This window comes from Desmodus rotundus, chromosome X, assembly GCF_022682495.2.
Source record: "Desmodus rotundus isolate HL8 chromosome X, HLdesRot8A.1, whole genome shotgun sequence".
Taxonomy (NCBI): domain Eukaryota; kingdom Metazoa; phylum Chordata; class Mammalia; order Chiroptera; family Phyllostomidae; genus Desmodus; species Desmodus rotundus.
The window spans coordinates 11421138-11493226 of NC_071400.1; the positions used below are offsets into that span (position 1 = coordinate 11421138).

General features: G+C 38.6%; 2 pseudogenes; one reads left to right on the forward strand and one right to left on the reverse strand.

The window, feature by feature from the left end:
- Window positions 1-12929: 12929 nt before the first annotated feature.
- LOC128779974 (RNA-binding protein 3 pseudogene) lies at window positions 12930-14014 on the reverse strand (annotated as a pseudogene).
- Window positions 14015-23975: 9961 nt separating this feature from the next.
- LOC112314688 (N-lysine methyltransferase KMT5A pseudogene) lies at window positions 23976-24668 on the forward strand (annotated as a pseudogene).
- The last annotated feature ends 47421 nt before the right edge of the window (window positions 24669-72089 follow it).

Here is a 72089-nt window from a genome sequence, read left to right on the forward strand (position 1 = left end):
CCAGTGAAAGTTCAGTGCAATATTCTCTCCCAGGCCTATGGGTCCCCCCTTACTCTGTCTCTGACCAGCTTCTTCAACCCCTTTTCCTCCTGGATACTCCTCATGTGTCTATTCCTACTGCTCTTCCTCTCTACCTGGCCCCTTCAATCCAAAATTTAATACAGCATCTATTTGCTCATATTTACCATCCCGGAACTAAACCTTCCTTAACTGTGTATACATGAACATCTTAGTAAATTCCTGATTCTGTTCTAGTGTCTGCTTTATGTCGTAGCATCCTGTACTAGAGAGAAATGGGGTAGCAAACTGCTCTGGGAAGACATTTTAACAGGTTAAACACAAGAGTTGATACACTGTGTTATTACTATAAAGATGAAAATTATGCTTTATGCTTTAATAGTCCTTTTTTTTGTTTGTTTTGTCTGTCTCTAAACCCAGCTCAGTTTTCAGTAACATAATCTGGTCAGAGAAGTTTACAATGTGCCTCTCTGGAAGAAGAAAAAAAATGCACTTTGAAGTTCCCCTGGACGTACATTAAAGTTTGAAACAGTCACACTTGATATAGTAGCAATTGTTTCTTGTCACCAGCTGGAATTTGACTAGCATCCTATATGGCAAAAGAGAGCATACTATTCATTATTGTTATTTATGGCAATATGTGAGCATGCAAGTGGATGTTTCCTACCACAGCCTTATTGACAATGAGCGTATGACAGGAACGAAAACGCATCAAAGAAAGAACAGGGAAAGGACTTAGCTTCAGATTGAATGACAAGATTATCCTTATTCTGTTGTGGAACACGAAACCTGGTGCCACTGCTTTTGCATTTTCGATCGTCATTCAATATGGAGCAGAACCTGGCAGAGGCAGTCGCCAATTGCTTGTTGAAACGAAATGGTACATTATTGTGGAAGAAAGCAGCCACCTGTGCTGCCTTCCTGTAGGTGTAATTATCCCTAAATTATCCATGGCGGGATTAAGCAGTGTTTGTATTTTTTATCAACAAGTATCTCTTCCCTGTCATACAAGTTTTGACAAATAATAAAAAGGAAAGAAAAGATATTCTTTCTGAAATTAAGAAACTTCTCTGGCGGTGTCTATATGCCATGTAATAGACTAGATAGAGAAACACTTATGACAATACTAGCTGGGAAATCCATTGATTATGATTCATGTAAGACCATTGCTGCTGTGACTGTCAGTTCTAACTGTGCTTGTTCTGCTTGCAAGCCTCTCTGAATGTGATATTTCTGTCTGCGTTTGGGAAACCCCGTATCATGAGGCAGAGCTCACTTCTCATTTATTATTTTAATTTACATCAGAATTGAAGAACATGGCCCTGTCTGGTGTGGCTCAGTGGATTGAGTGCCAGCCTGCGAACCAAATGGTCACCAGTTCCATTCCCAGTCAGGGCACATGTCTGGGTTGCAGGCCAGGTCCCCACTGGGGGTGGAGGACATGCCAGAGACAGCCACACATTGATGCTTCTCCTCCCGTCTTCCCGTCTCTCTAAAAATAAATAAATAAAATACTTAAAAAGGAATTTAAGAACATGTAGTCTGGAATGACTCCTAGGATTGAGGATAACAAAACATACAAGGAAACATAACTCCCCAGCGGGGCGGAGAATCTCTCAGCTATACCAGGTGCTTTCTGCCCGTGACTTTCCACCTAACTAACATTATTATTACATTGTCTATTGAAGGCATGCTTTTTAAGTTTTACTTCTTGAAGTATTTCATTCCTTAATTCTTCCTGGTAATTTCGTGTTGTAGGTTCAAATTGCTCCCTAGTGATATTAGCATATTTTATTATAAACCTGTTATTGACTACCTTCTAGAGTTTACTTTATTCTTGATTATGCTTTCTTTTCTTAGGATTCCATAATATTGACAAGCAATATAGATCAGTATAGAAGAGGCTAGATGAGTCCCGAATTGACTCCAAAGAGACTCGCGTAACACCAAAAAACTCTTCACTCTGTAGAAATCACTCCATGGCCCTAGGACTCATGAGGATACCTTCTGTGTTGGCAGACAGTGCCGCAATGCATAGCTGAATCCTGGAAACAAAGATAAGTTTCTGGTGATTATCTTAGTTAGGCCTGAACTATGCACAAGGGTGGTTTCACTAAGATTCCTTGAGTTCATTGTGCCAAGTGGCTACTAAAAAATGTACTTGCGGTGGTGATGATGATGATGATTGCACTCTCTGTACATATTCCTTATCTTCTCTTTGGTTACGAGTTAAACCTTGCCTTTGAGGCACTCACCCTCTACACCCTGAGATCCTAGGAACTTTGTCCATTATATTGATCCATACACATTCCACAAATTCCCATGCCAACCACAATAGGCTGTGCCAATTTGGGTACAGTCTTGGCCCTGGAGTGATACTGGACCAATGGAGAATTCAGCAGTATCTTCCCCAAGATACCAAAATTAGAATAAAGAAATCTTTCTAATATATTAATTAAGGAGAATATGAGTCCAGAGATATAGCCATCTGACCCATCACAGGTAGAGTCCATCTATGCAGAATGCAGCCACATTTTAAGAAAAATTGTGAGAAGGAATTGAGCCTCTAGATTCAGCATTTCAATTCATGTGCTTCTCAGTTTATGAGTTAATAAAGTCCCGTTTTTGTTTAAGCTAGTTCATTGTGAGTTGGGTTTCTATCATTTATACCTGAAAGATCCTTCCTAATTCAACCACTTTCTAAGGATATTAGCCTGTAGCACTGCATTTCACTTTGTTTTTAGAGTGAAATTATCATACACTCTGAATATATGTTATTGTAACAGTGTGGAAGTTGAAGGCAACCAGATTTGAAAACCAAGGCTGGGCATGAGATAGGACGATTTCTTCCAAGGAGGCTGGAAGAGTCTTCCCAGTAACAGTGCTCCATTTGGAAGATAGCAAAATGAATCATTCAAGTCATTTGCTAAGTAGTATTTTAAAACATATGAAGGGCAGACATTTGTGAAATGTTGTGAATGTTATATTTTTAGGTAAAAAATTGTCAGTTATTAGCAATTTTACTTCCTACGACCTCATATAATTATTAAATAAATAGGAAGAGGAGGTTTCACTTGGGTTAATCTGAAATCATGACCACGAGAGAGCTAGTCCACAATTTTTGTTTTCTTTGAGGATGCTATTGAAGTCTGGTGTATAATCTTGGAAACACTGAAATTCAAGGTTAAAAGGCTGTATAACTGGAAAATTGGGTTCATCTTTAGGTTCATATCCAATGTATCTTAGAACGAACTCTATAGATTCTTGTGAATGTAATGTTTCTGAAAAATACAATCTATTTTGAAAATTTTGACTAACATTCTAAACCTAGGTCTTAACATTTAAACGTTATTAGTGCTAGAACCTTGGCTGATTACAGTATTCTTTTATTCATTCATTCAACACATTTTTATTAACCAAATGCATTGTGTGAGTCTCTATTCAACTACACTGTTTTCATATCAGACAACCAAACAGACAAAAATCGTGCCTTCCTGGAACTTACATTCTACTGGGGAGAAAAAGATAGTAACTAGAAACTAAAGTTCATATGGGCAATGATACCACAGGCAAATGAGCAGGGAATGTGGAACAGTTTATCATTTTATGTTGGATGGATTGCCAGATGGCCAGGGAAAGTTTCAATGAGAATGTGCCGTTTAGGCAAAGAACTGATGGAGGTAAAGGAGCATTCCATGTAGATATCTGAGGGAAGACTGCTCTGATAGAGGAAACAACAAAGACTCTGAGGTCTCTGACTCTATATGACTAATATATATTTTTTTGTTTTTGTTTTTTTTCTTTTTTTAATATATTTATTGATTATGCTATTACAGTTGTCCCATTCCCCCCCCCCCACTCTACTCCATCCTGCCCACCCCCTCCCTCCCACATTCTCCCCCTATAGTTCATGTCCATGGGTCATACTTATAAGTTCTTTGGCTTCTACATTTCCTACACTATTCTTACCCTCCCCCTGTCTATTTTCCACCTATCATCTATGCTACTTATTCTCTGTACCTTTCCCCCCCTCTCCCTCTCCCACTCCCCTATTGACACCCCTCCATGTGATCTCCATCTCTATGGTTCTGTTCCTGTTCTAGTTGTTTGCCTAGTTTGCTCTTGTTTTTGTTTTAGGTGTGGTTGTTTGCTGTCATTTTTACTGTTCCTATTTTTGATCTTCTTTTTCTTAGGTAACTCCCTTTAACATTTCATATAATAAGGGCTTGGTGATGATGAACTTCTTTAACTTGACCTTATCTGAGAAGCACTTTATCTTCCCTTCCATTCTAAATGATAGCTTTGCTGGATACAGTAATCTTGGATGTAGGTCCTTGCGTTTAATCTTGGGTAATGTAATTATGATGTGCCTTGGTGTGTTCCTCCTTGGGTCCAGCTTCTTTGGGACTCTCTGAGCTTCCTGGAAGTCTATTTCCTTTGCCAGATTAGGGAAGTTCTCCTTCATTATTTGTTCAAATAAGTTTTCAATTTTTTGTTCTTCCTCTTCTCCTTCCTCTTCCTCTTCTCCAATTTTTTGTTCTTCCTCTGGCACCCCTATAATTCGGATGTTGAAACGTTTTGAGATGTCCTGGAGGTTCCTAAGCCTCTCCTCATTTTTCTAAGTTCTTGTTTCTTCATTCTTTTCTGGTTGGATGTTTCTTTCTTCCTTCTGGTCCACATCGCTGATTTGAGTCCCAGTTTCCTTCGCATCACTGTTGGTTCCCTGTACATTTTCCTTTGTTTCTCTAAGTATAGGGTTCATTTTTTCATCTACTTTTCGAACAGATTCAACCAATTCTGTGAGCATCTTGATAACCAGTGCTTTGAACTGTGCATCCAATAGCTTGGCTATCTCTTCCTCGCTTAGTTGTATTTTTTCTGGAGCTTTGAAGTGTTCTGTCATTTGGGCCATTTTTTTTTTTTTTTTTTTTTGTCTTGGCACTTCTGTTACTTTAAGGGGCGGAGCCTTAGGTGTTCACCAGGGTGCGGTAATGCTGGTCGCTGTGCTGTGATGCTGTACGTGGGGGAGGGGCCAAGAGGGAGCAATGGCGCCCGCCTCACTCTCCTCCGGATTTCAGTCTTTCACTCCACTACCCACAATCAAACTGGGCCCCTCTGGTGCTGGTTCCCCAGTGGGTGGGCTTGTACACGCTCTAGGCCCCTGTGGGTCTCTCCAGCGACCTCTCCTGTGAGGCTGGGAGTCTCTCCTGCTGCTGCCCCAACCCCCACGGGTGCTTTCAATCAGAGGTTTGAGGCTTTATTTCCCGGAGCTGGAGCCCTGGGTTGTGCAGTCTGCTTCGATCCCCGCCGTTCACCCGGTTTATCTGTGTGCGAATGTGGGGCCCCGGGGTGCTACCCACTGCTCTGCCTGCCCGTTCTCCGCCACTCTGAGTCCGGCCCTCTCGGTTTATCTGTGCAAAAGTAGGGTTGCAGGGTCTGCTAGTGCTCGGACTGCCTGCCCCCTTCATCCCACACTCCGCCAGTCTCAGTCCCGCCACGGCCACGTGAGTCCTCTCCACCCCAGTGCCCATCTCCGCCCCTCCTACCGGTCTGGATGAATGTTAATTTTGTATTTCCTTGGTGTTGGTCCCCCTTGCCGTTCGATTTTCTGTCAGTTCTGGTTGTGTGAGGAGGCACTGTGTGTCTACCTACACCGCCATCTTGGTTCTCATGACTAATATATTTTAATATTGGTCATATAATATGTTTTAATATTAGTCATATATCAAAATATATAATGACCAATATTTTCACAAACAGGAAACAGGCCAGCATGGTTGGAACAGAGTGAGAGAGAAAAACAGTAGAGAAGACTGGAGAACCTGGGAGGCTACTTCTGTGGCTTGTAGACATTTACGAGGATTGATTGTTTACTCTGAATGAGATGGGGGTCCTCAGAGCGTCTTCAGTACCAATGGATCTAATTAGTGTCTATCTGACCATTTCATCCTTAATGCTCAGTTGGAAAACCTGTCCCATCTGTGAATCCTACCCAGGTGACATTCTCACTATGAAACAAAGGAACAAACAATACAAAAAAAGCAGAATGAAACTAATCACTTTTCTAATTCCCTCCAGTTTTCTCCTCAGTTACAGGCATTGCTTTTCTGGCTGTCATCGTTAAATATCAATTTCTGCGGCCTATGATCCATCATTAGAATAAAGAGACTAGGAAACCATTTACTGCAGAGTGGGGAAATATACTTGATCTTTTATGAGAAAACATTTTCCTGGCATCACCCTATGAATTCTCACTAAATGCTAATTCAGTGTATTACAGTCCATTTTTAAAGGAAAATGAACACATTTAATTTTTCTTCCAAGAGGCTCATTTTGGATTGAGCAGCTGTAGGGAGAAGGGTCAGAATGATAAGTGCTGAATGAGTGCTGAATGAAAGGGGGTATGCAAGGGGATTTTCTTGTTGACTTGGTTCTAGTTCAACCATTTCATGTGCTAATATGTTTCATATTCTTATATTCTTCTTAAAACCTCGTTGTGTTTTCAAAAGTATTTTCTCTGCACATCGCAACCTCCGGGGTATGTGTCTGCCTGCTAATAAACTCAAACTCAATGAATGTATGTATTAGCAGACTAGCCAATAACCTGAGGTGGGTTATTGCTTGCATAATTTGCCATCAATTATTACCAGATACATTTGCACCCGTTCCATTTGCAGATCTTTGGAATTTCCGACTTACCCAATTAGCATGTCCTGAGCTTTCTCCCACTGGTGAGAAAGTGGGGTAATAGTCTCTTCTTTGAGGCACCTCTCCTTAAACTGGGTTTTTATAACAACCATATGAAAAGGGAATATTTTAGTCAACCACTATAGAGACATTGTGAAAATATTAGTATTTCAAACTCAATAAAGTTCATTTATTTGCTGTCATAGTTTTTTTTTTTTTTTTTTTTTTTGAGTTTGAAAGGGCTCTTGATATCATTTCATTTCACCGGTGCAGAAAATAAGCCCTGTGAGGTGAAAGTGACTTTTCCAATGTCACACACCATGTTAGTGGCAGAACCAGGGTCAGACACCATGTATTCATAGCTGAGGTCAGTTTCTGTTCTGGCATGTGGTTAAAATTCACCTTTTACTTTGAGGCTGAATTCAGGACCAGGTTCCTTTTGTATATGCAGAGTGATGGGATTGAGTGGCATGTTTTCAAGGTATTCCTTTCCCATTTCTGCTACACTGATTGCTGGCTATTAGTAATCTTAGGATAAATTTTCTCTGTCATGAGTGTTTTGGTGCTTCTCTAGTTATTTTGAAAACGTTGGGAGGCATATCTCTATGACAATATTGCAATTTATAACACAGGGTCTTCTAACTTAAGGCAGACTCCCATGTCTTTTACTTTTATCTTTGACCGCATGCAGTTTATAAGGACTGTATGTGAGGCTTCTAACTCTAGTTTGCCAAGTATGCGTTTCAAGTTGCACTGGTACATAAGGTGACCTTGATTGCCTAAAAGCTATGTGCTAACAAAATTTTAGTGTAAGGTGTATTGGGAGGAAAAATTGAGGATAAATTATGCTTCTGGCCTTTTGTTTTTTACAGTTCATAAAAATGAGGCTTCTGTATCTTGAAATTGTAGATTTTGGACCTCATTCAAGGTATATGAGTCCTTAATAGCTGATCTACCTTGACTTTTCAGTAGACATAATTGGAAATGGTCTGGCCTCCGAAACAGGAATCTGTGTGAAACAGGCTTAGGTAAAAGCCGTGATTGCTGTCTGCATTAACAATTTAACAGATATTCTTCCAAAAGCCTTTTCCTGTATGGACTTCAGTTACAGTTATTACATTCAATTCCACTGATCACATTCTCCAGGGATTTTTGTCCATTTAAAAAACCTTTATCTCACAGGAGAGTATGAAAAAGATTCATTCAAAGAAACTTAACTTCATAGTTAAAATCTGAGTAATTTAATGGTTGAATTGTGCCTAGAAAATTATAATGAACTGTCTAGAAATCATACTTCTGTATAGATCTCCCACTTACAACTTGGTTTCCTGCACTAGTGAAGAGTTCTACTGAGAATGTGAGTTTTGAAATGATAGTAACATGTCCACTACTCAGGGTGTGACCTTGTACCAGTTCTTTAATCCTTTGAAGTCTTAGTGTCTCCATTTGTGAAATGGGAAGTGATGTCTATTTTGCGAAGTTTTCTGTGAAGATGACATGATTTATATAAATACCTCAGCAATCAGGATTGGATTCTTTTTTTTAAATATATTTATTGATTATGCTATTACAGTTGTCCCATTTCCCGACCCCCTCACTCCACTCCATCCTGCCCACCCCCTCCCTCCCACATTCTCCCCCTATAGTTCATGTCCATGGGTCATACTTATAAGTTCTCTGGCTTCTACATTTCCTACACTATTCTTACCCTCCCCCTGTCTATTTTCCACCTATCATTTATGCTATTTATTCTCTGTACCTTTCCCCACCTCTCCCCTTCCCACTCCCTTATTGACAACCCTCCATGTGATCTCCATCTCTATGGTTCTGTTCCTGTTCTAGTTGTTTGCCTAGTTTGCTCTCGTTTTTGTTTTAGGTGTGGTCGTTAATAACTGTGAGTTTGCTGTCATCTTTACTGTTCCTATTTTTTATCTTCTTTTTCTTAGGTAACTCCCTTTAACATTTCATAAAATAAGGGCTTGGTGATGATGAACTTCTTTAACTTGACCTTATCTGAGAAGCACTTTATATGCCCTTCCATTCTAAATGATAGCTTTTCTGGATACAGTAATCTTGGATGTAGGCCCTTGCCTTTCATGACTTGGAATACTTCTTGCCAGCCCCTTCTTGCCTGTAAGGTCTCTTTGGAGAAATCAGCTGACAGTCTTATGGGAAGTCCTTTGTAGGTAACTGTCTCCTTTTCTCTTGCTGCTTCTAAGATTCTCTCCTTCTGTTTCATCTTGGGGAATGTAATGATGATGTGCCTTGGTGTGTTCCTCCTTGGGTCCAGCTTCTTTGGGACTCTCTGAGCTTCCTGGAAGTCTATTTCCTTTGCCAGATTAGGGAAGTTCTCCTTCATTATTTTTTCAAATAAGTTTTCAATTTTTTGTTCTTCCTCTTCTCCTTCTGGTACCCCTATAATTTGGATGTTGGAACGTTTCAAGGTGTCCTGGAGGTTCCTAAGCCTCTCCTCATTTTTCCAAGTTCTTGTTTCTTCATTCTTTTCTGGTTGGATGTTTGTTTCTTCCTTCTGGTCCACACCGTTGATTTGAGTCCCAGTTTCCTTTGCATCACTATTGGTTCCCTGTACATTTTCCTTTGTTTCTCTTAGCATAGGCTTCATTTTTTCATCTGGTTTTCAAACAGATTCAACCAATTCTGTGAGCATCTTGATAACCAGTGTTTTGAACTGTGCATCTGATAGGTTGGCTATTTCTTCCTCGCTTAGCTGTATTTTTTCAGGAGCTTTGAAGTGTTCTGTCATTTGGGCCTTTTTTTTTTTTTTTTTTTTTTTTTGGTCTTGGCGCATCTGTTACTTTAAGGGGTGGAGCCTTAGGTGTTCACCGGGGCGGGGTAACGCTGGTTGCTGCACTGTGACAATGTACGTGGGGGAGGGGCCGAGAGGGAGCAATGGCGCCCGCTCCCCTCTCCACGAGATTTCAGTCTTTCACTCCGCTACCCACAATCAAACTGGGCCCCTCTGGTGCTGGTTCCCGAGTAAGTGGGCCTGTGCACACTCTAGGCCCCTGTGGGTCTCTCCAGCGACCTCTCCCGTGAGGCTGGGAGTCTCCTGCTGCAGCCCCAACCCCCACGGGCGTTTTCAGTCAGAGGTTTGAGTCTTTATTTCCCCTTGCTGGAGCCCTGGGTTGCTCGGTGTGCTTTGCTCCCCGCCGTTTGTCCGGTTTATCTGTTCGCGAATGTGGGGCTGCGGGGTGCTACCTGCTGCTCTGCTTGCCCTGTTCTCCGCCACTCTGAGTCCGGCCCTCTCGGTTTATCTGCGAGAATGTGGGGCCGCAGGGTGTGCTAGTGCTCGGACTGCCTGCCCCGTTTGTCCCACCACGGCCACTCAAATCCTCTCCGCCCTGGCTGCCCATCTCCGCCCCTCCTACCGGTCTGGATGAATGTTTATTTTTTATTTCCTTGGTGTTGGTCCCCCTTGCCGTTCGATTTTCTGTCAGTTCTGGTTGTACGAGGAGGCGCAGTGTGTCTACCTATGCCGCCATCTTGGTTCTCCCAGGATTGGATTCTAAGGAAAGAGCGGATAGTTTGCCAACCTGAGAATGCAAGGAACCGAGGCTACTCTGGGGAAAGCCTGCTGGGAAGGTGCCCTGAAAACAAAAACAACAAATAGATTCCTCTATAAGAAGTGAAGATGAAGTTCCAGAATTGCCATGGGAAACTTGATAGAAGGGATGAAAATACTCCAAGAAGTAGACATTCTACATAGGATGTGAATGGGAAGAAAAGTTACTAGATGATTTTGTCTCCTTGTGAACACAGGGGCTACATCGCTTAGCTATAAGAAAAGCCAAGGTGAAACGTACACCAGCATCACTAGAAAGTTTAGTGTTGGTGATTTCTGAAGTCCAAGGCTAAGGACTGGGGTTGCTAATACAAAAATGGGCTCATTGATTGATAGCAATGGGATGATAGGATCCTGAAAAAATAGAGGTCCTGAGGCGGTGCTATACATCAGAAATAACGTAGGCGCAATGTTTATAATAAGTGGCCTTGTTGCAGTGGCGGTCAAGAGACTCTGACTTGTTGAACTTTGTGGAGATGACTAATAGCAGCATCTTTAGATGAGCAACCCAGACAGGTGTGAGTCCTGAATCTATATAGTGAATGAAAATAATCAAGAATGGATGATCATGCATCCAGGGGTATTATTTCCTATCTAAAATCATTACCTCTTGCTCAATTTCCTGAGTGAACCTATTTTCACAACTGTAGGACCCAAGGACTAAAGAGGCCAGATCCACAGAGGAAAGAGTCTGCAATACCAGGGCAAGTACACGTGGAAACAATTCTCCCACAACTGCAAAGGGGGAAGACAACTCCTCTATGGATAAAATATTTAACATTCAAAAGCAGGTACAAAAGTAGTATCAGAAAATATGGAAATTATGGGGTTTTTTGAGCAATAAAAAGCAATATATTTAAATGAAGTTGAAGCATCACATGAAATTAATACCAGTATAATTATTTACCCATACAATAACGGTGGTGCATGATTTCCTGGATCTCCCTCTCTCACATTCATTCACATTGTTGTGCTCTCCTCCTCTTCCTCTCCCCCCTCTCTCTGTTCACTGGCAACAGGGTTATAAAATATATTTTTCCCTTTATGCTCATTTGATGGTGAGAGAAGTTGAAATCTTTAGTACAATCTAAAATAAATTCAGAATATTGTGCACATGCAGACACAAGCACATACATTCAAAACACACTCTAACATTATTTTTACACACTTACTGAAATGTTCTTGAAGCATTATAAGAAACATTTAGAATCAATTTAGAAATGTCAATTAACACACATCTCAGGACAAAAAGTATAATTGGTTAATAGCAAAGATGACATGTTTTTGAAAATCAAGTCCTTTGGGATCAATTTAATCACATTCTCTGGGGGACAAATTAAGTAAAATAGGTTTCTTTTATTTTTGGTTTTTTAGATAGTTTATTTTTTATTGTACTTTTTTTCCATTAACTTTTATTCCCCTTATACCTTCTTCAAACTCCACGCACCCTCTCCACCCACAATCACCACACTGTTGTCCCTGTGAAAATATCTTTCTACATTTGGATGCTGAAGCTTGCTGAAGCAGGACTGCAAAGGCAAACCTAGGATGATCAATATTGTTACGTTTGACAAATCAAGATTAAATGCAATCTATATGACAAAAACACTATAAGTAAAATAAAAAAGATCAGAAGAAAATATTTCTAGCACATACAAAATGTGAAGATTTACATTTAGAATGCTTACAGTTGACATCAAAATCCATAAAGAAAAGTACAAATAATAAATAGAAAAAATAGCAAAGGATATGAGTCGAGAATTTCCCAAAGTGAAAATTGAAAAAATAGTTCATCTCAGTGGTAATCCAAAGACTGCAAACTGAAAGACTGACAAATACACAACAGTACTGAAATGCCATCTTTTCCAAATCAGATTGACAAGTTTTTAAAAGTTCCATAATTGTAAGTCTTAACTTAAGTGACGAGAATTTGGATCTATGAAAATGACACTTTGAGAGATAATTAAAATGTAAATGTTTTACGCTACTACTTTCTACTTCTCAAATCCCAATTTCCAGATGCACTATACACTGGCATTCATGTCTTTATTATACATTAGCTATATAGACACAAATATAGATAAAATATATGTATAGATAGATAGGTAGATAGATGTGTATTATTACCTTGAGATAGTGAAATAGTGGAAACAATATAAATGACCAATTGCATGGGAATCAATAAATAAGCTCTGGTATAGTCATACTATGAAATATGCTACACCAATGAAAATACAAAAAAAATTAAACAAGGTACATATGTTATGAAAGGGAAAGTTTTCTATGATGTTATCATCAATGAGGGAAAATTTCATAATGATCCATATAGCGTGATGTAAACACATACACACAATATAATACTATATATTTCTACCAGTTAACAAATGTAAATTCACAATATAATCATTAACAAGTTTATATGCATGACAAAATGGAAAGATTCCCCTAAGAAACTTACTTAGGGTATCAGGGTACCTATAACAAAGTTATTTAGAGTAATATCATAATAAAGGAGTATGATTTGTGTGAAAATTGTATATTCTACACTTTAATTCATTAATCTAAATTTACAAAACAAATAAATACTGGTATATTCTTTTTTATTTTTTTTTATTTCTTTTTTCAGGTTTCATCTTTTTAATCAGCTCCATGAAGGACATCCTAAATGCTACATGAAAACACAACAGAATATTTTTTCTTCCGGTATTAAAAACATATGACATTCACAAGTATTTTAAGAAACATCTATATATCAGGTCAGTGATCTTCAATAAAAAACACCACCTGTAAGTAATCATGTTCTTAATTTCTTATAGTTACATTTGGAAATTGCTTCCTAAACATGGTAAACACTGTCTATGAGTTTTTAAAATGTCCCTAGATGCACATGATTTCTGGGGAAAAAAAGTCTGGTCAAAAACTTTTTTTTTTTTTTTGTGCCAGAACCAATCCTGAGAGCCCAAACTAAATGCCCCAGAATTTGTTTTGAAACAGGAGAAAAAACTAAAAATAAAAACACACAGAGCTTTCTAAAAGGTCTTCAACAAGCTACCTTGGGAGCTCAATTCAAAAATATGTTTATGTACTAAAACAGATGTTTCAGTGTAGCTCCAAATCTCTATAAATACAGCCATTGGACGGACGATCCTGGATCAGAAGTTTTATTCCTTGTGTATCTACATTAGGTGCACATGCCTCATCTCAGTTGTCGTAATTGTCTCTGTAGTTTCCTCCTGCGTAGCGGTCATAATCACCCTGGTTTCTGCCACCATAGTCTCTGGACCTTCCATATCCATATCCTCCAGGTCGACTGTCATACCTGCCACTCCCATAGCCCTGGTCCCCGCCACCTCTGGAGTAACTTCGACCATGCCCACGGGCCCCAAAGGCACTCCCTCTGGTTCCACGGGCTGACATCCCCGTGTGGTCCACATGGATGTGGCGACCATCCAGAAACTCTCCATTCATGGCTCTCATGGCATCTGAAGCATGCTCTGGATTGGTGAAGGTAATGAAGCCAAAACCTCGAGATCACTGAGTCTCCCGGTCCTTGACAACGACCACCTCAGAAATTGGCCCGAAGCTGCTGAAGTGATCTTCCAGAGCTTGCTCATCGGTGTTGAAGTTGAGCCCTCCAACAAAGAACTTCCCTTCTTCAGAGGACATGGCAGTGAATTTGAGTCCTAGAATTTAAGTAGAAGGATCAGACAGACAGCAACCATTGAAGAGTAGAGCGACTGAGGAGTGGTATATTCTTTTTAAAAATAATTTTACATTTTTCAATTACAGTTGGCATTTGATACTGTATTTGTTTCGGGTGTACAACATAGTGACTAGACATTTATATGAAATGATTACTCTGATAAATCTAGCACCCATCTGACACCATCCATAACTATTACAATATCATTGTCTAAATTCCCTGTGCCAACGTTTACATCCCCACGACTGTTTTGTAACTACCAATTTGTACTTCTTAATACTTTCACCATTTTCACCCACCCCTCCAACCTCCCTGTCCTCTGACAGCTGTCTGTCTGTTGCATGTTTTTATGCCTCTGCTTCTATTTTCTTCATTAGTTTATTTTGTTCATTAGATTCCTCTTATAAGTGAAATTAAATCATATTTCTCTTTCCCTCAGTCGCTTATCTCACTTAGCATAATGCTCTCCAGGTCCATCCATGTTGTTGCAAAGGGTATGGTTTCTTTCTTTTTTTACAGCCGCGTAGTATTCCATAGGGTAAATGCACCACAGCTTTTTCATCCACTCATCTACTGATCGGCTCTGGGATAGTTTTCAGGTCTTGACTGTCTTAAGTAATGCTGCTATGAACATTGCAGTGCATATATTCTCTTGAACTGGTGTTTCTGAATTCTTAAGAAATATTCCCAGAAGTGGAATTGCTGGGTCAAAAGGCAGTTTCATTTCTAATGTTTCTAGGAAACTCCATTCTGCTTTCCTGAAACTGGCTGCAGCAGTCTGCATTCCCACCAACAGTGTGCGAGGGTTGCCTTTTCTCCACATCCTCACCAGCACTTGTTTGTTGATTTATTGATGATAGCCATTCTGACAGGTGTGAGGTCATTTCTCATTGTGGTTTTAATTTCCATTTCTCTCATGACTAGTGACATTGAGCATATTTGCATGGATGGTCTAGAGGCTCCAAGAAGTATGAGACACTGTTGCTAAAGCCTCTACGGTGAAGTAGTTTCCAGAAGGCCCTAACAGGAGTGAGTGTTTATGCTCATTTACATAGATTTTAGAGCCTTATGTTCCAAGGGTCCTGTTTAAGGTGGGTCTATCTGCAAAGTCACATAAATAAAATTAAATAAAATTTGTACATGAGGAATGTCACCTCCATAATGCAAAAGTGTCTAAGATGGTGGGTTTCTTTTAATAATGTGGGTACTAAAAGGCATTAAAGCTGTTTCCTGATACACTCAGGATTAGAGCAGCCCTCAATCTAACTAACGATTTTCCAAAACTTAACTGAGGTGGCGGGGCCTGTTACTCCAGGTGGGGTTAATGGATCACACCCTTTTTATGAACTCCTGTGTTTTGGTGTCCAGAATAAGTGTGTTGTGAATCTCCTCAAAGGAGATGTCATCAGTGTGATGTCATCAGTGTGATGTCATACCTGTGCACCTGGAAAGAGCTGGATGTGGTTAGATATTGTCTGCAAAGGTTATGTGAGATGACAGGAATGGAGAGGTGTCCCACTGAGTACCCAGGTAAAGGTGTGTTATGTCTCAAAAAAGTGAAGGTTGAGTGTAGCTAGAGGCTGTTGAAATAGGCACTGAGGAGAGTGGCAGTCAGTCAAAGAGTTTGGTGTGACTGCCGAGTATTTACTATTTACTATTTACTATTTACTATTTAGTAACAGTTTGCTATTGGGTGGAATCAGTAACCTAAGTAATATTAGATAGGGACCCCTAATGGGTGGGACCCCGACATGACGGGAACGAAAATTCACACTGAGGCCCCCATTCATGCTTTTCGGGTTGAAGAGCGAGTCAGATTTGGCCGTTCAATTCAGAAGCAGTGGGGATAGTTACACCTTCTCTAGATAGGTCTCATATAATGGGTTTCAACCTGTGAAGGTCCTGTTTTCCTTTAGATTGGGCCCTTTTCTAACTGGCGTGGAAGGTGTTATTTATAAGTGAGGAGGAAGGTCCGTAGGGTAATATTTTCCCGAGCTTATTGTAAGAGCAAAATACTTAATTTTATTACTTATTGGGTCAGACTGTGCATATGCGCTAGCAGATATTTTAGGGCAATGAGTGCTTTGGCCCTAGGGAATGTAGGCAACACAATAGCTCCAGTGGCGCAGCTCAGGCATATCTGTTTCTGTATTATGCGCAGCCACTCCCTGGTTGGTTGGTTGGTTGGTTTTCTTCATCAGCTTGTCCATATGTTGGCCATACTTGGAAAAGAAAGGAATGAGGCTGAAAGCTGTCAATAGTCTAACATCTAAAATGGAATCAGATTCCTTATCACACACTATCACCCCCACACATCAGCCCACCCTCCCCTCCCCTGGCACTGAACACAAACCCAACACCGATTTCTTTCCATCCTTGCCAGTATGAGAAAGTGTTAAGGAAAAAACTCATCTTCATTTGTCACCTCATACTTATTCTCAGTGTCTGGCCAACTGTGGGCTGGCTGGCCTAGTCCCCAGACTTGCAGGATTCTACCTCCCTCCCTTCTCCCATACCTGCCCCTTCCCTCACTCCCTCCCCATCTTCAGAGAGCACACAGAGATACAAACACATTTCTTTTTCACACATGCTAGTATTTTAATCATTAACACAGAATTACATCATTTGGTCCAGTTTGATCTCTGCGTGAAGGACCATTTCTCTAGAATGTTTTCTAGAGAGGCTGCATGTGTTTAAGGGTCTTTGATTTCTGGTTCACGGGGGGTTGATGGAGACTCCTCATTTGGAGAGGGAGACACCTCACTTGGAGAGGGAGACACCTCACTTGGAGAGGGAGACTCCTCATATGGAGAGGGAAACTCCTCGTTGGCAGAGGGAGACTCCTCATTTGCAGAGAGAGACTCCTCATTTGGAGAGGGAGACTCCTCATATGGAGAGGGAAACTCCTCGTTGGCAGAGGGAGACTCCTCACTTTCAGAGAGAGACTCCTCACTTGCAGAGGGAGACTCCTCATTTGGAGAGAGAGACTCCTCATTTGGAGAGGGAGACTCCTCATATGGAGAGGGAGACTCCTCACTTTCAGAGAGAGACTCCTCACTTGCAGAGGGAGACTCCTCATTTGCCCAGGGAGAGTCCTCACTTGCAGAGGCAGAATCCTCACTGGTATAGGGAGAGTCCGCCTGATTTTCTTCATCCATCTCTGGCTGGTTTTCGCTGACTTTTTTACCGCGCCTATGGTATAAGATGATTATCTTCGGCATTTTCCCTCCCTGATACTTTTGTTTGATCTGCCGAAGGGTAGCAGTTACCTTCTCCGATAACTTCAGCGCCTAGTAGGGAAAGAAGATAAACCCAGAAAGACATTGGTTTGGGGGCAGAGGGTGGGAAATAAGTAAGAACGGGGTTGTAAGGGGATGAGAGTGAATTGGGGAGGGGTTTGTGCCAGGCACGGGCAGGGGGAAAGTCTTGCGTGGGGCATCAGTGGGGAGGAAGAGGAGGCATATGAGTAGGGTAGTCTGACCTTCTCCCTTTCATTGTCCGCGAGCTGGGACTCACTCTTCCGCTTCTGTCCTCTGCTTGATGTTGGTGTCTCCTCATCCGAATCAGACTCCATCGTTTCCTCAGCTTCCTCGGCCTTCTGGTAGCACCAGTGCCCCTCGCTAGGGCTCCCGACCTCTATATATACCCTCCAGGAAAATGAGGAACCACACCCTCAGCTGCGATTGGCCGTCAAGAAATTCCTCCAGCCCCCGGTAACCATGGAGAGGCGTGACATCACAAAGCTGCCGCCCCCCCCCCCACATTCCAGGAGGGGGAGGGGCGGGTGCAGAGGAGTCTAGCTGCTCTGGTTAGAGAAAGGTGGAGCTTCCTCCACACCCCCTGATGGCTTTCCCAAACTGCCCTCTCACTCTCCCTCATCTCCTCTAGGTCAGTGCTTGTGGTGCCAGCGGCAGGGAGAGGGCGTTTCCTCTAAGCTGCTCCCCACAGCTGCCTCCATTCATCAGTTCATTCTGTTGTCTCCCAGCTCTCATCTAGTATTTCGTGAGTTTTTAGTACAGGCTTTATTTTAGAGCAGTTTTAGATTTACATAAAAACCGAAGGTAATACCCACACACCCCACACCCAATTTCCCTTATTATAACATCTTGCGTTAGTATGGTGCATTTGTTACACTTGTTCACCATCAGGGAAAAGGTTATTCATTAAAGTCTGAGCTTTATTCAGATTTCCTTAGTTTTTGCTTAATGTGCCTTTTCTGTCCCAGGATCCCGTCCAGGATACACACTACATTTAGTCATCTTGGCATGCCTCATAGGCTCCTCTTGGCTGTGACAGTCTTTAGAAATCTTGATTTTGAGAACCTTGAAAGTTTGCTTTGTTTGTTGTGTTTTTTACATTAAATCCTCAGATGTTATTGATGTTATAGTTGAAAGTTTGTACCCTTTTACCAAGCTCTTCCTATTTCCTCCACTCCTCGGCCCCTGGCTAACACTTTCCTACTCTCTGTTTCAATGAGTTTGACTTTTTCTTTTTAAATATCCCACCTACAAGTGATACGATGCAGTGCATGTGCCCGTGTGTGTATAACATCTTCTTTATCCATCCATCTACGGATGGACACTTGCATTATTTATATTCGCTATTGTGAATAATGCAGCATAATACCTACCTCTATTTTTCTTTGCTTTTTAATCATTTTTTATTGTTATTCTAGTACAGTTGTCTCAGTTTTTTCCCATTTGCCCTGCTCTACCCACCCCAGCCCCTCACTCCCATAGTTAATTCCCACACTGTTGTCCATGTCTCTGGGTCATTCATACAGGTTCTTTGTCTAGTCCCTTCCCCTTCTTTCCCCCATTATCCCTCTCCTCCCTCCTCTCTGATCACTGTTGGTTTGTTCTTTATTTCCATGTCTCTGGTTTTCTCATTTTTTTGTTTTGCTGATTAGGTTCCACTTACAGGTGAGATCATATGGTATTTTTATTTCACTGTCTGGATTATTTTACTTAGCATAATGCTCTCCAGTTCCATCCACGCTGTTGGAACTGGTACCAGCTCCTTCTTTCTTTCTGCTGTGTAGTATTCCATTTTGTAAATGTACCACAGTTTTTTTTAAGTGTTTATTTATTTATTTTTAGAGAGGTGGGAAAGGGAAGGAGAAAGCGAGGGAGAGAAACATCAGTGTGCAGTTGCATTCCACATGTCCCCCACTGCGGGTCTGGCTCACAACGCAGTCATGTGCCCTGCCTGGGAGCAGAACAAGCAACCCTTTGGTTCACAGGCCAGTGCTCAATCTATTGAGGTACCCTAGCCAGGGCTGTACCACAGTTTTTTGATCCACTCATTTCCTGATGGGCAGTTAGTCTGTTTCCAGCACTTAGCTGTTGTAAACAACACTACTATGAACATTGGGGTGCATAGGTTCTTTTGAATTGCTGTCTCAGGATTCTTAGGGTATAATCCCAGTGATGGAATTGCCAGGTCAAAAGGCAGTTCCATTTTTAGTTTTTTGAGGGAATTCCATACTGCTTTCCACAGTGGCTGCACCAGTCTGCATTTCCAGGAGCAGTTTTAGAGTTACAGCAAACTTGAGCAGAAGTTATAGAGTTTTCATCTAATGTCCATGCCCCCACATACCCTTACTACCAAAATACTGTATCAGAATGGTACATTTGTTACAATCAATTAATCTACATTGATACACCATTATTAACCAAAGTCCATAGTTTACATTAAAATTAACTATTGTTGATGTATATTCTATGGGCTTTGGTAAATTATAATGACATGAGTCCACCATTATCGTGTCATAATGAGTAATTTTAGTGCTGTAAAAATCAGCTGTGCTGCCCATATGTATTCCTCCTTCCAATGAAACTCAGGCAATGACTGATTCTTTTATCGTCAACAAAGGTTCACGTTTTCCAGAATGTCATATACTTGGACTCGTACAGTATGTAGTCTTTCCAGATTCATTTCTTTCACTTAGTAATATGCCATTAAGTTTCCTTCATGCCTTTTCATGGCTTGATAGCTCATTTCCTTTTAGGGCTGAATAATATTCCATTGTCTGGATGGCCCAGAATTTGTTTATCCATTCACCTAGTAAAGGACATCTTGCTTCCTTCCAAAGTTTGTCAATTATGAATAAAGCAACTATAAATATTTGTATGCAGTTTCTGTGTGAACATTTGTTTTCCACTCATTTGGGTTAATACAGAGGAGCATAATAGTTGGATCATAAAATAAGAGTATGTTTAATTTTGGAAGAAAGCACCAAACACTTTTTCAAAGTGGCTGTACCATTTTGCATTTCTACCAGCAATTAGAGAGAGTTTCTATTGTTCCAACTTTCTCACCAGCATTTGGTGTTGTTAGTGTTCTGGATTTTGGACATTCTAATAGGTGAGGAATGATGTCTCATTGTTGTTTTAATTTGCATTTCCCCAGTGGCATTTCCCTCCCTTATTTGCCATTTGTATGTCTTCTTTGGTGAAGTTGCGTTTAAAGTCTTTGGCCATTTTTAAATTTTTAAAATTTTCTTGTTGTATAGGTTTAAGAATTTTCTGTGTATTTTGGGTAACAGTCTTTCATCATATGTGTCATTGGCCTGTATATTCTTGCACTCTGTGCCTTGTATTCTCATTCTCTTGACATTGCATTTTGCACAGCAGAAGTTTTTAACTTTAATGAAGTCCGGCTTAATAATTATTTTGTGCATAGATTTTTCATCTGTTATTGTATTTAAAAAGTTATCACCATATTTAAGGTCCTTTAGTTTTTCTCTTTTGTTATTTTTTAGGAGTATTGTAGTTCTGCATTTTCCATTGATGTCTATGATTCATTATGTGTTAATTTTTGTTAGGGCTGGATGATCTGTGTCTAGATTAATTTTTTTGCTTGTGGATCCATTTGTTGGTTCTAGCTCCATTTGTTAAAAAGACTGTCTTTGCTTCTTTGTATTGCTTTTGCTCTTTTGTCAAAGATCACTTGACCATATTCATGTGGGTCCATTTCTGGGCTCTGTATTCTGATTGATTTATGTATTTTCCTATTATTTTAACAATTCCAGCCCTGGCTGGTGTGGCTTAGTGGATTGAGTGCTGGCCTGTGAACCAAGGGGTCACTGGTTTGATTCCCAGTCAGGGCACATGCCTGGGTTGCAAGCCTGATCCCTGGTTAGGGGCATGTGTGAGGCAATCACACATTGGTGTTTCTTTCTTTCTCTGTTTCCCTACTTTCCCCTCTCTCTAAAAATAAAAATGAATAAAATCTTTTTTAAAAAAGAGAAAAAAACAAATCCCACACTGTCTTGACTATTGTAGCTTTATATATATTATCAACCCTCCATTTCTCTTCTTCTCCTTCAATATCATGTTAGGTTATTCTGGGTTTTTTCATTACCAAATAAAATTTATTTTTTATTTGTTTTTAATTCTCACCTGAGGATATCTTTATGGATGAGAGAGAGAGAGAGAGAGAGAGAGAGAGAGAGAGAGAGAGAGAGAGAGATTGATTACATCTCATACACACCCTGACTGGGTATCAAATCCACAACTTAGGTATGTGGGTGCCCTCACCCAAAATCTAACCCGCAACCTTTTGGTGTAGAGGATGACCCTCCAAACAACTGAGCGGCTGGGCCACAGCTCCTTATAAATGGTAGAGTCAGGTCATTAATATCTAAGACATATCTTGCTGGGAGATAGGTTAGAATTTTATGGTATCTATAGATCAATTTGCTAAGAAGACATTTTGATAATATTGAGGCTGTATTATAGTTTTAAAGTATTTTACTTCTAATTACATATGCAATGATCTTCAGAAGCTTAGTGGATCATTAAGATGATACTCCATTTCTTGATTTCTGTATTGCTTTATCAGATACTGAAAGTAGTGTTCTGTGTATCCAACATGACACAAGAACCTATTATGTAGACCTGATGTTTACCAACACATAGAGTCTGTGGTGTGTTCCTTGCCTGGGATCCACTCTCTTTCTATAGGAGTCGTATTGTGAGACAATCTCAACAGTAATACTGCATTGGAAAGTTTATTGTCTCATAAGAAAGCAGCAAATCACTAGAACAATGAATTTTCAAATACTATAGTAAAATCATTTGCATGAAATTTACAATAATACATCTTCACTTGACAAAATGCTTAGCTGCCACAATCACACTAAAATTTCAACCTGGAAAGCCATGCATGTGTGTTTTGGTAGAATAACCTTGGAATATCTGTAGCTAGAAAACAGATGGATGTGCAAAGGAGTTGGCCCGATTTCCCGTCATTGTTTTTTGTGTATATATCATTTGAATCGAGTTGAAAGATTTACCTATTTTTACCTTCCCTCTCTTTATCATGCTAAACCAAAGAAGCACATACATGCAACCCCAAATCTCCTATATGTGATGACACCAGGTTTCTTCCTCTCTGTCCCAACCATTAGAAATTTACAAGTGGTCATCTCCCCTACCACCCCCCGCCCCCACAAGCAATACACAGTTCTGACTTCCCTCAATCTCATGCTGTGTTTTGTGTGAATGACTGAATCCCACCCTATAGTACTTTGGCCACCGTAAAAATCAATATCTATGTGTATTACTTTTCAATCATGAGAAAATGGATTTGTTGTGTTTTATTTAGTTAGTATGTACATTTGTGCTATTTTAGGTAAAGTCTTAGTGGTGAGCTATTAGTTAAATGCTGTCTGAACCCAAAAGTGTGAGGTGTCCTTCCACTAGGAAGAGTTTCTCTCCATTCCCATGTTTTCTTCTCATGTTGGCTCCCATATACTTACCCATTTGTTTTTATTCTTTTGCAAACAGCATCCATTATCCTTCATCATTTCTCCTCTAGTCATTGTTGTCTCTCCACTTGCCATCTCACCTATATTAATTCCTATAGTAAATCCTATATTAAAGAGTACCTGTAAGTAAAAAATCTAATTTGGCTGTTAATAATCATCAAACTAAACACAGGGTTTCTACAGTGAAACACAAACTTATGAAAGGTCCATTAGTTGGATGGTAAAATTTGAAATAACTAATAGAATGTTTGCTATGTACAAAATGGTAGAAAGATCCAAGGCTCTGGGATCATGGCTTTTCTTTTTTAAACAGAATGATGTCCTTGGGAACATATACTTTTGTGAGAATTATTTGAGCTAAAATATATGATATGCCCACACTTTTGTGATATACTTGTAAATAATCAAACAATATGTATCTCCCAAATTATCTATGTATATAAACACAGGATATATACTCATATTCATATATGTGTGAATATTTAATGTTTTATCTGTATTATAATTCCATACATATAGCTAAATATATGTATTATAAATGTGCATGCAGTAATATTAGAAAATAAACACTATAATTGTTTTATTATCTACATCATTAAACTTCAAGGTTATACATAGAAAATTCCCATAGACCCTAATTTCCTTTGCTCCATCAAAATGTTTTTAATTTATCATTTATTTCTGAGGTATTCATATATCAAGACCATGGAATTTGTAATACATTAATGAAAGTGTTAGGTCATTCTGTACAAACCACTTGACATCTTAGCACATAATTAATATTGATGTAAACTTGCTAAGAAATATAACCTAACAAACTTTTTTCAAAAGCTGCATTTCTGGGGTGATCATAGGTGGTGGCAGACCAGGGTCATGGCTAGAGGCAGGAAAATGTCCAAATCCCGCACGGTGGAGGCAGCTGCGGCGGCAACAATGCTGGTGGTGGCCGTGTTGGCAGTGACAGTCCCGGGCCCAGAGATGGTGCAGTGGAGGGGCCAGGAGAGGCCCTGCACCAACAGGGATAATGTGTTTACTGGGCAGTCAAAGATCTATACCTACATGAGCCCGAACAAACGCTTTGGAATGCATTCTCCCTTTCAGGAAGAGAACTTAGTTGCACATCACAAAGGGCAATGTCAGGGAAAGCCATTTGCTGGAATCTACAGGAAACAGGAAGGGAAAAGAACCACTGGGATCGCCAAAAGAACACCATGACGTCCGAGGAACTAAAGGTCAAAGACTGCAGTAGAGGTCCCCTGGCACCTTTTCCAAACCAAAAATCTGAAGCAGCAGAACCTCTGAAAACTCTGACCTCGTCTTGTGATTTCCCCAATGCAGCTATCGCCAAGCCGGCCCTGAAAAAGCCTGTCAAGGGCCAGCAGGCTACTTGGAAAAAAGCTCAAGGAAGGATGCAACAAAACTGCAAACTGAAGCATTTCTACCCTGTGCAAAGGAGCTCCAGGAAGAGCAAAGCGAAGTTGCAGTCTGAAGAATGGAAAAGAATAGACAAATTGATCAAAAGTGGGAAGGAAGAAGAAATGAGGATTGACCTCATCGATGGCAAAGGCAGAGGTGTGGTCTCCACCAAGAAGTTCTCCCAGGGCGAGTTTGTGGTGGAGTACCATAGGGACCTCATCGAGATCACCCTCCCCAAGAAGCGGGAGGCCCTCTATGCACAAGACCCTTCCACCGGCTGCTACATGTACTATTTCCAGTACTTGAGCAAATCCTACTGCGTGGATGCAACCCAAGAGACAAATCGCCTGGGAAGAGTGATCAATCACAGTAAATGTGGGAACTGCCAAACCAAACTGCACAATGTCGCTGGTGTGCCTAACCTCATGCTCTTAGCCTCTGGAGACATCGAGGCTGGGGAGGTGCTCCTGTATGACTATGGGAACTGAAGCCGTGCTTCCATAGAATCCTACCCCTGGCTGAAGCATTGGCTGTCCCTCTCCCCCTTTCTGCAGTGGACAAAGTGTCCTCAAAGGTTTCCAAGGTAGACTTGAACAGATGGCCTTATGTTACCAAATCTTTTATATTCTAGTTGTTTTTGTACCTTTTTTGAATACAAGTTGGACGTCTGTGCTTCCCATGCATGCAAGTCACAGACTTGGCACAGGTTTTGGAGGGAAGAGTCGAACATGAACTAGGAAGCTGGGTGTCGCTCAGGAGTCTTCCCCACACCCCGATGTAGGAGCGCAGATGGCCCGGAGACATCCCCTCTGGACAGCCTGGACTGGATGTAAGCTCTTCTTTTCCTGACATCTCACCAGGCTCACATGGAAGTGCATGAATAATTTTTTAAAAGGGTTTTGAAGTAAGTTAGTCTTCCCCTCTGCTTTCTCGAAAGCTTGCTGCCTGGTGGCCCCTGGGCACGGGGCCGGGCCTGGGTTTACTCTTCCACGGGCTGTGGCTGTGCCGGCACCTCGGAGCACCAGGGCGGCCATCAAAGGAGTTGTGGGCAGGGAAAAGCATTGCTTTAGCTGGCCCTACCAGGACAGGGCTTCCCAAAACTGGGGTGATTCTTTGTAGAAATGTGAACACTCTATTTATTTAAAAAAATAATAAAAATTAAAAAAAGAAAAAAGACAAAAAATTTAAAAAACACAGAAAACAACTTACATGTACATAGGTCTTAAAGTGAGTGGAATGGCTGCACGTTTTTTCTTTTGGTTTGGTTTTTTGTTTGTTTTTGTAGAGGAGATTTGAGATGATACTCTATTCTAATCAAAAATAAAGTTTTCTAGTGGGACCAGAAATTACTTATCCAGTACCCCCATCCTGACCCCGACCCCCACTCCCACCCTGACCAGATTCTGCTGGTTTGAAAGTTCCAGACCTGCTGTCAGGCTTTCTGTTTTTCAGACCACCTAGTGTCCTTCCTGTGAAATGCAGGCGGTACAGCCCTGGACCAAAGGGTAAGCCTGCAAGCCCTGAAGTGCAGGCCGCATCGCCAGGGGAGTGGGCAGGTCGGCACCCAGGGATCAAGGCTAAGGGTATAGTGTTCACCTGGACTGTGACGGTAGGAGGAGTAAGTGGGCAGCTTCCTCCTCCCTCCTGAAGGGGGTCGGCTTCTGAATCTTAACCTGGGGTCCGGGGCCTGGGCCCTAGAGCCTTGATCTGGGGTCACCTGACGTCCCCCCACCAGGTAACTGAATGGAGACAGGTGTGAGAACCTGTTCTCAAGCTTGATGCCCTCCAGACCCATCTACTTCACCCCCCACCCCAGCCTCAGGGAGGTGCTACCTGAGGAGTCTTCCCCCAGCCCACACTTGCCTTGTCAGCGGTCAGCCAATTGGAGGAAGATTCGACGGAGTGTGTCAATGTGAGAGAGAATATCTTGGTTGGTTGTACCTGTTTGTGATTTAGCTTCGTATTTAAAAAAGGAAATAAACTTCAATTATTTGTCTCTGTAAAAATGAAACAAAAATTAAAATATTTATTGCCAGGCCAAAAAAATAAAAGTAAAGAAATATAACCTAACAAGGAACATTGGATTCTTATACCCTTTCCAATTTGGATAATACATGAATATTTGACAGTGATTTCTATAATCTGCTACAAGATTTTTGTTTTGGTTAAGCTGAACTGAATATCTGCCCTAATCAGTGGATATTCCAGTTAAAGACATGAAGTATTACTTAGACATTTGCTGCCATATCAGCTTAAGAGTCTTGTGTTTATATACAGGGTCCATCACAAATAACACCTCTTTTTTGTTTTTTACAAAGTCTTTTATTACAAAATCATAAGCATGTAATTCTGTAACATAGCAGTATCTCTCTCAAGCACACCATATGACATCTTAGGTGAAATGTTCAAATTTAAATTATTACACCCATATTATTACCTACTAACCATACTCAAGCGGGCGTTACTTCTGCCATACCCTTTATATGTATTCATCACAATATTCATGTTGAGGATATGTATAGCCAAAAAAGAAGCTTTATATAAATAAAACACAAAGATGCATTGAAAATTTATTTTTAACATTATAACTATATAAGAGTTACTGCTTTTGTTAGATCTGACACAACTTATTCATTAGAGAGCAACAAGTGTGCACATCTGTATATTTGCATACTAAAAATAGTTGTTCAGGAAACAAAAGGTTGCTTAGAATATATAACCTATTACTCGTTTAAATTATATGTTTTTGAGTGGGGTATTATGATCTTGTTTTCAAGTACATGTTTGTGACTAGCTAATTACAAAGCAGACATTTTAAACATAGTGTTTATTTCAAAGCATTGTATCTCAGAATAAAAACGCATTAGAAGCAGGGATCAAGAAGAAAGGGAGGCAGATGTGATCAAAGGATCGGACGTAGACATCAAAAAAACTTCATCTTCCGGCCTCAGTAAGCTCTGTTGTGACCAGACTTAATGCAGTGCAGACCGAATGCAAGTGTTTAGCATGAAAATGCTGAAGGCATGATCAATTCATGAAATATCATGTCATCCTCCTTGTGTTTTACCTGGGATTCATTGCTAGTGTATTAAATATGACGAGGGCAGGGAGAGACCGAGACTGGGAAGATGCTGTCACGTTGTTAACATCTATATTTATTTTCTCTTGCTTGCCTTTGTCAGGTAGGAGATTCGGTTTAGGGTGGTGCTTGCTGGTGGGGAGAAGGAAAGGTACCCAGGAAGCAGTGCAGAGGGGTCAAGACCAGGCATAGCACAGGACTGAGTATCATGGCCAGACTGTCCAATATATAAAGCACAAAGGGATGAGATAATTTTGAGCTTGTTTAGCAAGCATTATGGTTTCCGATTTTTTTCCAGCAAGATCCTAGCTTGTGTCTAAGGAATGGAGGGGAAGATGAGGACCAAGGGTGTACCATGCAGGATCCAGCCATCTAAGAGGATAACAGTCATTAGGTAGATGTCAGGCTTAGGGTAAAGAGAAGTCAAAACTACCAGTGGGAATTGTAGGACTTGACAAAGAAACCGTGGAGGAAAAACTGTAGGCATCACTGGGGGTGTACTGATATGGTGGTCATGCAGGTATACACACACCTGCCTTGTAAATCAAGAGGAAATTTTAGCTCTAGGTCCCACTTCCTTGTGTGCTGTGGTTCTTTTTATATGCCTGCTGTCAGAAGGAGGGGCTTAGGGACCCCATGTGCCTGTGTTGTTGTAAAGATTCAGTGCCTCCAACTGTGAGGCGCTGGAGGAGATGTTGCCAAAGAGAATAGTATCTCATAGTGTGTGTCTATGCACCGTGGCCCATGTACTCTGAATAGATAGTGAAATCTGTCAGTTCTGGTCCCCTTGCATTTAGCTACAAAATTTGTGGAAATAAAAAATTAAAATGGCGTGTTACATGGTATTTGGGTTTGTTAATAACATAACAAATGTGATCCAAGAGTAATTTTTATTGAGGAGGAAGATGTCAGCATTTAGCATGTACAGATGGCACTTAATCCATGTAGTGTTTCAGGTGTTCAGTGAGTCCCCCCGAAATCATGAAATGCCAGCACAGTTATGATGATTCCTTTCCAATAAATATGATGAGGCATGTGTACACACATGTTAACATGAGCCATGACAAATCCTCGTATAAAGACATCTTGATGTAACAGAGTAAGTAATCTGTGGCATAACCAATTTAATGGCACTTACCTGTCATTTTATTTATTTTCCGCGATTAAATATATTGCTACAATTCTTCTGAAGCCACAGAACGAACACACTGGGGTCCTAATTAGTCATCATGTATTAGTATAACTTTAACAGAGCAAAACCTGGAATCTGAATCCCTTTCTAAACAGTTTTCACAAATTTATTCTTTGTTCTCATGCTATTTGCAATCACAATTGAACTTTTTTTAAAAAAATTTTTATTGTTATTCAATTACAGTTGTATGCCTTTTCTCCCCATCCCTCCACCCCACCCCAGCCGAACACACCTCTCTCTCCCCCACCTCCACCCTCCCCCTTAATTTTGTCCATGTGTCCTTTATAGTAGTTCCTGTAATCCCGTCTCCCCACTGTTCCTTCCCCAATCCCCCCTGGCTATTGTTAGATTGTTCTTAACTTCAATGTCTCTGGTTATATTTTGTTTGCTTTTTTCTTCTCTTGATTATGTTCCAGTTAAAGGTGAGATCATATGGTATTTGTCCCTCACCGCCTGGCTTATTTCACCTAGCATAATGCTCTCCAGTTCCATCCATGTTGTTACAAAGGGTATAAGCTCCTTCAACTGAACTTTTAATTGGAGAAATAATTTTAGTTAATAAAGAGTGTGTGCTTCTAGTATCTTGTCCCTGTCTTTCACTTATTTTTTCTACAATGAAATGATAGTACCATCTCAGCACATGTTTTAATTCTTCTTAAACCCATATGGCTAGAAAACATGCCAGACCAAGGGCTCATCTTTGGTGCTACAAACAAAACTTCTTTCCTTGTACATGATACCAAACAAAAACTGGCTAACACTTTCTTATGTAGGCCACAGTTAAAGGAGTGTTATGTATGTCACGCCTCCTTTTTTTCCCAATTGAATTTAAAAGAAAAGCAAAAAATAACCTCCTCACCCACCACACCCACACTCTCAGGCATGCAACTCTAGTCTATTCTAGTTTAGTCTGGTTCAAGTGTCTGATCCTCTCCTTTCCTAGGCCTAATCATTTGATTTCACCTAAGTAAAGTCAAATAATGCAGTCCCCAGCTCTAATTTCAAGTTGAAGTCATTGCCTTTGCAAACTTGCAAATTGTCATCAACAGCTTTGCTTTAGAAAAGATAAACACTGTCACTTTTTTTTTTCACCTATAAGATGTTGAAAGATGGTGATGGAAATGAGAAGTGGAAAGTCTTATGCAAGAAGATGTCACAGTCCAAAGGAATCTTAATTAGAATTTTAAAGGAAGGAAGAGTTACTGTTTGTTGTAGAAAATGAGTAATCTTGCATTGGTGAAGTGGATGGTACCAAGCAAGTTGGACCACATGCTCAGATTGAAACTATTTTGTATCGAGTAGAGATGAAGTTTAGGGTTTCCTGATACTGGTTAAGAGCTTGAGGACACAAAAACAAATCACAGAACAAAAGTCATAGGAAAGAAAGTATCTCCCACCCCTGAGTAAGGGGAGGGAATCTCTACACCCCTGGGCAGTAGATTCCCTCCAGTATGTTTCTGGCGGTCTTGTCTTGTAATCTGGGAGAACTAGGATGAATTTGTTTCCTAATTCCTTCAAATTGCTTTGGACGAAGTACCTAATTAGGTTGTGATGGTGTAGCTCACTTGGCTCAAAGGTGTTTTTTCAGAGCAGAGCTGAATCTATCCTGAATTTAAGTGCCAAGATACTTGCAAGCCACTGAACTGCATCATTTACCATCGATACAGAAAATGAAATCGTTTTGTTGTCCGACTGAATTTGATGAAAACAATTTATAAAGGTGAAATAAGCCACTGGGAGGAGCTCATTTTCTATTCTGCTGGCATTAAAATAAATTTAATGTTCTGCTATAATGAATTAATAAAAGAATACAAATAAGAGCTATAGAGTGAAATAAAATGCATCTGCTTTCCACATCTACATTCATATAAAAATCAATCAACATAATAAGCATAAACAATACATTTCTGAGGGAGTGGACACTCATTAAATGTTTTATGCAAGTAATAGAATACTTTGATTCATGTTCACATAGCAATTGAGGTTATAATTTCAATGTCAGTGGCAGATATGACTATCCCAAATTCCCCCATCAACTTCAATTTGGCAATGGGGTTAATCAACATGCTCGGGGTTTCTCTCATTTGCCTGGAATTACAGATGAGGACTGGAGTATCAGTGTTCTGGGCTTCATCTTGCAAAGGACACATTAACTGAAATATGAAGATGACCCAGGTCCTTGCACTAATAGAATTTGAATTCTGGACACAATTCTGCTTCTGTAAGGATGGCCTGATGAGTTCTCAAATCCAGCATTTTTGAAAATACTGATATTCTTGTACCATTTGAAAGAGAATTAAGCAGTGTCCTGATAGAAAGAACATAGACATGATAAGGTTTGTAAACCCACCTGTAACCCTATCTCTAATGTGTGCTTTGGCTGAACCACTTCCTCTCAAGTGGCATAGTGTTCCAACTGTCTTCCTTGCAGACAGAGACAGAGAAATGGGGTGGAGGGATGGAGAGGACAGAAAAATGCATCCAAGGGAGCATATCAAATATCCTGGATAAATATCCTGAATGTGTTATCCCGGATAACACATTCTTCTACCCTAACACTACTCTCCTCAAGTCTTCTGGCTATAATAACATGTACTACTAGTGATAATGTTATCTATATTGATAGCACTGAGGCCACAGTGTGGTTATAAATTACTGGACTACATTATCTCTAGTAATTTCTTATAAGATTATGATATGGATCTATAAAGAGAATGATTGCTTACTTTTACTACTACTACACACTTATATCCAAACATGCCCTTCCTTCACTTTATTAGGAGAACGACATCATAGTGACATGTGAGGTAGCAGTGTTACACCTGGCACGTAGTGTGCGCTCCATAAATGAGGTTTCCTTCCTTCTATCCATGGCAATAAATGAAAATTGTCCTTATTCATAATATGTTCAGGGATGGGACGTATAAGAACAGGGGGAGGATGAACAACAGCTTCTCAAGAGGGGCGTAGTAGATTAGAAATGTCTCTGTCTGGATATTGATTAGCTCCAAGCCCTGTTCCTTCGTGCTGACTTTTAGCACCTTTCACTGCACAAGCATTCCCTAGAGCAGAGATATGATTACTCTTGGGTTCTGTGATATGCAAGCAAATAGCCATATTACTGCATTTAAGATGGTATTTATTTTGTTTAATGAACATTTGTTGTAAACAAGATTCCTAGCTTATTCATTACACAGTAAATATTCTCATCATTATTTAAGTGGTAGTTATTTTCTCTTTATGTTACAGAACACTGTTATGTATGTTTTCCATATGTTAGGAGGACAACTGGTCAGATGCAATTCATTTGTATTGTGTGGCTTTATGTACATGCTGTGTGCATATAGTCTACATGCATTTGTTACAAAGAGGCACATGTGTTTGTCCTGAGTAGATATTAACTTTTATATGTAGGTACATCTGCAATTTTTTAAATGTCACACATACCACATACTTCTTATATAATGGTATCTGTCCAAGTACAATGCATACTTTTTTTTTCTTTTTTTTTGATTTCTAATTTTTTTTAAAATTTTTATTGTTATTGAAGTACAGTTGTATGCCTTTTCTCCCCATCCCTCCACCCCACCCCAATTGAACCCACCTCCCTCCCCCACCTCCACCCTCCCCCTTGGTTTTGTCCATGTGTCCTCCATAGTAGTTCCTGTAATCCCCTCTTCCCACTGTCCCCGCCCCCCCCCGGCTATTGTTAGATTGTTCTCAACTTCAATGTCTCTGGTTATATTTTGTTTGCTTTTTTCTTCTATTGCTTATGTTCCAGTTAAAGGTGAGATCATATGGTATTTGTCCCTCACCGCCTGGCTTATTTTATCATACTTTTAATTTATTTAGACCATAGTCATGTTCAAAAGACCAGGACCAAGTTCTAGAGAAAAAAAAAAAAAAACTTGAGAGTATAAGTGAGGGCAAGAGAGTGAATCAGAAAAACACAAGGGACCCAGAATGAACTTAAGTGAATCATATGTTCCTGAAGTTACATTTAAATTGGGTATAATGACAAATTGTCATTGCCTGATAAAAAAACTGAGTACCTACTTTAATGTCATTCAGTAATAACTAGCTTTGTTCATCTGTGTGTTTTGGTGAGCACTCCACCATGTGCTTTACCTTTTAGCTCTTATACAGTTTGTACGGTGGTTATTGTTGTTGCATAACAAACAACTCCAAATTTAGAGTCAAACGAAAACCTTGGACTATGCACGTGATTTAACTGGTCAGGAATTGAGAAAGGGCTCAGTCGTCTAGTTCTAAGGGTCTCTCATGCCACTGCAGCAAATGTCGGTGGGGGCTTCAGTTATTTGAAGGTTCAACTGGTGCAAACTTTAAGAAGGGTTCACTCCCGTGGGGAGCGATAGATGCTGGTTGTGCGCTGGAATCACAGTGAGGGCTCTCCACCAGGTCACCATGCTAATCACCAAATGGCAATTCGACTTTGTATCTGGCAGCTACCTTCCTGTAAAGAAGTGTCCTAAGAAAACCTGGTAGAAACTTTAAGGCCATTTCCATTCCACCTTTGGAAGTCACCTGACATTACTCTGCTGCCCTCTCATGTTCAAAACCATCATAAGTCCAACTAGATTGAGAGGAGAAGGGACAAAGGTCCACTATTGATGGTAGGAATATTCAGGTCACATTGTGGACAAGTAATGTGGGAGACGTGTTTGTGGCCACATTTGGAAAATGTAATCTGCCATAGTTGATATTTCCATGTTAGTTTTTCAGGAGAGAGGAAACTGAAGCCCAAAGCTGAAAGAACGAGAAAGAGACCTAACTTGCACTCAGACCCTGATGTGTCTTCCTCGAAAACCTATATCCTTTCCATTGTGCTGCAGTGCTTAATGGGGAACATCATTCTGTCTTAGATTATGGTAGCTTTTCATACTATGAATAGATTGAAATTTACTGTCCAAGACAAATCATCCAATTAAGAGTAGTTAGACCTATCATCCTGTCATCTTTCTACAGTTGGAATAATCTGAGGTGAGTTGTTGCCCTTCCCTGGGCTTGTTTCTGCATTCAATAAGCAGAAAATTTGTGCCATATTGTCTCTAACACCCCGACTCTTGGTGAATCCTGTGCTTCATAATATGAACACATCACACTCACACAGAGAATTAAAAGCTATAATAATTTGTAATAATATTTAATAACAAGATTGTAATACCTATGTATTTCACTTCTAAAGTGTCTAATTTTGGTTTTGTGACCCCTTCTTGGGATGCTCATTAAACTCTAAGGCAAGAGGCAAGTGACTTAATTAGTTGTACCACTGTCTTTCTGAATATTTCCTTTTATATTCAGTCACATTTTCTGAATCAAGAGGCTCCCATAGGCAAGAGAAAGGCTATGGATTTTATAGGTTTATTTGGGTTACTAAGTAAAATAAAATGAAACTATCATGAGTTTAATAACAGTTTGAGTAAAGTAGTATTCTGGTTCTGCAGACCTGACATAGTAATTTGTTTTAGGCGGTAGCGTAATCACTCTTGAAAGAAAATGTATCCATCCTCCTAGAAATAGCTTGTGTCATATAGGAATTTTAATGTTCTGGTGAATTGTCTGGAAATGTTCTAAGTCTAGGGCAAACCCCTTTGAAGATAATTTTGTATGTAAATAGAATAGAGTCTAATGCTTTTATCTTATTCAAGCTGTATAATTTATTGCAATTTCACAAAAGTCATAGAATTCAGAGCTTTCAGGGATGTTCACTATCATGAAGTTCAATTGTTTCTTAAACTTTTTCCTCAGCAAAATCTTCTCTAAACAAAATCAGAAATGAAAGTTTCATACTCCTTACTGACAAGAGTGCAGCTCCTATAGTTGAAGTGAGGTTGAGGTACCAGAACCCTTCCTTCCATTACCCCCTCTCGTCTTTTGTACCTGCTGCTACTCTGCTGCAGCTTTCAAGGTACCAGTATGGAGCTTTTAGAGTTTTGAAGAAACTGGCCCGAACATCACTCATTCCGTTCACTATTTGATTCAAGAAAGATTGAGTAAGATATCCCTGTGTGAGACAGAAGTACACAAGGCTGACAGAATTGCTGCTCTCACACAACTCACAGTCAAATGGGGAGAGGATTTACATGTGTGAACACACTCCTTGAGTGCCCTTCTTTGTGTGCTGATATTATATTGTATAGTATAGTATGTAATACACTACACTATATTGTATAGTATAGTATAGTATTGTATAGTGTATTGTAGAGGGTAGCGATCAGGAAGTACTTCTTGGCACAGGAGAAATACTGACACCTGATGGAAAATTAGGAGTGGGCCATAACACAAATAAAAAATAAAAATAGGAGTAGGAGAGTGAAATGCTTCAGGAAAAAGGAAAAGTTGGTGTAAAGCCCTTATGAACATGGGCATGGCATATTTGCATTTTTCTGGAGTGTAAAATGTGAAGGAAGCCAAAGGGAAGGGATAAAACTGTAGGTGTAATCAGAAACCATATCGAAATTGGCCTTGTAAGTTGTTTAAAGAAATCTCAGTTGTAACCAAAGGGCAATTAGGCATGTGGCCACTGCGGGAGGATATAGAAGGGCAGTGATACAATAGGAAAAGTGTTTCCAAAAGAGCACTTTAGCTGCTATGTACAGAATGGATTGGAGAGGGCCAAGGCAGAGGAAAGAGGGATCTATTTAGGAGGCAGATTTGGCATCATCACTAATAGATTGGATGTCGTCCATGAAGAAAAGAGAGAAATCAAGAATGACCCTAAGGGTTTGGCCTGACATATTGGTGTATGTTGGTGTTATTTATTTACGTGTGGACAACTGTCAGATGAGCAGGTTTGGGAAGAAAATCAAACATGTTTTAATAAGTGTAAGATAGAGATTAAGGATCATAGTACAAATGGAAATAAGCCATTACCCAGGAGTATAAATTTCAAGAGACAGATCTAGGGTAAAGATACTGTTTCTGAGATTGAAAAATATGCAGGTGTGTTTCGAGGCCATTGCACTGGTTGAGTTTATCCACATAGAGTAGAAAAGACTGTGGCCAAGACAGAATCATAGAAGCCCTGCCATTTAAGGGATGGCTAGAGAAGATAAAGCACACAAAGAAATATTGATGAAGTATCCAGGAATATAAAACCAATGAGAGAGTGCAGAGGTGTCATTTTGACTACTATGGCCTTGTGGTATAGTTTGATATCAGGTATCATGATTCCCCCAACTTTCTTCTTTCTCAAGATTGTTGTGGCTATTCAAGTTCTTCTGTGGTTCCATATTCATGTTTTGGAATGTTTGTTCTAGTTCTGTGAAATACGCCATTGGTGTCTTGATGGACATTGCATTGAGTCTATAGATTGTTTTCGCTATTATGTCCATTTGGGTGAGCAGCATCGGTCTGGTTAATAATAGCACTACTGCTATTAAGCTAATACATAGTTATCAACAAAAAATAATAGAAGTATAATTTTTTATTCAGTGAAGTAATTTTCCAGAATAGGTTTAGGATTTTGAAGTCAATGCAGTTACCTGTATTACTAGCAGTTGCTTATGCTTAGCATCCTATCTTTTGTTGGTTTGAGTATCTTTCCAGTCATCTTCTTCAAAATACCATTCTTGGGTCCTATGCATCTCTGTTTCAGTTTAGTTACCACTGAGGTAGTTTCTACTGAAAAGAAAACAAGAATCACATTTTGTGAATCCTTGTACATCTGAGAAGAGAGCTTCCCATCTCGTTTGCCACAGCATAAGGTTGTACCTTATATAACTTTATGAGGTCCTGTGGCTCACTGTTTTGTCAGATATTTGTGAGAGATGGTTGACACACGTTGAGGAATTGGCCCTCTTCAGATCTGGGATGGTAAGTCATAGCTTGAGTAATCCAGAGTTTTCAGGCAAATGCTTTCTTATTGTGAGTAGCCACATCTACTTACCTTATTATGTTACCAAAACATCCTTTCGTGTGTGCCATGAAGAGAAAAAAAGAAGGGGAGGGTGGTACCACTGCTTTAGAAGATTATAGTTTTCTTCCCACACATATGACAAGTTGGATGAGTAGAAATCTTTGGTCACAATTTTTTATTTCCCCAAAACATGATAGGCATTTCTTCATTTTCTTCTTGTATTTAGTTTTTTTTCCTCAGCAGAAAACTGCATTGAGGTTGATTTTTTTCCCTGAATTTGTCAGTAAACATTTGTCTTGTCTTGATGATCAGAGAATTCATAAGTTTAATATTAGTATTTAAAGTTTTTGCAAAGATATCCCAAGGTGATTATCATTAATTTTACCTGAGTATTAATAAATTATTTTAATCTGTATATTCACCTCTGTTATCAGAAAGGGAACATTTTCTTGTATTTTATTTTTCTTTGCTGTTTGGTTTTCTATTATTCTAGTTCCTTTGAAAACCTATAATTCCTTGGTTTTCTAAATCACATAGTGTTTCTGTGTTATTACCATTTCTTACATTTTCTTCGACTTTACTGCTTCAATTCTCTTACTTTTTGTCAACTATTTCCATTAGTGTGGAATTTTATTTTGCTGTATTGAATTATTTTCCTGTGTCATTATTTGCTTATTTTACTGATCCAGTTGTATATTTTTCTTGATCTCAGCTTGAGCTTCATATTTTGTTCCTATTCTTGTTTCATAGCTGCTCTCCTTTCCTTTTGCAAGGAAGCAGAAAGTCTACATTTTTCACTATTCTGAGAAATAAAACATTTTTTGGGGATTAAAATTCTTCCCTGTGGTGATACATCCTCTGCCTTATTTTTCCCAGAATGTTGTTTTACAGGCGTTCCAACGTCGGGAAAAGGGCTGGTAGGACTGGGAACAGACTTTAGCTAGCTCAGAATTGACAGAGTGATCCCCAAAGTGTATACTTTGCAGGTGAGCCACAACAGTTAATGATACTGGAGGGGAAGATCGTGTGACTTTTAGGTGAAGTTGTTAACGTGTTTAAATACATGTTGAGGTCACTAGTAAGTCTTGTATGGGGTGCACTGTCATCCTACAGAGATGGTATATCATTCAAATTGGGACTCTTTTCAGAGTGAAAGGAGCACTATTAATACTTATATCAGAAAAGCAGGTATAAACTGGGACTCTTATGAGAAAATGAGAGATACCGCCATTCCATATAGTTGTCCTGTAGCAATTAGTGGCTCATCTATAGTTTCCAATGTAAGTGAAAATCTCATCCTTCTTCCAAGCGTCCTTTGTTTCCCAGGAAAGATACATTCAGTGGGGCTTCCGCCAAGATAGAACTTTGAACTTAAGGACTGCTCTTCTCTGCAGTCTAGTGTTGCTGTGCATCTTCCCTTACATTTCAGAAGGATGTTGGGAGGGAGGCACAGCAGGCATACCTTGTTTTCAGTTTTGCTCGCCGATAAGTCATAGAGGTTATATTTAGCAAATTGAAACAGCTTAGTGATTTATTCAGCTCAGAAAGCAGAAAAGGTGCTCTGTTTCTATAAGGGAGCATGCTCATTTCTCACCTAGGCATAATTTGAGGGACGTGCCCTGTGAATGAGGTCCTGTGGTTCAGTGCTTTGTCAGGTTGAGTACCCCCATTACCATTTCCCCAGCTGTTTCCCTTGGTGAGAAACATTAACTCTCATGCTGCAGAAAGGAAGAATAATGTGTGTAGAGCAGGTGCTGGGATATGCAAAGACTGTATCAGTTGGACTCCTGTGTCAAGAAGTCAAGTAGAGCATATGTAAACTTTCCGTAACTAGGGAACATATAATTTGAAGGATGTGAACAACTCAAGTGACTAGAATTATTAGGTACTAGGTGATCCTCAAATTTAAATGTGAAAATACCATAGTCCTGTTTAATCAGTGAATTTTCCTAGTTGATATGTATCAGATCATACTGCATGCCGGGTACTGTTACAGGTGATTTGTCTTTGGTAACTCATTCATTCTTCACAACAACCCTATGAGAAGACATAATGCAGGGGAGTCAAACTCATTTTCACCGGGGGTCACGTCAGCCTCACAGTTGCTTTCAAAGGGCCGAATGTAATTTCAACTTCTTAACAGTTAAGGAGTAGTTACATTTATAAAGTCCTAAAATTATTTCTGCCCTTCGAAGGCAACCGCAAGGCTGATGTGTTCCCTGGTGAAAATGAGTTTGACACCCCTGAGATAGTGTTATCCCCACTTTACTTGTGAGGAAATTGAGCCTTCAAGAGTATACTTAGGTCGAGTTATACAGCTGAGATTTATAAAAAGGTCGGTGGTTCAGTAGCCCAAGCCCTGAGCCTCAATGTGATACTCTGCTTTTGTCATACAAACTGACCAGACAATCCTGATCCAGTTCTTTGTGATAAGTGTCTTATAAGGACCTAAGCAGGATACTAGGTTTCCAGTCAAGCTGATTGGTCTTATCACGGGAGACATTCAGTACTATCCTGTAAGCGAGAGAATAAAAAACAATGGCAGTGAAAGCCAGTAACATAGGTGGGTGAGGGGACACTAGGGAAAGCTTGTGGCTGAAAGACCACACGGGTCTTATCAGTACATGCTATCTATGTCTTGGATGACATGACCAATTCCAAATTCTAAAAGAATTGAGTCGTGCTCACAGATTTAACTGCAGCCGTGACCAGGTTAACTAACTCAGGATCAGGAATGCTTGGTAGGGAGGTGCTCCTGATGTTGAAATTAAAAGTAATATATATGTATACATTACTTTTATATAGAGAGAGCACCTCCCTAGCAAAGCTTGGACGGGTTGAGAAATCAGTAGATAACTACAATTTTAATGTCTTCAGAGAGATTCAGTTAGTAAAGACTTCTTTAAAGTTTGAAAATGAAGACAAAAGAAAAGTCATTCATGGGTAAGAGACAATGGAGCAATGAAACCTCTCTATTAAAACATTGTTTTAAATGTTTTAGAAGGAAAACATTAGATTTAAAATGTAGTTAGGTATGTAATTATATTTAATATTATCTGTGAATAGGCGTCCATTTAATGATTCTCATCTATGAAAATAGATTTTGACATCTGTTTCAATATTTTGGCTGTTTTCCTGACAAGTAGAATTTCAAAGATAGTTCAGTGGAGGCTCATTCCTCGTGAAAATGAAAGAACCTAGAAAAGACAATGAATGAGGTATTGAAGCATCCTTTGGGACACACGGCAAATGACTCTTTCTAAAGACAGAAATCTACCATTACAGCATGGAGAGATGTATTTGAGGATTGAAATTCAAAGTATCTTCCCTGTTCTGCTCATTCAGCTAAGGCCCCAGAAAGCAGGAATTCACTGGTAGAGATCAGGATGTAAGGTGAAAAAAATGCCCAGATATGGCTAGTGATGTGGAGGAATGCAAGCAATGGGGTCAGTAAGTCCTGGGCAGCTAAGTCAACTTTGGGTCAGTCATATCTGACAGATCCATGCTAGGAAGTGCCCAAGGCCATCGAAGCCAGATTGCCATTATTGCAGACATTTTCAGGGTTGGTTATAGAACCAACAAAGAGAAAGTCATTATTCAGTGTTAAGAGATTTGAGATTAGCATGTTCAAGATAACTCAGTATTGGCTGCGCTGGGGAGTAAACACTTTCTTTTGTGTACCGAAATGCATTATACAAATTACATTAATGCATTATTTCATCCATATAACTCTGTTGGTAGCACACTGTTATTACCTGCATTGTAGAGTTGCAGAGCTGGAAGCTCAGAGAGCTGAAATAACCAGAGTAATGTTACATAACTTGTAATTTGGGACTTTAGGTCTATATGACGAAAGCCTATATTCAATGCCTGCTGTGCTTAAAAGTGATTTTGGCTTCACCTTGTCGAGGTTCTCCATTTAAGGTGGTTTTGCTTAGCCCTGTCCTTGGGATCAAATCTCTAGTCTTAAGTGGACGTTCATTGCTTTTGTCACCGTGAATTTTGTAGAGCAGGAAGATATGTGTAGCTAATCTGGGGTGCTTCTGGAGCAGATTCTGGGAACTCAAACCCAACCCTGCAGATAGCTGTATGAAGTTTATATAATGTCTCACTTGGATTCTAGGATGTTGGATGCCCAAATGAGCCACATGCAGCCTTCTCTCTCGTGGGAACATTGCCCCCAAGTTGATGCAAGAGGTCCAGGAGCAGGTTATCTTGATACTTTCAAATTCACCCTCTAATAAATTCACACTTTGTCCTTCCTTCCCTTCCACTCCTGCTACAATGAATGAGTGTCTCACCATTGCTTTTTACCATCTCCACCTTTAACTACTCTGCTCTGTGCAAGAAATATCCTTAACATATTGACCACTTACCTAGCTTCCATTTATCCTCCAAGAACTAGCTCAAATGACACATCTGAGTGAAGAACTTAATTCCCAATGCAGATTCAATCAGTTTATCTTCTGGAGACCTCCAGCAATTTGTCCAGACCTCTGCTGTAGTTACTAGCAGACAGCACAGCCTAGCTCACAGATCTGTAAGCCATTCTGATCACCATCAATTTATCCTCTTCCTAAATCAAGATATATACCATAGTGTCAAAAACTATTTGTTGAATAAAGTTTATAGCACATAAGCAATTGTTATTAGATAGACATCTTCCTTATAATTGAAACTCACCTATGCTAAATTTTGTGACAGTGCAGTCATTTAAATTTCTTATACCTGTTCACTTTTGAGTAACTCCAGTGAGAGGGCAGGAATGTGAATTTAGACCTGAAATGGGTGTGAGCATAAGGAGGCGTCAACTAGGAGACAGGAGGACATAGTACACAGAAATGTGGAAGTTGGTGTCTAGGAAAACCACATTTGAAACCCTGCTAATTAGAGCTAGATGGCAGACGAGGAAGCTGTAGGCACTCTTACCCCACGAAGACACCAAGTGAGCAACTGTATATAGAACAGAGTATCTGTGAGAACTCTAGAACATAGTGTGCTAGCACCAAAGCCATTGTGAAGCCAAGAAGGGATTCCAGCGTAAGGGGTGGGAAAAGTCACAGTGTTTGGAGCAAGCAGGAGGAAAACACTCACGCTGGGGCTCCTCCCCCAGGACAGATACAAAACATGGACCATGTGTCCAGTGTTCTGGCTTGTGTGGGGTTTGCTCAGGGGACTGGTTTCTGTCTCACCTGACTTGAAACACTGATGGGCCTGGCAGCAGAGTTTGGAAGCAGGAAACGGAGTTGAGCAGCACATGAGAGCCGTGGTTCTTCAGGCAGATGCCAGGGGAAACAAGGGCTAAAAAAGGGTCAAGAGGTCCTGAAACTTCCAGCCAGGGAGATTTGCGTAGGCCTTCCTTTGTGTGAATCCGGTAGTCAAACACTGGGAGAGGTGGTGGTCTTTTCAAATGCCAAACTCCCAGGAAAAAAAATTACAAGGCTTACAAATAAAAAAGGAAAACAGACCAATCAGAGAAGTCCAAAGTAAAACTTCAGAAACTGTGACTCTAAGGAAATACAGATCTAGGAGCTCCCTGACAAAGAATTTCAAGACACCATCAGAAAGATACTCAGCCCCAAATGTAAGTTTTATATATGTATTTTATGATTTTAATATATTTATTTCCAGTTAACTGTGATAGTATATGGAAGGTAGATCTTAACTCCTTTTACATACGCCTTATTGGACTCTATCATGATGATCACATGGTGTTGATATTTGTCCCCTTGATAGGATGAAGAGAAGTTTCCAGAACAAAAAATATATAGCTTTCTGAAATAAATCCTACTTGTTTTTTAACTATAGGCCTGTGTTTGAATTGGTGCTTTTTTCTCAGTGCATATATTTCTGTGTGCATAAATAAGACCAAAGTAAGAAATACAATTTTGTATTTTGTTTTAAGGACAGAACTGTGTTTACAAAATGAATTGAAAAGTAGCTCATATTCGTTTGTGTTCCATAAGAGCATAAATTGATGATAATTAGGTCTTCTATAGTAATTTATAAGAAATAAACCTATAAAATCTCTGGAGGGGGTACCATTTTTTAATGCAGTTCTTTTTTTTCTAAATACATTTTATTTCAATTGATACATTTATGCTTTCTATTTCTTGAATACTTTTGTATTGACTGACTTTTGTCTAAAACATTTATTTAGTCAACATTTTATTAGCATAAAGTTTTACATGCCTACTTATCATAATTTTACAACCTTTATCTTTATTATTATGATCACATCTATTTTTACATTCATGAATTTTATGTGTTTCCTCTCCTTTTCCCCTTGATTAGCTCTTTTTATTGATATTTTCACTGTCTATTCTCTTCTTTTATCTTATTCAAATTTATTGACCTTATATTTTATCTTTATTAATTCCTCTTAAAATATTTCATAGTTGTTTTTTTAATTATTGCTTTTTATGCTTAGATCATTGTAGCTCATGTTATAAATTTCTTTAATCATGAAATCGGTTGAGGCTAATTATGTTATTGTGAACATGAGCAAGAGGGTGGACCAATAAAACCCAGAATTTATTTATTAAAAAATTGTGTATTTATTTGTACCTGTTTAAACTTCAGTCACCTTCATTTGATGGAACATACCTATTGAGACATGTTTTTGACTGTTAAAAACAGTTTTTGAACTCGTCAATTTTGATGCCTTTTAATGCTGCCGTTTTCTGTTCCACCTCTTCCACATTGACCAAACATTCCTCTTTGAGGACTTATCTTCCGCCTGGGAAACAAAAGCATTGCTTGGGACGAGATTGGGTGAATAGGGAGCATAGGGCACAGGGGTCATGCCATTTTTGGTCAAAAAACTCTGAATACTCAGCGCAGTGTGGGCAGATGTGCTCTTAAATAACCTATCATGAAATGGGCAAAGGTGTTGAGTCTTCAAAAATAATTTTCACCAAAGCTGAACGCAGCCTCTCATTACAACGCCAGCTGACACACTGATACAGATGGGTTCCTAGAACACTCACTTAGCGGGGGAAGCCTGTACTATGTGGGGCCTGCCCTCCAGAAGACAATTCTGCTGTTTTTCAGTTCCCCCTCGTATTTATGATTTGACCAGTTATATTTTAGTGAATGCCACCTTAGCCACATCCTGAAAGTCTGATGCTTAGTTTCCTCCTTGGATTTACCTTTAGAATCATCTGTAACCGAAGTTATATCCTCTCCAATGTAAGAAATAGTTTTGGAGTAATTTTCAAATTTTTTTAGTATTTGATTTTGACATTGGTTTACAATCTGAATACATTATGATCCAAAATTTTAGCCTTTTCTACTTCTTACAAAGTTTCTGTATGACATGACATAATAAGCAACAGCTCATTATACCGACATTTGTATACCAGCAAAGAACTTTTAGATTAGATGGATAAATACACAAAACATCTTATTATTCTCACATGCATGCCATTTGTATTTACCAATTTGACTTATCAAAGACAAAGAAAATTGTGTAACACATTTCAGGTGTGATTGTATTTTGTCACTTTGTAGTATATCAAAATGTTTGTTTTATATTTTGATGTAATGTCGTTCAGTGAATAAATAATTATTGTGAGTATGACTTCATTGTTCTGTGTGACTTTTAAATATAAGCATCTTATTCCCATGGAATGCTTTAAAGGCTGGTATTCAACTTTATCTTTTAATAACATTAAAATAACTTTTCTAATTGTAATTTTCATTATATCTTTGCCTATTTGTTTTTATACTTTCTGTAAAATCTGTGTTATATGTGTTTCTTATTGTGTCAGTCTTTTTACAAACTCAGAAATCCCTGTTTCTTAACAGAAGTCCTCGTTTCCACCACATTGCCTTGAGTAGAACTACTTGCTATTCACCTTGTCTCATTTCGATGCAAAGGACAGGGCTGAGAAATGTAGTTTTTCTGCGTTGCCAGGTGGATAGCATTGTTTCTGTCATAATCTGCCCTTCTAAATATTTATTTCACTCTCCCTCCCATAAAATGTAAAATGTTCATCTGCCCCCTAATGGCGACAAAGTCCATTCCATGTACCGAATCCAGCTCAAATTTCAGAATCTCCAGACTATTCCCAGCATTCTCTCTTCAGACTATATGTGATCACTATAAGTTTGATGAGCTATGAACTAGAGAAGATAATTTATCTGTCCACCACCACCACACATGTCAAAAATAATATAGTGGAACAAGTATAAGGATAGCGGGGTGGGGAAGGGAGGGAGGGAGCAAGGAGCTTCCATGAATAAAGGGATATATACCCATCAGTTGCTAGTACATGACAAGGCTGAAATCCAGAAATCAGGCCTTATGGAGGCCCCCTACTCCATGGCTGGCAGAAGTCTTTTGAATAAGTGCCACTTCTACTCACTGGGAGGGAATCGTTGTTGATTATTGCTGAGCCTGGTGTCTGCCTTCTAGGAAGTTCTTTTACTTAATCTTCCTGGATCACATCTGCAATGCATGGGAATATGTTCTCATTAGTGTCTCCATAGTTTTCTCAGCTTACTACGTATACTGAAAGGTGGAGTTACAAGGTATTTTAAGTCAAATTATGAGAGGCTTGGAAGGATTTTAAGTCATTTGCTTCAAATCAATTCTCTGCACCACTAACCAAACCAACAAACTTTTCCAAATCTGATATGTGTTGCTTCTTTACACAAAACTAATGCTTTCTCATTCTCTCTCTCTCTCTGTGTCTCACTAAAAGTTGCTATCTTGTAGCTATCTGTAAAAATAGGTGGGGAGCCAACACTTTAACTTGATCACTGTGCTGAATCACTTTATTCAACTGAGGAGAATTACTTGGCAGAGACGTGGTAACTCAGTTGGTTACACCATCATCGAGATACTCCAAGGGTTGTGGGTTCAATCCCAGGTCAGGACACATACAAGAAACAACCAATGAATGCATAAATAAGTGGAAGAACAAAAATCAATGTTTCTCTCTCTCTGTCTACACAAAGTTAATAAATAAATGTAAAAAAATAATTACTGAAATCTTATCCTCTCAACATCTCTTTTATTCCCAAGTCTGAAACAATTGGGTCTGGCAAACAGCTGGACTTTCTTATCCTTAAGTGTTCTTGTTTCATTTAACTGTTCCTATTTCCTTTCATTTCTGCTTGCAAAGTTACTATATTCTGAGTTCATCTCTTTTTTATTTTGCCAAACTTTTACAGGCAATCACCACCGGCACACAGCATGAAGTTTCTGTTTTCAGCCTTTTTGTCTAAGCCTGCTGGCTAAGTATGCATCTGATTGTGTCTCTTAAGTTCCTGCAGGTATTATTTTGTTAAAAGATTTACATTGCATGCCATAAGATGTCATCTTTTTAACCTCTTTTGTCCATTCCTTTGCTTTCTGGCACCCAATGGTTAAAACCAAGACACATAGTTTAGGTTTTCTTTACACCAACACTCCACCTCAAGATACCAATTGTAATGCAGGAGTTCCAAACCAGGGAGCTTCTTAAGTGTTTGTGATATTCCGAAAAAACCACCTGGAAGACTGACAGACGTACATGTGGTGTGGACGGTGCCCTGTACTATAGGGTTAAGGAGGGAGCAGTGGCAGCGGGAGGGAGCATGTGAAAGTACTACCCGGTTGTGATAGACAGAGGAGCCTTGAGACATGGGCCTTGAGAGACTGTTTTCCTTGTTCCTCATGGCTGTTCGCCAGGCAGCCATCTGTTCCCTGAGGTGGAGGCACCGTGTCTTGAGCTAGCCCACGCCAATTTATGTAGTAGTAGGCTAGCTTATACAAAAGTAGCAAGTAAATGTAACATACTGGTTCGTGCAAAATCCAATGTAGGTGTTCCTGACTGGGTGGTTATTTATCCTCAGGGATTCTAGGCTCCTTGAATTGTTTTTCACTCTCAAATGAAATTATTATTTATTTTTTCCTTTCATTTAAAGCTACCTCTGCTGTTCTGTTTGATGCTCTGCTTTCATGGCTGGCTTTTCATTGACATCTTTTCCTGTTTGTTGTTGTTGGTGGTGGTATTGTTCTGAAATGACTTTCTCAGTTTATTTGGAAGGTATACATTTTGTTCTCATCAAGAGGTTACCTTCAATATTGAAATACATATTTGAACTTTATTATCATTATTAATTTTAGCAATGAAACCATGCCTATCATCTTCTATCTGATGGGAGATTTATTCGTCAGCAATTTCTGTTTTATGTTCAGATTATTACTTATTATTACAGAAGTATTTGATAAAATCTGTCTTGTCTTTTAAGAGGTATTTTTAGCATACCTCTCAGTTTTATTACCACACAAATTATTTAGACAAGTCTATACAGGACAAATTACACCCCCTTTTTATTACAAAGTCTTCTATTGCAAAATCCTAAGCATGTAATTCTGTAACATAACAATGTGACAATCAATATACCATATGACATTTTAGGTGAAATGTTCAAGTTCAAACTATAAATTATTACAACTGTATTATTTCCCTACCAACCACACTCAAGCAGGCCTTACTTCTGCGGGACCCTGTATTTTAACTGGTTTTAGTGCTCACAGCAGGTCTTCTATTCTGTGTAAAACTCATCTCGAGTTCTATGCTTTGATTATTTCCTGAGGAAACTGGAGCAAATCTTCAAGTTCTAGCAATTTGAGAGGAGGAGTATAGTTCTGGGAATTATGTAAGTGGCATTATTTCTGCACCCTTGGATATCCAAGAAAGTGTTATTGTGCATGTATTATTGGCTATGTATGTGTGTGAATTCTTCTTTTACAAAACTTTTCTTTCAGCCTTCAGCACAACAGTTTCTCTAGTGTTTCAAAAATACCCAAAAGAAAAAAATAGTAAATTTGATCATTTCCCATCATTTTTTTTCCCACTAAACTGCTTATCAGGGGGGAGGGCAACTTTCAAATTTAAGAATTTTTTTCAAAATAAATCTAAATCTTGTTTTCATTATTTGCCTATTGCACACCATACATTTTTATTTACCATAATTGGGTCTTTTTCACTTAGGAAGATTTTCTTTACTTTTTTGGTTCATTCCACTAATTAACGTTCATTAATTAACATTCACTAATTAACTTGAAATATTTCCTGAAGCAAAAATTACGAGACTGAAGCTGGCCTACTTCAGGCACATCACGAGAAGGCAGAGTTCTCTGGAAAGGACAATAATGCTAGGGAAAGTAGAAGGCAGCAAGAAAAGAGGAAGACCACGTATGAGACAGATTGACTCCATAAAAGAATTTATGGGCATGAGTCTGCAGGAGCTGAAAGGGGCTGTTGAGGACAGGACAGCGCACATCACCCATTCACAGCATTGTCAGGAGTTGGAGTTGATTCAAAAACATACAACAGACACATACAATTTAATTAAAATTTGTTCTGCCTTGCGAGTTTCAGATTATGTTTAATTTGGATTTCCACAATATGTTCTCTTTGTCATTTAGAGGTGATTTCATTATTTTAATGTCTTCATTATTTTCTTCAGAATTTTGATAAAATATAACATTTGTATTCTACTTCAATGACTTGATTATGCATCAATCTGGCTTATGCTTCCCGCTATGGTATATTTTTATTTGACAATTGTGAATTTTCTTTTCTGCAAAATTGTTCCTAATTTCATATTTTCCCCTTATGGTTGGTTATTCTTAGTTCATAGATGTAATGTACTCTGAAACATCGTTAAGAACACAAAAGCTATTTTTACTTTGGATTTATGTTACTTCAAATTTTCTATTTATAAAAATTATAAAACATAACTGAAGAAGGCCCTAGACACAATCCTGTGAATAACATAAATTTTGTGTGTATCTTACCATAGGTTTTAGTACATGTAGAGCTATATATTATATGTGTTTATAAAAGCTGCATGAATGCTTTAATTTTTCATATGATGGTATACTTGACTTTCTCAATCTAGAGTGTGTTTTTGAAATCTGTCCATGGTGTTAAATGTTGTTAATACACATTTAATCCTGTGTGTTCTCCCATTGTAAGAACATACCATAATATGTTTGTCCACTTGCCTGCAATTGAGGTGTATGCCACTCCATGTCGTTATTATACTGCAGTGAATATTCTTTTTTTAAAAAAAATAGATTTTGTTTATTTATTTTTAGAGAGATAGGGAAATGTCAATGTGTGGTTGCCTCTGGCACACCTCCTATTGAGGACCTGGCCCGACATCCAGGCATGTGCCCTGACTCGGAATTGAACCAGTGACCCTTTGGGTCATAGGCTAGCTCTCAGTCCGCTGAGCCACACCAGCCAGGGCTGCAGTGAATGTTCTTATACATATCTTCTGGTGCATATGTACAACAGGGCCTCAAAGACATACACCTAAAAGTAAAATTCCTGAGTGTTAGAATAGACATATTTTCAAGCTAACATTTTATCAAATAACTCTCCCAAGTGGTAATCCCACAAAGATTATATGACTTCCTTTTTCACCATTCCTTGGTGAAAATAAGAAGCTTATTTTTTTAATATTCCTATAATTACAGTGTGATAGGTTAATTTCTTATTATTTGCACTTTTTATTTTTTTCTTTATTGATCTATAGGATTGTTTTCAATATAATAGATATTAACACTTTGCTATAAATGTTCTTTAAGTTTGTAGCTTTTTATAAATTCCTTTTCAAGTTGAGGAAGCTTTCATCTATTTCTATTTATCTAAGAATTTCTATCATTAATGGATGTTGGATATTTCAAATGGGTTTTGTGTATCAGCTATGATCTTATGATTTTTAATTTGCTGGTATGGTGAGTTACATTGATTTTTAAATCTTGAACCAGCCTTGCATAACTTGAATAAATATCACTTTGTCGTAATGTAGAATTCTGTATATGGATTTTTGAATTCAATTCTGTAATAAATTTTTAAAATATGTTTGCATCTATATTCACAAGACATATTGGTTGTTATATATTTTTTCTGTACAATTCAGTCTGTGTTTCATATTAGGATAATTCTGATCTCACAGCTTGAGTTAGGAAGTGTTCTCTCTGCTTGTGTTTTCTGTGAGAGATTGTAGAAAACTGATGCTGTTTCTTCCTTATAAATTTGGTAGAATTCACCAGTGAAAAAGTCTGGGACTGGCATTTACAGTCGGTCAAAGTTATTAATCATGGATTCAATTTCTTTAATAGATACAAGCCTATTCAGATTATCTTTCTCTTTGTGTGAGTTTGGTAATTTGAGTCTATCACAGAATTGGTGTATTTCATCTCAGTTATAATGTTTGTGGCCATAGAGTGGTTTATAATATTTGTTTATTATCTTTTTGATTGCAAAGGACTCAGTAATGGTGACCACGCTTTCATTTCTAACATTGGTGATTTGTGTCTTCTCTCTTCTTTTTTTGGTTGGCCTTGCTTCGCTACAGGTTCATTGGTATTATTGATCATTTCAAAGAACCCACTTTTTGTTGATTTTTCCTGTACTATATTCCTGCTTTTCAATTGTGTTGATTTTGGCTCTAATTTTGATTATTTATTTTTTTCTGCCTGTTTTTGGCTTTAATGGCTTTTCTTTCTTATTTCCATAAGGTGGGAACAAATTATTGATTTTAGATATTTTCTCCTTTCTAATTAATATGCATTTAATGCTGTAATTTTCTCTCTAGGCACTACTTTCTTTAGACCCCACAAATTTTGATAAGTTGCCTTTAACTCAGCTCCAGATATTTTAAAATTTCTCTTGAAAATACTTATTTAACCCATGCGTTATTTCAACCTCCAACTATTTTGTAATTTTTCAGCTGTATTTCTGTTATTGATTTCTACTTTAATTCCATGAGAGCATGCTTTGTATGATTTTACCAAAAAATTCACTAATTTGTCTTCTATGGCCCTGAGTGTGAGCTTGAGAAAAATGTCTACTCTGCTATTGCTACATGGAGTGCGCTATGAAAGTCAATTAGACTTTGTTGATTAATAGTGATTTTCAGGTACATTGTATCTTTACTGGTTTTCCATGTGTCTGATTTATCAATTATCTATCAGTTTTTTGCTCCACACATTTGCATTTTTCGATGCACACACATTATGGATTGGTACATTTTCTTAGTGGAATTCTCTATCATTATGCAATACCTGTCTTTATTCCTTTTAATTTGCTTTGTTCTCCCCTGTCTGGTGTGGCTCAGTGCACTGAGTGCTGACCTGTGGACCAAAGGGTCACTGGTTCGATTCCCAGTCAGGGCACATACCTGGGTTGTGGGCCAGGTCCATAGTAGGGGGCAGGGAGGAGCAACCACACATTGATGTTTCTCTCCCTTTCTTCTCCCTCCCTTCCCTCTGTCTAAAAATACATAAAGAAAATCTTTAAAATTTTTTTCTTTGTTATGAAATCTGCTTTATCTGAAATTTTAGTTATTTCAGCATTTTTTGATTAGTGAAAGTGTGATATATATTTATTCACCCCTTTACTTTTACTCTTTGTTTTTATATTTAACCTATGTAACATAATAGCTTTAGTGAAAGTAATGCTTTTTTGAGTTGACTGTGGCAATCAATGTTTTTTAATATCTGTATTTAGAACATTCACAATAAAGTGATCATTGACATAGTTGAAATATATACTGAGTGTGTAATGTACTTATTACATTTTTAATATGTGCATTAGACTAATTACATTGTCAGTTCACATCATTGGTGAAATGGTATTCACAATATCACTCACACTTCTTTTTAAATAAATTTTGTAGCTGTTGCCCTAGAGTTTGCAGTATGCACTTCTAACTAATTAAGTCCATCTTACATAACATTACATGACTTCATGCATAGTGCGAGTAACATAACAGAAATCTGAATTTCTTCCTCCTTTGCCTCATAAACTTCTTTTAGTTGTCCATAAGCTATAATCACACAATGTATTGTTACCATTATAGTTTTGAACTGTTATCTATTATGTTAATTATGCATAAATAGAAGATTTTATTTTATCTTCATTTATTCTTTTTAAAAAATATATTTTTTATTTATTTTTAGAGAGAAGAGAGAAGGAGGAGAAAGAGAGGGAGAGAAACGTCAATGTGTGGCTGCGTCTTGCACACCCCCCACTGGGGACCTGGCTTACAACCCAGACATGTGCCCTGACTGGGAATTGAACCGATGACCCTTTGGTTCACAGGCCGGCACTCAATCCACTGAGCCACACCATCCAGGGCTCTTCATTTATTCTTTATCCAATACTTTTTTATTCTACTTCATTTTCCTTCTCTTCTGAAGAATTTCTTTGAAATTGTGTCCAGGGTCAGACCATGGGAGAAAATTGTCTCAGATTTCTCCTCTTTTTTTCATTTTGCTATAGGGACATGTTTATATCTCCTTTTCTGAAGTATAATTTTGGTGGATATAGAATTATATGTTAGTTATATTTATGTTTTTTTGTTTCAACACTTTAAATATTTTATTCCACTCCTGTCTTCCTTTCCTGGTGCTGTCCTATTCAAAATGACTGAGTAAGCAGAGCAATGAATCTGCATCTAATTTTGCTTTGAGCTTGAACCTTCTCCTGTGGAAACTATTCAGATGATTCAGAAGGTTGCTCTGGGCACCTGGTGATTCGAACCTTCAGCAGGTCAATGTGCCCACTCATGCATCACATCTTGTGCAGAGTTTTTTGGTGAAACATCAAATCACCCAGGTGACTCAGCCCCCCTACAGCCCAGATTTGGCGCCCTGCGATTCTGGCCTTTCCTAAAGTTAAAATCACCTTTGAAAGGGAAGAGATTTCAGACCATTGATGACATTCAGGAAAATATGACGGGGCAGCTGATGGTGACTGGGAGAACTGTGTGAGGTTGCAAGGTGCCTGCTTTCAAAGGGACTGAGGTGTCATTGTCCTCTTTCAGTGTTTCTTGTATCTTCAATAAATGTATCTTTTTCATAGTGCATGGCTGGATACCTTCTGGACAGACCTTGTATAATTGCACTAAGAAAGTCTAAAGTTAATTACTACCTTTCTATTCCTCCTCAAAGAACATGAACCATAGAAATATTAAATACAATCACTCATATTGTCCTGTTTGCACTCATACTTCATGACTTGTTGTCTAGCAATTTTATACCTTTTGTTCCAGCTGTTGAAGGCATGAAATTTTTAAACCCTTTCTGTTTTGTGAGCTCATATCTTGTTACTTAATCTCTCTTAATGGAAATTTGATAAGGCAAATAACATTTCATGGTCTCTTGTGGGAAATTTGCTAAATGTCCAAGATCCCAATCCATAGACTTTACCTGAAGTGGACCATAGCATTAATGAAGATCATTGGATGCTTATACATTTTATTTCAGCACAGTAAAATATAGCAGGTTTTTCTGCATTCGGAGACATTGCCTGCTGACAGGAATTGGGAATGTTTCATGGGTTTCTGAATGTGTAATAGAGAATGTATTCGGTCTTACTTCAATTAAAGACTTCTTTGAGATCCAAGGCAGAGTGCATTTATCTTGGGGTTGGAAGTAAGAAAGAGAACACATTGATCCAAATCAAAATTAAATTGAATTTCAGGAGATTTTGATGTTCCTCTGACCTGGAAATGGAATCTCATTTATTGGTTCTGTTGACTAAAATTGCACTCTGGGTGTGTTTTATGTATTGGAATGTGCTTATAGTTTGAACTTTCATACAGAGCTGGTTTGTACTCTGCCTCCTCCATTTATTAGCATTTTGCCCTTAAGCACAATATTTAACCTTGCTTGAGCTTAGTTTCCTTTTTGTGCCAGAAAGTGACGATTCTTGCCCTGGGTACCACCACATAGAATTGTTGTGAAAGTCAAAAACAGTAGTGAAGAATAGTGCTTTCTGGTTCTAAAATATTATGCAAATGGAAAGGATTGTTAAGAAATAAGAAAATACTGGAAAACTATGTGTGACTTATGTCATAGTCCTAGTGAGTCATCTCATCAGGGAAGCAGGAATTAATATAAAATCAGGGAATTTTGAAGATTTTCTTTTTTTTAAGTGAGTGGGAAGAGAGGGAGAGAAACATCAATGTGTGGTTGCCTCTCGCATGCCCCCTACTGGGAACCTGGCAGCAACCCAGCCATGTGCCCTGACTGGGAGTCAAACCAGCAAGCTTTCAGTTTGCAGGCCGGCATTAGTCAGTCCACTGAGTCACACCAGCTAGGGCGAAGTTTGAAGATTTTGTATGTCTTCTAAACATAATCTATTTGAAGTAAAGTAGTGATAAAAGCTGAAAAATATCATGCACCAAGGATGCTAGATTCTTTTAGACTGTTTTATAATTTATGCCTGACATAAAAAGCTGGGGATGAGACTTAATTCATAGAGACTAAAAATCTAGACTGATGAAAGATCTGAGAGAAATCTAAATTTAGAGAAATTCTCTTTTATGTTGCAAGATGAGCAAGGAAGCTCTTCCCTATAATGTGGTACCACTTAAGAAGTGAGCTACAAAGAAAACTGGGACAAAGAAAGTGATCAAACAGCAGTGGTGCACACCGCAAGCATAAGCAGGACCCTAGCCACTGCAGACTAAGCCAGTGATTAGTCCCTTGCCACTCTGGGGTACCGATCTGGTCATTGAATGAATTGTAAGATTTTTTTCTCTAGCGCACAGGTGGCAAACACAAGGCCCGTGGGCCGAATCTGACCCTCCTCCTTGTTTTATCCGGCCCAGCACCCTGTTTCTACCCAGTGGCAGCACCGAGCTCTCGCTTAACAGTTAAGGAGTAGTTACATCCATACAGTCCTAAATTACATTCGGCCCTTTGAAGGTAACTGTGAGGCTGATGTGGCCCCTGGTGAAAAGGAGTTTGACACCCCTTCCCTAGTGTGTATTTTTTTTTCAAATTTCATTTTTTTAAATTACAGTTTACATTTAATATTATTTTGTTACAGGCATATATCATAGTGGTTAGACAATCATATATTTTACAAAGTGCTTCACCTGATATTTTCAGTACCCGCCTGGCACCATATGTAGTTATTACATTATATTGACTCTATTTCCCATGCTATACTGTGCATCGCCTTGACTATTCTGTAACTAGTAATTTGTATTTCTAATCCCTTCCCCTTTTTCATTCATCCTCCCAACCTGCCTCCCATCTGACAACTGTCAAAATATTCTCTGTATATATGAGTCTGTTTCTGTTCTGCTTGCTTGTTTATTTTGGGTTTTTTTTAGATTCAATTGTTGATAGATACTGTATTTTTTGGACTATAAGATGCACTTCCCCCCAAATTTGGGAGTAAAATGGGGGTGCATCTTATAATCTGAATGTAGCTTACCTGGCTCATGGAGAGGGCAGTGGAGCGGGGTTTTTTTTTTTCCTATTTTCCTCCTCTAAAACCTAAGTATGTCTTATGGTCTGAAAAATACGGTATGTATTTATTGGACATTTTGTTATTTATATTTTTTATCTTCTTCTTAAAGAAGACCCTTTCACATTTTATGTAATACTTCCCTGCTGGCTATGAACTCCTGTAGGTTTTTCTTGTCTGGGTAACTATCTGTCCTTTGATTCTAAATGATACCTTTGCTGAGTAATTTTGGTTGTAGGTCCTTGATGTTCATCACTTAGAATACTTCTTGCAAGTCCCTTCTAGCCTGCAAAGTTTCTTTTGAGAAATCAGCTGACAGTCTTATCAGGGTGGCTTTGTAGATAAATAACTGCTTTTCTCTTGCTGCTTTTAAGATTCTCTCTTTGTCTTTAACCTATTGCATTTATTATTACGTGTCTTGGAGCTGGACTCTTTGGGTTCATATTGTTTGGGACTCTCTGCTTCTTGGACTTGTAGGTCCAAGTCCTATTCTTATTTCCTTCACAAGGTTAGGGCAGTTTTCTGTCATTATTGTTAATTCTTTGTTCTGCCTTCTCCTTCTGGCACCCCCCATGATGTGAATGTTGATGAGCTTGAAGTTGTCCCAGAAGCTCTTTATACTACCCTCATTATTTTGGATTTTTTCTTTTTGCTGTTCTGATTGTGTGTTTTCTGTTTCCTTATATTCTAAATATGTGATTTGGTCTTCTGCTTCATGTAATCTGCTGTTGATTCCTTGTAGTGTATTCTTGATTTCAGTTAATATAGTGTGCATTTCTGACTGGTTCTTTTTTATGTCTTCCAATTTCATTTTTATGTTTCCTATCCCTTTGATGAATTTCTCATTAAGTTTATCTGCTTGTCCCCTAAGTTCATTGAGCATGTGGTACATTACTCATCTGCATTTTCTTTAGATATTTTTTTGGAATTTTTTTCCTGTTCTTTCATTTGGGCCATGTTTCTTTGCCTTCTCATCTTGGCAGCCTCCCTGTGTTTGTTTATGGGTATTAGAGCTGCTACATCTCCCAGGGTTGGTAGAGTGGCCTTATATAGTAGGTGTCCTATAGGGCCCAGTGTCACAGCCTCCCTGTCACCCAAGGTGGGCACTTCAGGTGTGCCCCTTCACTGTGTGGGCTGTGTACACCCTCCTGTTTCAGTTGATCCTTGATTGCTGTTGGCAGGTCAGTAGGAGGGGTTTACCCACAAGCCAGTCGACTGGAAGCACTGGCTTTGACCACTGTGGAGGATCAGCTATGCAGGATGCCAACCTATGGAGCAGGACTTACTTCTCCGGTGCTGTCCTGTCCACTTAATCCACCCTTTGAGTGTGCTTTTGTTCAGTTGAATGGATAGTGCTTTGATACAATTTGAAGGTTTCCACCATATGTTCTGTTTTTGGGGCCTCCCAGGAGGTGCAGGCGAAGGTCAGTCGCTGCCTGTGTTCTGCCCAGGGCCAACAGGCATGAGAAATAAAGCAATCTACGGATGGCTGCTACTAGTGCTGGGCTGGGAGGTGCCCAGGAGAGGTCTAGCTGCAAACCAGGGCCAGCTGCCACTAGTGCCGGGACTGAGGCCAATTAGCAAGAAATGCTGGGCTTGCTGAGGCCAGATGCCGCTTATTTGAGAGATTTCAGGAAAGTCTGAATCGTGAGCCAAGATTCACCGTTTGTATGGAAAAGCCAGTGGAAACAGCTTGGGTGGGCCTGCAAGATGGATGTGGCAGGGTTTTGTCAAATCATCAGGGTCGGGTGTGCAGTGTGAGCCAGGTTTATGGGGGCTCACATAGGGGTCCTACCTAGTGGCTCTGTGGTAGTTGGCCTCAGAAAAGGAACACTGGCCTCTGCCAGCATTCTGTATTGGAGAAAGCTGCCTCTTCAAGCCTTGCCCTGATGCCAGACACTCCAGTTCCTCCCCATGTGTTCTTGTGCCTTTGATGTTGATGTCCCAGTGCTGGAGCTCAGAAGGAGTGAGTCACGGTAAGTCTGTGTGCAGGTCCGTCAGGAAGAACTGCCTGGTACCCCAGAAGCGCTCCATCTCCCTCATCCACAATCCCTGTTGGTTTTTACAGCCAGAAGTTATGGGGAATTCTCTTCCAGGCACTCGAATCCTGGGCGTGGGGCCCTACAATAGGGATGGTGTACCTCGCTCCTCATGGTGGCCTCTACAGGCCAGATATCCCTTCTGATTTTTATTTGCCACACATGGTGTTGGGACTAGTGTTTTCTACCCCTTCCTTCCATCCTTAATGTGGCTTCTTTAATTCCACAGTTTTCGGACTTCTGTGCAGCTAGATTTCAGGAAGATCTGAATGATGGTTGTTTTATGGTTTAGCTGTAATTCTGATGTAGTTTTAGGAGGATGCCAGTACTGTGATTACCTACACCACCATCCTGACTCCATATCCTAGTGTGTATTTCTTATACCAAGCCTTTAAATAATGTGAAATGCACAAGAATTTATTCTTATTTTGGAGGTGATAAGTTTATGATTAGAAAGTACATAAATTCAGTACTTACTATGACCAGACAATGAGAAATCTCATCACCCACAATATCTCATTTACTCTTCTAGGCAATCCTATCAGGCAGGCACTCTTATTCTCATTTTACCTATAGGAGTGGAATAACTCTACTGAGTAATACATTAAGTTACAGTGCTAAAATTTAAACCTGTGCCTATCTGATCCCAAACACTTATTTTCATTCTGCAGTCAAAAGACCTGTATAGAAAACCAAGAAATTCTTCTAGGATATATGTGTGTTATACACATGGAATATGAACAGTTTTCCATGTGGTATGATTTCAGAGGAAATTACTTTGTTTCCAAACATGACCATCAGCTATATGTCCTCAGGCCTATAGTATTTTATTAAAACCACAGTTAGCAAATAAGTTTAATTTTGACCACCATTTCTAATTATTTAGTAGTCACTGCCCAAAGTGATGTGTTGAGAAAGATTCTGAGGAGAATGCTTCCTGCTCAGCAGTAAAGAGTGTTATGTTCAATCATGATGACCCCTATGACTGTAGCGGGAAGAGCAGTTGGCGTCAGTGCCAGGAGTTTGCCATCATGGAACTAGACATTTATAACCTTGACTTAAGCAATATTAGCTTCAGTAGTTAATAGTCCAGTTCTCTTGGGAGAAGGCCTACATTCCGCCCCATCATTTCTTATACCTCAATTTGTGAGGAAGTTAATGAGGTCTTATCCTAAGAGAAGTATTTCATAGTTATAAGGAGAAGGTGACTGTGGGAACACTTCATTCTTGGGGAAGAAGGTGAGAAGCACCGTTGAGGTTGGTGGGAAAGGCCAGGCACCGAATCAAGCTTGGTTCATTTGATAAATGTGTCCAGAAGGGCATTGTTTAAAATCACCAAAGGTTAATTACAAAGCTATCTTGGATGGCTTCATTGTTGGTTCACTGGTATTGTTTAGTGTTATATAGGTACCACAGTGCCATAAAAGTGAAAATTAGTATATTAATTAGAATTTGCCTCTATTTGAGCAATAAAATTGCTTTATAGTCTTTGGTAGGGTCAGTAGGAATTAATATAAACAGTGGTAGCTGGCTAGAGGAAAATTATAAAACAGTGTCTACATTTTCATGACATGGTGCAGGGAAGTGGGGAATCTATTCTAGGTGGAATGGGTAACAAAACAAATTTAAGCAAAGTTAGCCTCTATCAGTGAGCATTGCTGAATGGCAGTCAAGGAGAAAAAAAGCAAGACAGCCTGTATGTGTTGGGGAAGGGGGCTAAGGATAGTTCCTGGGGATCAGTGAAAAAGCAAATATCCAAGTAAGAGTCAAATAAGGACCAGCAATTAAACATAGGACACATTCTGTCCTACTGGATGTTTTATTTACACTAAGTCCTGACAAAACAGATACTGTCAGTTCAGCCAACCTTGTTCACTTCCCTGTTGCTTCAGTCCAAAAGCCGGTTGGACTGGTATTGTCCACAAGCTGATTTGGCTGAATGCAACATTTGCCTAGGCTTCATACTAGCACAGTTTAGGACACACTGTAAATCTTAATTTGCTGCTTGTCTTGATTTTCTACCTCTAATAGGATCTACACATTTGAAAATTATGTTTTCAATATAATTATTCAAATAATTCATGCAAGCAAAATTAAACTTGATATGATTTCCCCAAGCGAAATAAGAATATGAAGTGAGCTTCCTTATTCTAATCTCATTTTGCCCTTAGCCACCACACAATTGAACAAGTAACATCTCTAATATCCTCACAGAATTAAATTGGTCCCAATAAGAGCAACTTCATAATATTTGTAAGATTCCCCTTCAGGTGGGTGAGTATCCTCAGAGAGGTCAATAAGTGAACCATGGACCTTGGAGAGCCATGGTTGAGCAACTAAATTCTCATAGATCAGTAATCAAGTCAGAAATCCAAGGCAAGTAAACTCGACGCTTATTGCAAGGCCTGAGGAATTAGAATTCTGAAAAGTGTAACAGGGTTACAGACAAGGTTCAGGTCATGACAGGCACCTCTGAGCCCAGAGCTGACAACAGACAAGTGTGAATAAATGGCTTCAAATAATAATACCATTTATATAAGATTTTGCTTCTCCAAAAACGCTTTTCAAAATATTTTATGAATAATCAATGATTTGTGAAATAATCAGATATGCAAAAGAGAAGGATAACTTTTAAATGAAATTTGAAATTTTTAAGGGCAAAATGTCAGTAAAGTTGCTATAAGGCAGATACTTTCATAATGAGCTGGTGGATGAATCAAGTAGTTTAAACTTTCTGTGGACAATCACGCAGAGTGTGCATGATCACTTAGAAAATGTTCATAGTCTTTCAAGCAACCCAATTAAAAAATGGGCAAAGGACTTGAACAGACACTTCTCCAAGGAGGACATACAGAGGGCCCAGAGACATATGAAAGGATGCTCAGCATCACTAGCCATCAGAGAGATGCAAATTAAAACCACAATGAGATATCACGTCACACCAGGTCAGAATGGCCATCATAAACAAAGCAACAAACAACAAGTGTTGGAGAGGTCATGGACAAAAGGGAACCCTAGTGCACTGTTGGTGGGAATGCATACAGGTGCAACCAGTATGGAAAACAGTATGAAATTTCCTCAGAAAACTAAAAATGGATCTGGCTTTTGACCTGGCAATTCCACTGCTAGGATTATACCTTAAGAACCCTGAAACACCAATCCAGAAGAACCTATGCACCCAATGTTCATAGCAGCACAATTTACAATAGCCAAGTGCTGGAAGCAACCTAGGTGCCCATCAGTATATGAATGGATCAAAAACTATGGTACATTTACACAGTGGAATACTATGCAGCAGAAAGAAAGAAGGAGCTCCTACCCTTTGCAACAGCATGGATGGAACTGGAAAGCATTATGCTAAGCAAAATAAGCCATGCTGAAATACAAATACCATATGATCTCACCTTTAACAGGAAGCTAATCAACAAAACAAACAAGAAAAATATAACCAAAGACAGAAATTGAGAACAAGCTGACAGTGACCAGACGGGAGAGAGGAGGGAATTTCAGGGGGAAAGGGTGAAGGGTTTGTGGGAACAATTATAAAGGACACATGGAAAATATTGGGGTGGTGGGGTGGAAACGGGAGGGACCTGGGGAGGGTTAGGGGTTGGGCTGGGGTGGGGGGAAAAGGCAGAGAACTGTACTTGAACAACAATAAAATTAAAAAACAAACAAACAAAAAAACCCCCAAAACATTCATAGTCTTTGACCCAATCTTTCCACTTCTTGGAATTGGCCTGGAGAAATAATCTAAAATTTAATGGGAGATTTATATATAAAAATTTTCACTGAATCATTACATAGAACCAAAAAAATCACAAGTACCTAAATAGACAAATATTAGTTAAGCAAATAATCTAATACCATAAATATGTAGACACTAAAATCTCATTACAAAATATTCCTAAGGTGCCTAGGAAGTTATTATAACAAATCAAAGAATGGAAAATTGTATATTTAGAATATTCTCAATTATATTAAAAATACATCAAAAGAGAAACACATTAACATCAATAATGATCTCAAATTGGTATACATGTAGATAATTTTCAATTTTGTTATTATAGTGTTCTATATTTGATATTATGTAATAAGTATATAATATTTTAATAAAGATAACAATGTGCTATGTATTATTACATTTTACAAAAAAACACATCGAGAGTATTAACAGTATTCCCACTGTGTAGATGAGATCACAGAGATGCAAAAAAATCAAATGAGTTATCCAAGTTTATAGTGTCTGTAGTTTGCATAATTAAGGTTGTTGTCCACTTTTTCTGATTCCTCATCCCATATTCCTCCTTCTATCCCACACTACTTTCAGAAAGAGAATACAAGGGAAGGCCTCAGTTAAACCCTTGGTGTTCAAGAGACATTTAAATAAAGAACAAACTGACTGTAACCAGAGGGGAGATGGGAGGGATAAATAGGGAATAATAGGGGAAGGGGCATCAAAGAACATGTATAAAGGACACATGGACAAAGCCAAAGGGGGTAGGTTCCAATGTGGGAGGTGGGGGTGGCTCGGGCAGTGGGGCCATGGTGGGGTGAAAATGGAGACAACTATACTTGAAGAACTATAAAAAAAAGTTTTTTAAAAAAGCTTTGGTGTTCAAGTCTATTCCTTATAAGATCTTTTTATCCAACTTAAACTATGTGTAGTGTATAAGTTAAAGCAAACAATCTCCCACGATGTGCCTTTCTTGTTTTTCTAATGTCACAATTACCTTGGTCACTTTCCCAAGTTTGAGGAATATTTTCCAATTAAATATATCAAAATACATAGTGAAATGCTTCTGTTTAAATTGTCCTATTCATATTCTGGGTTATGTACTTTCACTATCCTTAACAAGAAAAGTGTTATTTTCTTTTTGCATATTAAGTGCCTTGAATGTATTTTAAAGCATTCCCTGTGCTATATGCTTGTTGAGAGAGCACTTTAATAAAACAACCTGTGAATTATTTTGGACCCTTGAGGAAATTGTGCCAGTGACTAAAATTGCAAGGTATAAGATATCTTTTGGTGTACAGATTTCTAGAGACATATTGGAGGTTATAAGACATAAGCCTTAGAACTCATTCAGTTCTAATTATGGTGTTATTTTTCCTGAAGTTTATCACCTCTGAATTAATTACAAGTTTTAAGGTAAGTCACATCAAAAGTCCTGCAAGTCGCATAGATTAGACCACTTTGGCCCGTCTGCCTACCTCTGAATCAGTCACTGTACTTCAGCTAATTGTTCACTGAGCCAATTGGCCTTCACCGACTGAGTCAGCTAGGTTTCCTTGCCCTTACCTGCCCTGCCCAATGGCAGTTCCCTCAGCCCTGTAAAAATATGCACAAATGAGGAAGGAGAATGTGAACCAAACATTTCCATAAGTTATGACCTAAAGCGGATAGGTGAAGTTGCTCGTGACTTGTTGAGTTAATACTATTTTTGATCTGGAAACCTTAATGAGATCCTTACTTCAGGTTCTTGATCAAACTGCACTATGTTTTATTGAATTCAATTTTTACACAAATCAAATCAATGGAGTAATAGACCTTACCCCTATTTCCTTGAACAAATATTTGTACAATGTGTGGACACAACTGGTCTATAGTTTAGGCTCCTGGAAGAGGGTAATTGGGAAGTATGGGAGAGAGGTATGAGCTGGGCAGGAGTGCGCGGGCAGGAATGTGCAGGCCTGGTTTCAGGACAGCTGATATCTATGGGTTTTAAAATTTGTTCTCTCAGTGTCCTATCTTACATTTTCTCCATTTCAGTGTATGTACTAACCTTTCACAAAGCCTCCTATTGTATGTCCACTTGAATTATAACATTAGACAATTAAGATTCACGAGGTGCTGAAAGATTTATAGACAAAAGGAAAGAAAATATGTTCTGTTAAATAGCCAGGATGCAAATATCTTCTCAATGAATTATTTGAAGCCTGTATTCTTCATTTATTGAAGTTAATGTCTCCTTTATATGTATAAGACAAATACCTATGAATTGATATATCTCTGATAGTATGATTTCCATATACTCTTGAATGTTAGTTAAAATGGTGTGTCTAATGGGATTTTTATATGGCCAAATAGCAGAAATGATGAAAGGGAAATCACTTTGAAATAATACTGGATTTGACACACCTGTTAAAATATTTCTGAAGTCAATGAAGGAAAAGCTCCAAGAATAAATTTTTAAAATTTAGTCATTTCTAACCAGTATACATTGAGTTTGTATCTTATTAGATAAAGGATGGGAGTTTTTATGCACAATGTCTGCTGCGTCCATTAGGAGTTGAGTGCATGAATTCTTCATTTCTTAAAGTCTGCAGGGGAATCTTACTGGCGTGAAGGCACTAACTGCTTTGTAAATGAAATAGTCTGTATTTCACTTACCATGAACGAAGTAAACATTAAGGGAACAGCTCCCCACATCTTTTCTTTTGCTCATTCCTTCTGAATGGGTATTGGAAGAGAATATATACTGCTCAGTATCTTGTAGGCCTCTTTGTTCATCACAAGACAGACCCCTTAGCGTATGGTGCCCAGGGTCTCAGGGACCAGCGCTCCACTGCCCATGGGTTTAATATTACCATTTCCACAGACATTTACGTAGTGTCAGTTCTAGGCCAGGGTTAGTTTGCAGTGAGTATTTAATATTCATTGGGCACACAAAGACAAATGGGGTCAGACCCCTGCAATCAGGAAACTGTTTCTTAAACAAGTGAATATAGTACATTATAATATAACCCTAGAAGTACATAGTTTTGAATATAGCAGCTCATAGGAACTTGGTCCTGGGGATATCAGGGTAATGTAATAGGAGAGGTTAAATCTGAGCTATGGCTGTGTCTTAAAGGATGTGTATGAATTTACCAGAGTGAAGAGAATTACAAAGGGAAAGGAAGGCTGTTGAATCTGAAAGATAATGTTCTACAGGGTCCCTTACACAAAAACTAAGGAAGAGCTCAAGACATTCTCTTGAAAAGCCTGATATTCTTATATTGCAGATGTGATGTGTGCCAATTGGAAAGGAACTGTGACCTGTCCAATCCCCCATACTGGAGCCACTGGCTCTCAAGTAAACATTCTTTCCTGTCAGCGCACACTGTTTGTGCAAATAAAAAATGTCATGACATTTAGAACGTCTGGAACAGTCCATTCCCAACTGCATCCCCTTTTCCTTGTCTGGATCCTTGCCTTTTTAATCCAGACTGGATGGAGACTCCCAGCTGCATCCTCTGATGCAGGTATTTAGCACTACAGAGCAGTGGGACACACAGGGACATGTGCAGCCAGGGGGGTTTCTCTCCCAACCATTTCTCCAAGTGTATGCCTGTCACTCTCAGATCCCTGCAGAAAACTGAGTCCTTAAAATTACTCACTGTGCTTTAAGTATCTATTTTTTTATGACATGTAGGGCCTGTTATGATTGGAATATTTAAAACAGCAAAAATGTGATGCTTGCTGGGGCGTGGGGTAAGGGGAAGTTGAGGAGGGAATAGGGTGATAAATGGTGATGGAAGCAGACAAGGCTTGGGGTGGTGAACACTGAACACACAGTACAGTGTACAGATGACGTGTTATGGAATTGTGCGCCTGAAACCTGCATAATTTAGTTAACCAATGTCACCTCAATAATTCAATAAAAAGGAAAAGCGCATGGCAAAAGAGATAGCATGCAAAACCATAGTAGCAGGAATGCGCTCAGATATGTACAACTATTGCCATTAATTTATCATATGAATGAAACATAATATTGTTAAAATCAATAATAATAAAAATCAGTTATGTGAGAGAAAATTTCTACTTAAAATATGGAAAAGCTGACATATAGTGTGTCCAAATACATATCTTGAATAAAGCAGTCATGATACTTAGTATGATGATTTAGGGACTAGAAAATCTGATTTTTACTGTATTTCTTTCATTGACAAACAGGGATACCCTAGGTAACCTCTCAAAATCTCCATTTTCTCATCAGCAAAATAATACAAATAACTATGCAGGGTGAGTGTGTAACTCAAATAGCATAATGAAATGATAATATTTTTTTAAACTGAAATGTTATCCTGATATAAGGTATTAATATTATTCACACTCATTTTCTTAACAATGGCGTACTTGGAATTTTAAGTGCCAATTTCCTTATCTGATCTATTATTATTTTATTTCCACTTCTTAAATATCGCTGTATAAATGCTAGAACATTCGTCAAAGTGCTCTGGCTAATATCCAAACATATATTTTAAAATATAATTATGCAAAATAGAAGTTTGCATAAATCCATTGGACAATAAACAAATGCAATGTTATTTGTACAGTCAACTCAAAATATGTTTTCGTGGGCTTGATTTGAATGACTACACAATGCAACATGGTTGACTTGCCTCTTTTATTCATCTGAAAAATGTTGCCTCTTGTATTTAACTGAAAAATACATTTAATTATTAGAGAAAAACCACATCTTTGTAAAATTGAAAGATATTATTCTATACGTGGAATTGCACAAACTGCAAAGCACTTTCACATCCACAATTGATTTCCCCAAATCACCTTGCATAGTGGAAGAGAGCGTGCAACATGAATTCTCTTCAGACTGTTAAGTCTCTGTTACACATGAGAACAATGATGCTGAGAGAGGTGAGGTGATTTTCTTCTCCAGTGCTCCTTTTCTATACTACAGCTCTCTTTCAGTTGTACAGCTTGAGTTAATATCCAGTATCATGAAAATGAGGACTGTGTTCCTTCCCCAATGTCTCAGTTGCCCTACTTTTCAGAAGTTAGGGATTCAGCAATCCATTCGGAAGAAAGTTGACCACCAAGCACGGATAGATTCATTTATGAGGCTCTATGTAAAGTGTGTTTCAAATATGAGAGCACATTTGTTTGAGATTTCTTACCAGCTTAAACAAACATCTAAAGTAATTTTTAACAAGTGACACTTTAATGCAGCTTATAGTGCTTTTATTTTATTCAACAATCCCTATACATATGATATCAAGTGCATGTTATTATTAGCAGGTATTAAAAGATTCTTATGAGTCACACAAAGCTGATTAACCATCTCCTGGTGATTCATGTGTTTATGCAACCTCTTTCCTCCTTAAATCAAGTCAGTTTTTAACAACAGTCTCCTTGAGCATGCTTCCTGCTTTTAATGGAAAAGAATAAATCTTAATGGAGTCTCCATCTCAGAACACCACAGATTTTCATATTATAAATATATGAAACCTGTAATTCTCCCCCAAAGCCTACTACTTCTATTCAATATTTTAAGCTTTAATGAGGTTCTATTCTACAAGGAGCTGCTGACTTTTGTATAATATCCTATGAAGACTTATCATAATTAATACAAATTATACATACAGAAAAGAAGTGAACAAGGTATAATCTGTAACAGAGTGGATTTAGTGGGTTTTGTTAAATTATTATTAATTCTCTAAGTTTCAAAAGCAAATACGTCTCTCTAACTGGCTAATCGAGCTCCATTGTATATGAAACCCTAATGTGAAGAATAGAGCCAATAGGAAGTAAGAAGTGTTTTCTAAATTCATTATCTACTCAAACTGTTACCATTATATAACTTTTAGATAATATACTTAAATGCATTTGTTTTTTAAATGTCGGTTAGTTGTCCATATCAGTTTCCTAGGTTATTGTAGCAAATTATCACAAACTGGGTGGCTTAAAAAACCCAGAAATTTATTGTACTATTGGTTATAAATTCTGGAGGCTGGAAGTCCAAAGTCAGTTTGTTGTCAGGACCATGTTGCCTCTGAAGTGTCCATGGGAAGCTCCTTCCTTGTTTATTTCAGCTTTTGGTAGCTCCAGGTATTCCTTGGCTTCCAAAGCATAACTCCAATCTCTGCTTCCATCATCACATGGCATTGTCCCTGTGTGTCTGTATCTCTGTGTCTCTTCTCTCCTTATAAGGAACTTAGTTTCAAATAAGGCCAGATTCCGAGCTTCTGTTGGTTAGGACTTCAACATATCTTTTGGAGAGGTTATAATTCAACCACTTCATGTGGTTTAAATCTCTCTCTCTATATATATAATAAACTGTCTGGTGGAGATGCCTCATCCACCCCATGTCTCATTTTTCCAATTTTTTTTTACCCCAGTTCCAAATGTAATTACTGATTCCTATATAAAAATTAGTAATATATTTTTAGTTCTTAGCAATTATATTCTATTTGCAATAGATAGATAGATAACACCCATGAATGTAAAAGATTACCACCTTGACTTATAATAAGAGAAATTCTCATTAAAACTACTTGAAGTTTTTTTTTTTTCTGACAATTCCTTTTCGAGACAGTATATATTGCCCACCCTCTATTGTGTCCTCCAAAAGCCATTTTAAATTGTTCTCTTTATATAGAACTTGCTTACTACTTCTAATATTTATCCTAAGTTTTATTTTTTCTATTATAAATGTGACTTCTTTCATTATGTTATTCATTCAATTATAAAAACCTTAGTAATGATTCAGTATAAAAGTGAAAGTTTTTCACTTCTGTATTTTATGTTACATCTCACTAAATTAGTGACTTATGATACTTTTTGTTTTTCAATTGATTTTCTTGGTTTTTTAATTCAATTGCATCATGTGTTAATATGGATAATTTTACCTCCCCTGTTCTGATTTATAACATTTTTCATTTATCTATTGCTTTAGCTAGTATTGCCAATATAATGTTAAATAATAATAGTAGTGGATGTATGCATCTAGTTCCTTTCTTTAGTGGGAATGCATCTGGTATTTCCCCATTAAATGTGGTTCTGACTTTTGGGGTGAGATAGCTACATTGTATTATGGAAAGAAAATACCCACACAGTCTTATTTTACTAAGGATTTTTTTAAATCAAGAGTTAGCACTTTATAGAGCCAGTAAATTATTGTCTTCCTAAATGTACTATGATGATGAATTAAATTAGTAGGTTTCCTATTACTATACCATCCTTGCATTAATTAAAGAAACCACTCACTCACTATGGATTTGTTCTTTTAATATCCTGTTGGATTGTTAATATTGTATGTTCATTTTTGCATCAATTTTCCTAAATTGGCTTGATCTACAATTTCATTTTTTGTGCTATTATGTGAAATCTCAGTACTAGTGTTAAAATAGCTTCATTGCAACTAGATAAATTTTGGCTCTATGCATTTTTCCTGCTCTGAAGTAAAATTGTTACTTTTTAAAAGCTAGATAGGGTTCTGATCAAGATTGCCGAGTAGGTAAATGTGGTATTCACATCCTCACACTACCTCATCAAAATTGCAACTATACCAAAATACAACAATCATTGGGAACTACGTGAAGTCTAGCTGAACAAAAGTCCTGTAACTTAGGATAAACAGAAGAAGCCACATTGAGACTTAGGAGAGGCAGACCTGCCGAATGAGCTGGTCCCACAACCACATGATGCAGTTAAAAATCAGGAGGGAAATTTCTGTCGTCAGAGGTCTCCCACTGAGGATCGAGAAGTCCCAGCCCCACACCAGACTCCCAAGCCCAGGATTCCAGTGATGGGAAGAGGAGTTCTCATAACTTTTGGCTATGAATACCAGACAAGATTGTGGCTGCTTATGACAGAAGCTTCTGGCATCCTAGGCAGTTCCTCTTAAAGGACCAGCATGGACTTACTTGAACTCACTTGCTCTGAACTACAGCACAGGGGCAGCAGTTCAAAAGTTGCCAAGGACAGAAGAGAGAAACTCAATTGTCTGGTATCAAGGTGAGAGCTGAGGGGCAGCTTTCTCCCAGACAAAAGTGTTGGCAGAGGCTATTGTTTCTTGACTGAAACCTAGTGTTCCAGGGTCAGGTAGGCCCACATCTGAGTCTGTAGCAATTGGGTCACACTGTTTGCCCAACCCTGGTGATTCCCTGAGACCCTACCCATCTAACTTACCAGCCCACCCAAACCTCTCCCAGTGGCTTTTGCATACAAACAACATGTCCTGGTTCATGCTTCAGACTTTCTTAAAATCTCCCAAAGTTCTACAAACTTCAAACAAGAAGCATGTTGCCTCTGCATGTCCCATGCTGTTTGCTAAGAATCCCCAAGACTGACATTAGTGGCAGCCAGCCTCAGTTCACAGGTAGGCCTCTTCTGGGTACCTCTAAGCCCAGCTCAAGTGGCAACTATCTGCAGATTGCCTTTTAGCTCATGTTGGGGGCATTGGTTGGTCTTGGCCTGCACCTCCTGGGAGGTCCCCAGATCCATTGTATCTAGTAGACAGCTTCAGATCCTGCTGGAGCACCACACAACCACCTACACAAGCAACACACTCAAGGGACAAACTCAGTGGGCACCAGGGCCCTGCTGATGTTAGACCTGTTCAATGGGGTGAGTTCCTTCATAGTAACTCTTTCACTTTAGGCTTAGTCTTGGCTGATCCTCGCAAATGAACAGCCTGCGGGTCAATCCCTCTTATTAATATGCCAACAGCAATCAGGGCTAATCTACAATGGAGGATGCACCCAGCCGAAACACAGGGTTGTACCTGGAGTGCACCCTGCTCAGGTGACCAGGGAGGCTGCACCACTGGGTCTTACAGGACACCTATTACATAGGCCACTCTGCTAAGACTGGGAGATATATTATTTCTACCTAGTACATAGAAACAAACATAGGGAGGCAGCTAAAATGAGGAGATAAAGAATGTGTCCCAAATGAAAGAGCAGAACGAAAATTCCAGAAAAATAACAACCAAATGGAGGCAAGCAATCTAGTAGATTCAGAGTGCAAAACACTGGTTGTAAGGATGCTCAATGAATTTAAGGGAAGAATAGATTAACTGACTGGGAACTTCAACAAAGAGATGGGAAACATAAAAATGGAGGTAGAAAACAAAAAAATTTGAAATGAAGAATAAAATAACTAAAATGAAGAATACATTAAAGCGAATCAATAGCAGATTAAATGAAGTTGAGGATGGGGTCAGCAATTTGGAAGATAAGGTAGCAGAAAACACCCAATCAGAACAGCAGAAAGAAAAAAATGAATAGAAATAAATCAGGATAGTTTAAGAAGCTTCTCAGACATTTTCAAGCTCACCAACATTTACATCATGGAGGTGCCAGAAGGAGAAGAGAGAGAGCAAGAAATTTCATGCCTATTGTAAAATATAATGACATAAAACTTCCTTAACCTGGTGGAGGAAATAGACATACAAGTCCAGGAAGCACAGGGAGTCCCAAACAAGATAAACTCAAAGAAGTCCACACTAATACACATTATAATTAAAATGACAAAGGTTAGAGACAGAAAAGAGAATCTTAAAAAGCAGCAATACAAATGCCATTATTTATGTAAAAGGGAGCAATATAAGACATATAAGCTTCTCTCTCAAAAGAAACTTTGTAGATTAGAGAGATTGTCATGATATATTTAATGTGTTAAAAGCAAGTACTTATAACCAACATTACTCTACCCAGCAAAGCTATCATTTGGAATCAAAGGATAGATAAAGAGCTTCCCAGACAAGAAAAGCTAAGAGTTCATCACCGAACCAGTATTACATGAAATATTAAAGGGTCTTTTTTAAGAAGGTTAAAAATATGAATAATAAAATGACAATAAATAGATTTCCATCAACAATTACTTTAAATGCAAATGGATTAAATACTTCAATCAAAAGACATAGGGTGGCCGAATGGATTGAAAAAACAAGAAGACCCTCACATAAGCTGTCTATATAAGACTCACTTCAGATCGAAAGACACAGACTGAAAGTAAAGGGCTAGAACAAGATATTTCATGAAAATGATAATGAAAAATAAAAGCTGGGGTAGCAATATTTACATGAGATAAAATAGAATTTAAAGCAAAGGCTATAACAAGAGATGACGAAGGACATAGCAATGTCATTTCTGAGTGTTTATCCTGAGACACAAAGCACTAATTTAAAAAGACATACACATCCATATATTCATTGCAGCATGATTTACAGTAGCCAAGATATTGAAGCAACATAAGTGTTCACCAGTAGATGAATGGATAAAGAAGAAGGGATATATGTACTACTCGGACACAAAAAGAATGAATCTCACCATTTTCTACAACATGAATGGCCCTAAAGGGTATTATGCTACATGAAATAAGTCAGAGAAAGACAAATGCCATGGTTTCACTTGTGGAATTGAAAAAAAATAAATAAACAAAACAGAAACAGACTCATAGATACAGAGAAAATTTTTACAGTTGCCACAGGGAAGGGGGTTTGGGAGAATGGGTGAAAAGGTGAACGGATTAGCTGTGTCCAGTGTGGGTCAGTTGGTTGGAGTGTCTTCCCATAAACGAAATAGTCATGGGTTTGATTCCAGGTCATAGCACATGCCTAGGTTACAGATTTGGTCCCTGGTCAGGGAGCATGCCAGAGCACCTGATCACTATTTCTTTCTCACATTGATGTTTCTCTCCCTCTCTCTCTTACTTGCTCCTCCTCTTTCTAAGATTAATAAGCTTGTCCTCAGTTGAGGATTTAAAAAAGGTGAATGGATTAAGAAGCACAAATCAATAGTTATAAAACCGTGACAGGGATGTAAAGTATAGCATAAGGCATATAATCTATATTAGTGTAGTAACTATGTATGGTGCCAGCGTGCAATAAATTTATTGAGGTGATCACTTAATAAGTTATATAAATGTCTAATCACTGGGTTGTACACCGGAAACTCATATAATATTGTACATCAATCGTAACTGAAAATTTGTAAAAATATTAAAAAAGTTAAATTTAAAAAGGCTAGATCGAATTTTCCAGTGAAATAATCTGAACTGGATTGTGTTTTTGTTAAGTGGGATAATTTCTCTGATAATTTTCTCAAATTCTTCTTTGGAAATTACCATATTTTGCCTTGTATAATGTATACTCATGTTTTCGTGCCCATTATACATGGGATTATTATACCCATTTTTATACCTGTGGTATATAGTCATACACGTATATAATGCACACCCTTATTTTTCCCTCAGAAATTTGGGCAAAAACTTCACAGCAAAATATAGTTGGCTTTCATTTTCTATCAATTTAGTGGTCAGTTTTATTAAACTACTTTTTGGATATAATTATCTCTTTCATTTAATTTTTTACCTTTATTAGCATAACGTTTTAAAAAGTTTATATTGTTATTTTAATTTTATCTCTTCTTATGATTATTTCCCTATTATTTGTTATTTAATATATTTGTGCTTTCTTTTATTTTTCCTGATCAGTTTAGGTGAAGATTTGCCTATTTTATTTTTTTTAATTAACCAATTGTAATTTAGAATTATTTATTAGCTTTCTTGCTATTTTTCTGATTTAGTTATTTCTGCTTTTTAAAAAGATTTTATTTATTTATTTTAAATGAATAAAGGGAGGGAAGGGAGGGAGAAAGAGAGGGAGAAAAACATCAAGGTGCAGTTGCCTCTCATGTGTCCCTTGTTGGGGAC